The 72,089-nt window shown below is 43.5% G+C and overlaps 4 pseudogenes; 3 read left to right on the forward strand and 1 right to left on the reverse strand.

Annotated features, from left to right (window-relative positions):
* The first annotated feature begins 10,214 nt into the window (after nucleotides 1-10,214).
* LOC106990712 (olfactory receptor 1165-like) lies at nucleotides 10,215-11,289 on the forward strand (annotated as a pseudogene).
* A 9,881-nt stretch (nucleotides 11,290-21,170) lies between these two features.
* Nucleotides 21,171-22,120, forward strand: LOC106990711 (olfactory receptor 5D13-like; annotated as a pseudogene).
* A 4,311-nt stretch (nucleotides 22,121-26,431) lies between these two features.
* Nucleotides 26,432-29,243, forward strand: LOC106991107 (olfactory receptor 5D13-like; annotated as a pseudogene).
* Nucleotides 29,244-32,828: 3,585 nt separating this feature from the next.
* LOC121819369 (olfactory receptor 5W2-like) lies at nucleotides 32,829-33,970 on the reverse strand (annotated as a pseudogene).
* Nucleotides 33,971-72,089: the final 38,119 nt, after the last annotated feature.

Below are 72,089 nucleotides of genomic sequence, written 5' to 3' on the forward strand. Positions count from 1 at the left end.
GTGGTTTTGATTTGCATTTCTCTAATAATGAGTGATGTTGAGCTAGATGTCCATCAGCAGATGAATGGATAAGAAAGCTGTGGTACATATACACAATGGAGTATTACTCAGCCGTTAAAAAGAATTCATTTGAATCAGTTCTGATGAGATGGATGAAACTGGAGCCAATTATACAGAGTGAAGTAAGCCAGAAAGAAAAACACCAATACAGTATACTAACACATATATATGGAATTTAGGAAGATGGCAATGACGACCCTGTATGCAAGACAGGAAAAAAGACACAGATGTGTATAATGGACTTTTGGACTCAGAGGGAGAGGGAGAGGGTGGGATGATTTGGGAGAATGGGAATTCTAACATGTATACTATCATGTAAGAATTGAATCGCCAGTCCATGTCTGACGTAGGGTGCAGCATGCTTGGGGCTGGTGCATGGGATGACCCAGAGAGATGTTGTAGGGAGGGAGGTGGGAGGGGGGGTCATGTTTGGGAATGCATGTAAGAATTAAAGATTTTAAAATTAAAAAAAAAGAGTAATTGAAAAGGTTTAAAAAATAAAATAAAATGTATTTATCTATCTCTTTTACTAGAAATTTTACTTAGGTAATTTTCAATTCATTTTAAGTTACAGTATCTTTAAACCAGTTCTCCCATGTATAGTATAATATAACAACCAACAAATTGATTATGATTTAGTGTACAGATTTCATTAAAGCATTAGCTATTTATGATGAAAAAGAAACATTTATGAACTCCAGTAGGTTGCAACAACAGCTATTTTTGAAAAGTGATTTTACTGAGGCAGCTCTGATGATATGAGACAGGTCACTCGATGTTCAGAGCTGAGCTAATCGGACCAACTAATCTTCAGCCTACAGACCTGTATGTAAATCATCCTCCTTGGACCATTCTTATGTTGGAAACAATCAAGTCCCTGTTTGGGTCTCATCTATGTTTGGATCAAAGTTTAAAAAAAAAAAAAAAAGGCTAAACTCAAAGGCAAGGTTTGAAAATATTTGCTTCTTGTAGAGCTGTTACGTTTTATGTCAGGGGTATAGGGTGACATGAAGAAGTTGGCTCAACATTTGTGCATGTGTGATGCATGACTTCTCAGTCAGGTCTGACACTGTGATGCCATAGACTGTAACCCCTCACTCTCCTCTGTTCATGGAATTTTCCAGGCAAGAATACTGGAGTGGATCACCATTTCCTCCTCCAGGGGAACTTCTGAAAGCAGGAATCAAATCCAGGTCTATCAGGATTGAACCAGAGTCTCTGGCGTCTCCTCCATTAGCAAGCAGATTCTTTACCACTAGCACCACCTGGAAAGCCCTGGCTCAATATTCACCAAAGATTAATTAAAACATTTACCTCATCAAAGATATTCTTTCTTGATAATTCCAGGTAATTCTATAGCAAATAGCAGAGAATTCATGACTATGACTTGTTTTACCTAAGGTTTTAATAATTCATGGGTCACTGGATTGCTTTAAGCAAATGACTGCTGCTAAGTCACGTCAGTCGTGTCTGACTCTGTGCAACCCCATAGACGGCAGCCCACCAATCTCTGCCGTCCCTGGGATTCTCCAGGCAAGAACACTGGAGTTGGTTGCCATTTCCTTCTCCAATGACTGATTGAGATTAAATATAAGAATTTGCCTTTCCTATTTGTGTCTTACTAATGGGCTTCCCTGGTGGCTCAGACAGTAAAGTGTCTGACTGCAATGCAGGAGACCCAGGTTCAATCCCTGGGTTGGGAATATCCCCTGGAGGAAGAAATGGAAACCCACTCCAGTACTCTTGCCAGGAGAATTCTATGGACAGAGGGGCCTGGTGCGCTACAGTCCATGGGGTTGCAAAGAGTCAGACACGACTGAGTGACTTCACTTCACTTCACTTCACTTCAATCATGATTAAGGTTTATAAGCAGAAAGTAGGGAGGGACCATGTGTTGTAGTTATAATTCAACATATTAAATATTATGTTTCCTTCCATGATTTATTAGAGTTTTCCATGAAAATTATTTACCATAATTATTTATACTAAATCATATGTCTTTTATTGTTTATGAATATACAACAAAATTCCCGACCCTCTTTATTCATGGCAATAGAGATAGAAATTTAACTTTTGTTTGTCATCCAAGGATCATAACCAAATGTTCCTATCCAGTATAGGGAGCCCAGTCTGGTGGTCTGTGATGACCCAGAGGAATGGAATGAGGAGAGGAGAGGGAGCCTAGAAAGGGAAGGGATGCATGTATAATCATGGCTGATTAGCATTGTTGTACGGCAGAAACCCGGAGAAAGCAATGGCATCCCACTCCAGTACTCTTGCCTGGAAAATCCCATGAATGGAGGAGCCTGGTAGGCTGCCGTCCATGGGGTCGCTAAGAGTTGAACATGACTGAGCGACTTCACTTTCACTTTTCACTTGTATGCATTGGAGAAGGAAATGGCAACCCACTCCAGTGTTCTTGCCTGGAGAATCCCGGGGGCGGGGGAGCCTGGTGGGCTGCCGTCTATGGGGTTGCACAGAGTCGGACACCACTGAAGAGACTTAGCAGCAGCAGCAGCAGCATGGCAGAAACCAGCAGAGCATTGCAAAAATTAAAAAGAAAAATCCGAAACAAAAATAGTGTGCTGTGTGTCTCTGTGTAGTTTAATAAAGATCTGTTACTAATACAGAAATGATTTAGAAAATTTGAGAATGCATCATGTAATGTCTGACAAATTCAGTATTGTTTTAAGACAACAATTAAAATACACTGTTTTTTTACATTTTTATTTTTACTTTATTTTACTTTACAATACTGTATTGGTTTTGCCATACATTGACATGAATCCACCACGGGTGTACATGTGTTCCCAAACATGAACCCTCTTCCCACCTCCCTCCCCATAACATCTCCCTGGGTCATCCCCGTGCACCAGCCCCAAGCATGCTGTATCCTGCATCTGACATAGACTGGTGATTCATTTCCTACATGATAGTATACATGTTTCAATGCCATTCTCCCAAATAATTCCACCCTCTCCCTCTCCCTCAGAGTCCAAAAGTCCACTCTACACATCTGTGTCTCCTTTGCTGTGTTGCATACAGGGTCATCATTGCCATCTTTCTAAATTCCATATATATGTGTTAGGATACTGTATTGATGTTTTTCTTTCTGGCTTACTTCACTCTGTATAATTGGCTCCATTTTCATCCATCTCGTTAGAAATGATTGCAGTGTATTCTTTTTAATGGCTGAGTAATACTCCAGTGTGTATACGTACCACAGCTTTATTATCCATTCATCTGCTGATGAACATCTAGGTTGCTTCCATGTTCTGGCTATTATAAACAGTGCTGTGGTGAACACTGGGGTACATGTGTCTCTTTCAATTCTGGTTTCCTCTGTGTGTATGCCCAGCAGTGGGATTGCTGGGTCATAAGGCAGTTCTATTTGCAATTTTTAAAGGAATCTCCACACTGTTTTCCATAGTGGCTGTACTAGTTTGCATTCCCACCAACAGTGTAGGAGGGTTCCCTTTTCTCCACACCCTCTCCAGCATTTGCTGCTTGCAGACTTTTGGATAGCAGACATTCTGACTGGTGTGAAGTGGTACCTCGTTGTGGTTTTGATTTGCATTTCTCTAATAATGAGTGATGTTGAACATCTTTTCATGTGTTTGTTAGCCATCCGTATGTCTTTTTGGAGAAATATCTATTTAGTTCTTTGGCCCATTTTTTGATTGGGTCGTTTATTTTTCTGGAATTGAGCTGCATAAGTTGCTTGTATATTTTTGAGATTAGTTGTTTGTCAGTTGCTTCATTTGCTATTATTTTCTCCCATTCAGAAGGCTGTCTTTTCACCTTGCTTATATTTTCCTTTGTTGTGCAGAAGCTTTTAATTTTAATTAGATCCCATTTGTTTATTTTTGCTTTTATTTCCAGAATTCTTGGAGGTGGATCATAGAGGATCTTGCTGTGATTTATGTCGGAGAGTGTTTTGCCTAAGTTCTCCTCTAGGAGTTTTATAGTTTCTGGTCTTACATTTAGATCTTTAATCCATTTTGAGTTTATTTTTGTGTGTGATGTTAGAAAGTGATCTAGTTTCATTCTTTTACAAGCGGATGACCAGTTTTCCCAGCACCACTTGTTAAAGAGATTGTCTTTAAGAAATTAAGGGAACAATTCCATTCACCATTGCAACAAAAAGAATAAAATACTTAGGAATATATCTACTTAAAGAAACTAAAGACCTATATATAGAAAACTATAAACACTGATGAAAGAAATCAAAGAGGACACTAATAAATGGAGAAATATACCATGTTCATGGATTGAAAGAATCAATATAGTGAAGATGAGTAAACTACCCAAAGCAATCTACAGATTCAATGCAATCCCTATCAAGCTACCAGCGATATTTTTCACAGAGCTAAAACAAATAATTTCAAGACTTGTATAGAAATACAAAAAACCTCGAATAGTCAAAGCAATCTTGAGAAAGCAGAATGGAACTGGAGGAATCAACTTGCCTGACTTCAGGCTCTACTACAAAGCCACAGTCATCAAGACAGTATGGTACTGGCACTAAGACAGAAATGTAGATCAATGGAACAAATTAGAAAGCCCAGAGATAAATCCACACACCTATGCACACCTTATCTTTGACAAAGGAGGCAAGAATATGCAATGGAGTAAAGAAAATATGCTGTTTTAAATATCAAATTTGAAGTTATGTAACTTGTAATTTGGTTCTCAGATTTTTATATTAAGTAGAAAGAAAACAAAAGAGAAAAGGATTAAATAGTTGCAAAATCTTTTTAGTATAGATTATTTTTGCTTGGTAAATGCTCTTGAATAGGCAGTTTATTTATATAAATGCAATGCAAACTTTCTTCAAAAAATTCTTAGGTTTCACTTTCAATCTAAAAATAAACATTTTAACTATGAAGCTCAATGCATTGATATATTAGATAACATAGGTTAGTTCACTAATGGTTATATTAAGTAACATTTATGAACTACTGTTTCTATAGATGGATTTACATGCTACTTATCTTTAAAACTTTTGGATGTAGCAAGCATAAATATAACTTTTCTTCTTTCAAAGACCATTACTAAATGGTTACTGAGGATACATACAATACTGCCATGAATTTTACAGTTTAATGTTCACTTCTTTCTGGAGCAATAATTATAAAACCTGGATCTGGTGCATGATGTATACATGCCAATGTTAATAAGTTGACTAAGTAAAGAAGGCAACAGCCAATATACTGATTGATATTAGGCACGTATGTTACTACATTATTCTATTACAAGACATTTTCCTTACATAACTGAAGTTACATAGCTAAAGTTACATAACTAAAGTTTCTGTACGTAACTAAAGTGTGTTAGGGGCTCAGTTATGTCCAACTGTTTGTGAGTCCATAGACTGCCGCCTGTGCTTCCTCTGGTGACCTGCTATACAGAGGACACAGGAGACCTGGGTTCAGTCCCTGGGTGGAGAAGATGCCCTGGAGAATCCAATGGACAAAAGAGCCTGGTGGGCTACAGTCCACAGGTACACAGAGTCATACACGACGGAAGTGATTGAGCATGCACACATGGACTGTAGCCCGCCAAGCTCCTCTGACCATGGGATTCTCCAGGCAAGTACACTGGAGTGGGTGGCCCTTCTCTTCCCCAGGTGATCTTTCCCCATTTGTCAAACCCATGTCTCCTGCATTGAAGGTAAATTCTTTACCTTCTGAGCCACCAGGGAAGCCCTTACATAAGGGAAATTCAGAATCAAAAAATGCAAAAAGTTTAAAAATATAAAATCTACTAGATTTAATAAGAAATCATTAAAACAGCTTTTGATCCATGTTTATAAAAAGATAGTTTCTTGATCTGTGATACCTATCTGCATTCTTCCATATTCTACTAATATAGCATCCTCCAGTCCTAAAGATGGTACTCTTCCAGTGTGATCATTACTGTGAAATATCTTGATTTATTTTTTTTTATTTTGTTAAAATCAATACTTCAATACTTGAAAAGAAATATTTTCCTACTATAACCTTCTAGTCAGGTTTATGTTTTCCCAAAGAAATTCAAGCAAGAAGTGGTAATTTGGGGGAAGACTTTCAAAGATGAGTATTTGGACAATATCTTAGCCTTAAACACACACCAAGCATCATGTGAATAGAAAATTGGATTCCAATAATCAATGGTCTGTAGTAATATTATGATTTATAAATTATCCTTTGTGGATGACTATAATAGAGTGTTCACTGAATCAAATATCTTGAAAAATTGGGTGTCTGATGAAGAATAATGCCATGAAAGTTGTGGTGATCACAGGAAATGGGAGAAAATGAGGTATGGGTTCTTTTGATTGTCCTGGGGAGCTTGCAGTAGGAAACGACAAAATTTTGGGCATCAAAACTTTGGCAAAAATTACTTTGAAAGAAGTTGAAATATCTTATGGTAGCCCTAAAAGATGGAGAAGGAAACGGCAACCCTCTCCAGTACTCTTGTCTAGAAAATCCCATGGATGGAGGAGCCTGGTGTCCATGGGGTCTCAAAAAGTTGGACACGACTGAGCGACTTCACTTTCAATCTTTTTCTTCAAGCCACTAGGAAAGTTCCCTAAATTTCTCAGTGGGAATACTGTGTGTCAGGGACTATATAGTCCTCAACATTATAAAATAATTTTTTTTATCAAATGATCTGTGGCATTCTGCAATATTGTTGGCATTCCAGTCTATTTTGATATTTTCTCCCAATTGCTTGTTGATGTCTGTTAGGATACAGTCTGATTTTGTATCAGACAAAAGAAATACTTCTCCCTTTGAAAAACTTTTTTCAGCAATCTGCCTCGGTACATTAACAATTTATTTTAATATCTCTCTGGCATAGACTCTTGAACCTTAACATTTCTCTGGCAAATATTTTTCTGTAGTTTAACTTGTTTCTTCACATTTTTCGTCTGTTTTTCTTTCTCACTGTACTTGTAGTTGTTTAAAAATAACAAATTCTGTAAATAAAACCATTTAGTCATTTATTCTTTAAATGAGCATTTGGCATTTACCACTTTCACAAATCTTTAAATATGAATTTTAAATAATTCTGTTTTTTAGCAAAAAAAGATACCATATCACAAATATTTAAGACATCCATTTTTTAAACTATATTTACATAATGCAATCCCCAACCTCTCTGTGGGAGCATACACAATCTGGGCTTCTCTATCTAGAAGCACTGTCAAATTTTATGAAATTAAGATCTTCAAGCTTTAACTTAACTAAATATTGGAGGATAAAAACACTGTTTTGAACCCTGGTCTGGGAAGATCCCACATGTCAAGTGGCAACTAAGCCTATGCACCATGACTACTGAGCCTGTGTTCTGGAGCCACGAGCCAAAAATAAATAAATAAATATTGAAAAAAAGAAACAAGTTAGTATCATATACACAGTCCTTGCTTTAACTAAAACTAGCATGCAATACTGAACAAAATTTGGAAGAAAGGAATTTAAAATTACAAAGTAATACTCTATAGAATTAATAAACTTGTTGCACTAATTATCTTTGGTCTACATGGACTTCAACTATCTTTATCATTTATATTTGACTCACTAATAAGCATACTAAGAAATCTGTAAAATAGCAAAAAAATAAAAAATCAAAACCTTCTATTTCAAATGATTCTCTTTTAAAATGTTCCTTTGATTGGATTTACAAGCATATTTGTTGATTCCATCCCTGACAAAGCTTCAGTTGAAATATCAGGCCAACCGCATTGATGTGGTGACAATAGATGCTCTAACAAGTAAGTAGATATTTTCTTTATTTCTTAGCCATATATTAAAAATAGCTTACATTTGTAAACTGGAACCTCAATTAGCTGGTGAGTTATAGGTTGCCCATTTGGCTAAATCTTCCAAAATTAGCTGCACCAGATTTGCCAATCCCTTCGAATAATTTGTAATCTTTGTCTTCCAATGCCCCTACATATGTGTATATCAAAATTTCCTACACAGGAAACTGCGTGTGTGTGAATGAGTATGTCCGTATGTTCAGTTGTGTATTACTTTTTGAGACCCCATAGACTGTAGCCCTCCAGGCTCCTCTGTCCATTGAATTGTCCAGGTAAGGATACTGGAGTGGTTGCAATTTCCTCCTCCAAAGAAACTATGTAGTATCATCTTATTGGGTCAATATTTTATATGGCCTTATTTTTTCTTTCTTGATACATATGTCACATAGTTGTGACATAAAGGAGTAAGTGCAGGGATCACATGGATGAATTAAAAATATTAGTGCTATGACCTCTGTGACTGTAGTACAGAAATATAGCTGGATCTATCAGCAGTATCATCAATAAGTCAGTCAGTTCAGTCACTCAGTCATGTTTGCCTCTTTGTGACGCCATGGGCTTCAGAATGCTAGGCTTCCCTGTCCATCACCAACTTCTGGAGCTTACTCAAACTCATGTCCATTGAGTCAGTGATGCCATTCAACGATCTCATCCTCTGTCAGCCCCTTGTCCTCCTGCCTTCAATCTTTCCCAGCTTCAGGGTCTTTTCCAATGAGTCAGTTCTTTGCATCAGGTGGCCAAAATATTGGAGCTTCAGCTTCAGCATCAGTCCTTCCAATGAATATTCAGGATTGATTTCCTTTAGAATGGACTGGGTGGATCTCCTTGCTGTCCAAGCTAGGATCATGACACCTAATCAATATCCACTCTACCAACCCACAGCTGATGGCACTCATACTCAGAGCATGACGATTAATAAGCCTAACTGGCTAAATGCAAAAATATGTATAGTATAATGTTGTGTGTTTTGTACAGTGTAATGTTAAGTGTGTTTCCATATCAATATATGTGGAGATATATAAGACAAAAAGCACATTGTATCAGTCATAATTTGGGTTACGTTCATTGGAAAATATACTAACATAATTTTTTATGATTTTAAAAAGTATAGCTTCTGTATGGTCTTCCCAGGTAGCACTAGTGGTAAAGAACCCTCCTGCCAATGCAGGAGACATAAAGAGACAGGAGTTCAATTCCTGAGTCAGAAAGATCCCTGGAGGAGAGCATGGCAATCTGCTCCAGTATTCTTGCCTGGAGAATCCCATGGACAGAGGAACCTGGTGGGCTACAGTCCATGGGGTCACAAAGACTCCAACACGACTGAAGTGACTTAGCATGCACAAACACAGCCTCTGTATGGAGGTGAATTATTTTTAAAAACATCAGAAAAAGGTCAATGACAAAAGAAATCATACTGTAAATTACAGAAGAGGAATTTTCCTTTAGTTATTCTGTCTATAGCTCATGACAATAAACTCTGTAAGAATTCTTCAGGGTTTGAGTCCCTAGGCTTAGGTGGTTAGATATAAAACAAATTAAAACACCATCAGGAAGCATAATTTCTAGGTCTGCCTATTACTCAAGAACATGTTCATTCTCATTCTGTAATTTCTTGACTGTTGCAAAAATTACAGATTATATTTCTTGTTATTGTTATTAACTATATTTTGCAAGAATCATCAACTTTCTGATTCAAGGACTGGAAACATTTAAACAAACATTTCAATTTTGATATAAAATTTATATGCAGCATATTAATGTTAGCAAGGAATCCATCATAGAAATACACCAAGGATATCTGGCATTTGGTGAGTTGATTTAACCTAGGATCATCCTTTCACTCTGATCTGAGGGATATGGACCCAGAAGAATTTTGGCAGAGGAAACCTATATGAACTGAAAACAGCAATATACAGGCTAAATTCTATTTTTATTAGTCACAAGACCATCATACATGTACAGTTATATGTTAAACCCCAGAGAAATTTACTAAAATATTTTTCTTTATATGTTAAAAATGTTTAATCTTTCCCAGGCCAATTCTGCTGTTATCATATGACTGCCATAACCCAATCAATGATTTGTTTAGTTTTTTTTTTCTTTTTTAGTTTCCTCTATGTAGCCTGTGTTCTCATATAATTATATTCTATCTTGGGGATATTTAATACTCTAAGCATTATACTCATTCAGGAATCATTTATATGCAATACTACTATTGATAAATACTATTCTTTCTTATTTTCCAGATAAAGAAACTAAAGTTCTAAAGGATAAAACTAATTTCCCATAATCAAATTTACTCAAGTTGTCAAGCTAAGACTTCAACCTGACACTTCATAACATTCCTGGGTATACGCTGATCACACTGCCTTCACTAGCTTAGGTTGAGCAATCTTGGACTTCTTTCACTCCACCTTCTCATGTTTCACTGCTCAATTTTAATTCTTCTTTATTTTTATCTTTTAAATCAAGATCCATGGTTCTGAGTGAAGGAAATCAGAGCTCTGTGACCATGTTCATCCTCTTGGGCTTCTCAGAATATCCACACTTCCTGGCACCCCTTTTCCTGCTGTTCTTGACCATTTACACAGTCACTCTGGTGGGGAACCTTGGCATACTAGTGGTCATAAGGACAAGTCTCAAACTCCACACACCCATGTACTTTTTTCTTAGCCATTTATCCTTTTTGGATATTTGTTCTTCCAGTGTATTTACACCCAAACTCCTAGATAGCTTGGTAGTGAAAGACAGAGTTATCTCCTTCAAAGGATTCATGGCACAGTTTTTCTTTGGCTGTACATTTGTGATTATGGAGATGTCCATGCTAGCAGCGATGGCCTATGACAGGTTTGTGGCTGTTTGTAACCCCCTGCTTTACACAGTAACTGTGTCTCCTAAGCTCTGCTGCCTCCTGGTCGCTGGGACTTACACGTGGGGTGGAACGTGTACTTGACAATCACATGTTCCCTTTGGGAGCTGTCCTTCTGCAGTTCTATATCATACATCACTTTGGCTGTGAATATTCTGCCATCATCTCTGCTTCCTGTTCTGACACACATTTCAGTCAGCTGATGTGTTTCATCATTTTTACACTCAATGAAGTGTGTAGCTTCCTGATTATCCTCACTTCCTATGTTTTCATAGATGTCACAATCATCAAGATGCCTTCAGCTACTGGACTCTGAAAAGCCTTCTCCACCTGTGCCTCCCACCTGACCACCATCACCATTTTCCATGGGACTGCCCTGTTCCTTTATGGTGTACCCAACTACAAAAGCTCATGGCTCCTCGTCAAAGTAGCCACTGTGTTTTTTACTGTCACGATTCCTATGCTGAACCCTCTTATCTATAGCCTTAGGAATAAAGATGTGAAAGAGACAGCCAGGAGTTTGATAACTATGAAACTGCTTTCTCCCTCAATATAATTCAGAAGTCCAATAGGCAGTTGAATTAAAGTCAAGCTGTGAATAACTCAAATAAACATGTTTATGTTCATATTATGCCTAATAATTTTCTTATATATTTCTGATGCTAGTTTACCTCTAAGTAAATATATGATTATGTTTCAAATAAATTGTGTGTTGCATTTTACATTTTTTTTGATGGTCAGGATGAGCTACAATGATTTCTGAGTTAATATAGAAAAAATACATTATGAAACTCAGAGTGATGAAAAAAATATGTTATTAGAGACTCATTCCTTATGCTACAGTTTATGTTGTGATTTGTAACACTGCTGCAAACACAGATCATAACTCTGTTTAGTGTCAGGGTTAAGGTTAGGGTTAGGGTTAAATTTGCACTCAGGTTCTCATAACTAACTCTTTTGATTCAGTTCTATAGAATGCAACGTTTAACTTTTCTCAAAACTTTATTTTACTCCAGGTAAAATTAGGACTTTTGAGTTTGCATTATAAATATATTACCTGATTTTAAGCAAGAAGATCCTGAAAATAATAGCTAGTCTCTGTATGCATCACTAACTTTTTGAATACCAGTATAATATAGTTTAATAAAAGATGTTTAAGATGATACTGAATACTGAGAAAAAGTTAAATGTATTTCTAAGGAGATATAATGATTACTCAGTGATAAAGCCCAAGTTAAGAATTGCTCTATCTTCTCTTCTTCTAACATATATACTCATTCATGTCTCAGCTTTGCACTCATAATGCAAACAAGAAGAAATGCTATTTATCAATAATGAAGTATGAAAAAATTATAATAGATTAACAGAGATGTTTTTGAATAACGACCTAATCATGAATCTACCTCATTCAGTTTCATAAGTCTTTCTTATATTCCTTTGAGGTACCTACCATTACCACATATTCTTTATGATAACTTTGAAGTAAATCTCACTACCCATTACAGCAACTTCTGACATCTTTTCTTCCCTGTAAGTGGATCCTGTTTATCCTTGACCATTTCATTTTCATATAGACTTCAGTATTTATTTTGTTCATTCTTTTAAACCCTGAGACTCTTAGGGGCTCTAAAATTTATGTCACTTGTTCTTTAGCTCTGCATGATAAAGCATGCTCGACTATAGTCATGGTCCACTGGAGAAGGGAATAGCAAACCACTTCAGTATTCTTGCCTTGAGAACCCCATGAACAGCATGAAAAGGCAAAATGATAGGATACTAAAAGAGGAACTCCCCAGGTCAGTAGGTGCCCAATATGCTACTGGAGATCAGTGGAGAAATACCTCCAGAAAGAATGAAGGGATGGAGCCAAAGCAAAAACAATACCCAGCTGTGGATGTGACTGGTGAAAGAAGCAATGTCCGATGCTGTAAAGAGCAATATTGCATAGGAACCTGGAATGTCAGGTCCATGAATCAAGGCAAATTGGAAGTGGTTAAACAGGAGATGGCAAGAGTGAATGTTGACATTCTAAGAATCAGCGAATTAAATGGACTGGAATGAGTGAATTTAACTCAGATGACCATTATATCTACTACTGCGGCCAGGAATCCCTTAGAAGAAATGGAGTAGCCATCATGGTCAACAAAGGAGTCCAAAATGCAGTACTTGGATGCAATCTCAAAAAAGACAGAATGATCTCTGTTCATTTCCAAGGCAAACCATTCAGTATCACAGTAATCCAAGTTTATGCCCCAACCAGTAATGCTAAAGAAGAAGAAGTTGAACGGTTCTATGAAGACCTACAAGACCTTTTAGTGCTAACACCCCAAAAAGATGTTCTTTTCTTTTTAGGGGACTGGAATGCAAAAGTAGGAAGTCAAGAAACACCTGGAGTAACAGGCAAGTTTGGCCTTGGAATACAGAATGAAGCAGGCAAAGGCTAATAGATTTTTGCCAAGACAACGCACTGGTCATAGCAAACAGCCCCTTCCAACAACACAAGAGAAGACTCTACACATGAACATCACCAGATGGTCAACACTGAAATCCGATTGATTATATTCTTTGCAGCCAAAGATGGAGAAGCTCTATACAGGCAGCAAAAACAAGACCGGGAGCTGACTGTGGCTCAGATCATGAACTCCTTATTGCCAAATTCAGACTTAAAATGAAAAAAGGATGGAAAACTACTAGACCATTCAGGTATGACCTAAAGCAAATCCCTTATGAGTATACAGTGGAACCGAGAAATAGATTTAAGGGACTAGATCTGATAAATAGAGTACCTGAAGAACTATGGAATGAGGTTCGTGACACTGTACAGGAGACAGGGATCAGATCATCCCCATGGAAAGAAATGCAAAAAAGCAAAATGGCTGTCTGGGGAGGACTTACAATAGCTGTGAAAATAACAGAAGCTAAAAGCAAATGAGAAAAGGAAGGACATAAGCATCTGAATGCAGAGTTCCAAAAAATAGCAAGGAGAGATAAGAAAGCCTCCCTCAGTGATCAGTGCAAAGAAATAGAGAAAGAAAAAAAAAACAGAATGGGAAAGACTAGAGATCTCTTCAAGAAAATCAGACATACCAAGGGAACATTTCATGCAAAGATGGGCTCGATAAAGGACAGAAATGGTATGGACCTAACAGAAGCAGAAGATATTTAGAAGAGATGGCAAGAATACACAGAAGAACTATACAAAAAAAATTTGCATGACCAAGAGAATCACGATGGTGCGATCACTCACCTGGAGCCAGACATCCTGGAATGTGAAGTCAAGTGGGCCTTAGGAAGCATCAGTATGAACAAAGCTAGTGGAGGTGATAGAATTTCAGTTGAGCTATTTCAACTCCTGAAAAATGATGTTGTAAAAGTGCTGCACTCAGTATGCCAGCAAATTTGGAAAACTCAGCAGTGGCCACAGGACTGGAAAAGAGTCTTCATTCCAATCCCAAAGACAGGCAATGCCAAAGAATACTCAATTGTACTCATCTCACACGCTAGTAAAGTAATGCTCAAAATTCTCCAAGCCAGGCTTCAGCAATACGTGAACCATGAACTTCCGGATGTTCAAGCTGGTTTTATCAAAGGCAGAGGAACCAGAGATCAAATTGCCAACATCTGCTCGATCATAGAAAAAGTAAACGAGTTTCAGAGAAACATCTATTTCTGCCTTATTGACTATGCTGAAACCTTTGACTGTGTGGATTACAATAAACTGTGGAAAATTCTGAAAGAGATGGGAATACAAGACCACCTGACCTGCCTCTTGAGAAACCTCTATGCAGGTCAGGAAGCAACAGTTAGAACTGGACATGGAACAACAGACTGGTTCCAAATAGGAAAAGGAGTACATCAAGGCTGTATATTGTCACCCTGCTTATTTAACTTCTATGTAGAATATATCATGAGAAATGCTGAACTGGAAGAAGCACAAGCTGGAATCAAGATTGCCAGGAGAAATATCAATAACTTCAGATATGCAGATGACACCACCCTTATGGCAGAAAGTGAAGAGGAACTAAAAAGCCTCTTGACGGAAGTGAAAGTGGAGAGAGAAAAAGCTGGCTTAAAGCTCAACATTCAGAAAACGAAGATCATGGCATCTGGTCCCATCACTTCATGGGAAATAGATGGGGCAACAGTGGAAACAATGTCAGACTTTATATTTTGGGTCTCCAAAATCACTGCAGATGGTGACTGCAGCCATGAAATTAAAAGACGCTTACTCCTTGGAAGAAAAGTTATGACCAACTTAGATAGCATATTCAAAAGCAGAGACATTACTTTGCCAACAAAAGTCCGTCTAGTCAAGGCTGTGGTTTTTCCAGTGGTCATGTATGGATGTGAGAGTTGGACTGTGAAGAAAGCTGAGTGCTTAAGAATTGATGCTTTTGACCTGTGGTGTTGGAGAAGACCTTGAGAGTCCCTTGGACTGCAAGGAAATCCAACCAGTTCATTCTAAAGATTAGTCCTGGGTGTTCCTTGGAAGGAATGATGCTAAAGCTGAAACTTCATTTCTTTGGCCACTTCATCCAAAGAGTTGACTCATTGGAAAAGACCCTGATGCTGTGAAGGATTGGTGGCAGTAGGAGAAGGGGACGACAGAGGATGAGATGGCTGGATGGCATCACCAATTCGATGGACGTAGGTCTGAGTGAACTGCGGGAGTTGATGATGGACAGGGAGGCCTGGCATGCTGCAATTCATGGGGTCGCAAAGAGTTGAAGACTATTGAGTGACTAAACTGAACTGAACTGACATATAAGAGTGTGGGCTTCTCTGGTGGCTCAAATGGTAAAAAGTCTACCTGCAATGCAGAAGACCTGGGTTCAGTCCCTAGATTGGGAAGATTCCCTGGAAAAGGGAATGGTCAGCCATTCCAGCAGTCTTGCCTGGGGATTTCCATGGACAAAGGAGCCTGGCAGACTACAGTCCATGGGGGCCCAAAGAGTCAGGCATGACAGAGTGATGAACACTTTCACTTTCTTGTTAGAGTATAGAATGTCAGAAATAGGTTATCATTGTGAAAAATATGGACTGCTGACCATGAATACTAGAAATGGATTGCCTTTGGTGTAATTAAGGTATTCAGGGATTACAGCTTAGCTATCAACAGTTTATTGATAATCCTTATCAGGAGACCTGTGTTTGATCCCTGGGTCAGGAAGATCCCTATAGAAGGAAATGGCAACTCACTTCAGTTTTCTTGAGTGGAGAATTCCATGGACAGAGGAGCCTGGCAGGCTACAGCCCATGGGGTTGCAAAGAGCTGGACATGACCGAGAGACTAACACATACACATACATGCGTGCATGAGTAAGTCTTGCAAATTATACTTTAAAAAGTCATTTTTATTTGCTACCATTAGAATACAATGATGCAATTAATATTTTTATATATACTCGTTTATGCAACACTACTGCATTCTGTTATTATTTTTTCATATTTTGGTTGCAGATTCCTTATAATTTTCTATATACAGAATCTAGCTGGCAAATAAAGACCGTTTTACTTTCTAATTTCCAGTAATTATAATTTTCTTTCCTCATTCAGCAAAAATTTAAAACAAGATGTTGAATAAAAGTGGTTGAAGACATTATTTTTTTGGTTGTTGTTATACACAGGGTCAGTAGAAAATTAAATTATTTTACTTTATGTAGAATTTTTTTTCTATTTTCTGTTTTTACATTAAACATAATGCTAGCTAGAGGTATTTTTGTAGATGATCCTCATCAGATTGAAGGAATTTTCTTATATATCTTGTTTGCTGCTATACAGGTAATTATTTTGGTCCCCCCCCCTCCCAAGTCATTATTTATTTTTCTATCATATACTGTGATATTTTATTTTCTAATATTTTATTCAGTATTTCTGTAAAGAAGTACATTATTTATCTTGATATTTTTTCTCTCTCTCTTTTTTTTTTTTAACAACATTGTCTGGTTTTGTTGTTGATGGTTGTTGGTTAGTACTAAGTCATATCTCTTTTACAACTCCATGGACGGTAGCCTGCCAAGTTCCTCTATCTATGAGATTCTCCAGGCAAGTATACTGGAGTGGATTGCCATTTCCTTCTCCAGGGGATCTTCCTGATCCAGGGATAAAACATGTGTCCTTTGCCTGGCAGATGGATTCTTTGCCTCTGAACCACCAGGGTAACCCATGAAACACCAGAGATGTCCAAAAACTCAGAAAATGATCAGAAATATTGGTGGTGGCCTCTCCTCACTGTAGGGGACACTCACATCCTTTCTTTTCTGGTGTGCCTCTCTGCCTTGCTTCGATCATAACTAAACAGTTTCTCCGCCTGCTCTCCCACTTGTGCTATATCTCTAAAATAAACTTCATACCTTCATTTAAAATTTTTGCCTCATTGAGAAATGTATTTTTTACTGGGGACAAAAAAATATATGTATACTGATGATTGCCAGTAACCTGCATGTCAGCTATCAGTTTTTAAACTAGAGAGTTATGATTCACACATTCTAAGCTAATTAATCATTTTCAGGTTTTGCACTTTGTTGATTGAATTGTCTTTGCCTCTTCAACCAAATCCTTATCTCCCTAGGGTCAGGAAGCAGGCAGAAGAATTTTATCATTGTGCTTGAACAGTGCTGGGTTCTAGATATTTGTAGCTGAAAATCCAATCCAGAAATCTTTGGTTTCTATCATAGAGGTTTCTTAGAACCTCTGTCAGAATCACCTAGAAAATCAGTTGAACTCATGGATATTTGGCAGAGAAACCAGGAATGCTCATTTTAAACAAGCCTCTTAGAATATTCTTATGTACATAGATGTTTAGGAATTAGAGAGCTGTCACGTACAAATAAACACAATCCTAAGTACATGTTTCACACAAGGTATAGGCAAGATAGTAACAGCATCAAGTTTAAATAACTTGATTTCCAGTCTTCTTTCCTCTTGTAGCCCCTCCTCCCCTTCCTGTCTGAATCATTCTCCTGGAGCAAAATTCTAATCAAGTCCTTCCTTCAACCAAAACCTTTCCAATTGTGAGACTATAAAACCCATGATCATAAGCTTATCCTTTAAGAATCTTTATGGCCCAATTGTAATCAAATGACATAACTTTTAAAATAAGAGCACAAATTCTGGGGCCAGACCGACTGAATTCAAATCCCAGTGCCTCTAGTTTGAGTATGATCTATATTAATGGGATGAAGAAAAAGTGTTGCATATATCTCTTATTGCTCTGTTTATTCAAATATCCATACATTTTTTGTGCTGTTTATTACTTAAATGCTTGACAGAATTTACCATTTAATAATATGTGCCTGGGGTTCTTCTTGTGGGAAGATTTTTAACCGAAAATTCAATTTCATAAGAAGATAGAGGCTATTCTTATTTTGTATTTCATCTTTGGTAATTTTATTTGTATGGTTCAAATGATTTTTCTACATCAACTAAGTAGTCAATTTTTTGGAAGAAAATTATACATAATTCTCCCTAATTATTTTTTCTACATTGACAGAATCTGTAATGAAGTCCCATTTTTTTTTTCTTGAGTAGCAATTGTGTTATGATCTGTTATTTTCAATCAATTTATCTAAAAGATGATTTATTTTATGTATCATTTTAAACATCAGAATGTTAGTTTTACTCAATCCTTTATTTCTATTTCACTGTCCATTTTCTATTTTTGATCACCATTCTCATCTTTTCCTCCTTCTATTTATTGTGAGATTAAAAACTATGTTTTTTTATCTTCTTAAGATGGAGTCACAGATCATCAAGTTTCTTATCTTAAGTGAAACATTCAAGCAAGTAGGTGCTATTTTAATTAGAATGAGGTATTAATAGAGATATTACAAAAATGTTGACCTCATGAGTGACGAGTAGAACTCTAAACTAGTCCTTAAGGTTCCCCACCATTTGGTGTACACATATCTTCAACTAGCCATTCACTTATACATTAATCCGGGAGCTGCTAGCAAATAATTTTTAATTACAACTAGTTTTAAATCGGTTGATTATAAGAAAAGAAGACTATCCTGATCGGTGTGTCTCATATAATCCAATGATTTGTTAAAAATTCTTGAATCCCTCTTTAAAGAGATGTACGGGAGAAATATCAATAACCTCAGATATGCAGATGACACCACCCTTATGGCAGAAAGTGAAGAGGAGCTAAAAAGCCTCTTGATAAAAGTGAAAGAGGAGAGTGAAAAAGTTGGCTTAAAGCTCAACATTCAGAAAACTAAGATCATGGCATCAGGTCCCATCACTTCATGTGAAGTAGATGGGGAAACAGTAGAAACAGTGTCAGACTTTATTTTTTTTTTTGGGGGGGGGGGGCTCCAAAATCACTGCAGATGGTGACTGCAGCCATGAAATTAAAAGACGCTTTATCCTTGCAAGAAAAGTTATGATCAACCTAGATAGTATGTTCAAAAGCAGAGACATTACTTTGCCGACTAAGGTCTGTCTAGTCAAGGCTATGGTTTTCCTGTGGTCACGTATGGATGTGAGAGCTGGACTATGAAAAAGGCTGAGCGCTGAAGAATTGATGCTTTTAAACTGTGGTGTTGGAGAAGACTCTTGAGAATCCTTTGGACTGCAAGGAGATCCAACCAGTCCATTCTGAAGGAGATCAACCCTGGGATTTCTTTGGAAGGAATGTTGCTAAAGCTGAAGCTCCAGTTCTTTGGCCACCTTATGTGAAGTGTTCATTCATTGGAAAAGACTCTGATGCTGGGAGGGATTGGGGGCAGGAGGAGAAGAGAACGACCAAGGATGAGATGGCTGGAAGGCATCACGGACTCGATGGACGTGAGTCTGAATGAACTCCAGGAGATGGTGATGGACAGGGAGGCCTGGCATGCTGTGATTCATGGGGTCGCAAAGAGTCGGACACGACTGAGTGACTGAACTGAACTGATATATAATTTATAAATATTAATTATATCACTTTGTTTCTTCTAACATTATATATATTTTATATTATATATTGGTGGCTGAGACAGTAAAGAATCTGTCTGCTGTAGACCTGGATTTGATCTCTGAGTTTGGAAGATCCCCTGGAGAAGGGAATGGCAATCCACTCCAGTATTCTTACCTGGAGAATCACAGAGAAAGCTGGTGGCCTGCAGTCCATGGTTTTTCAGAGTCATACTTGAGAAAGCAGCTAACACTCACTTATAATTTTAGATATATATCCAAAAGATTTAGCTGCTAAGTCATACTGGAGTGGGTTGCTATCTCCTTCTCCAGGGGATCTTCCCAACCTAGGGATTGAACTCAGGTCTGCTGCATTGCAGGTGGTCTCCTGCATTGCAGGTGCATTATTTACTGTCTCAGGCATCAGGGAGGACCACAGCAATACTGGGGTGGGTTGCCATTTCCTTCTCAAGGGAATCTTCCCCACCCAGGAATTGAACCTGTGTCTCCTGTGTCTCTTACACTGAAGGTGGATTCTTTACCATTAAGCAACTGTGGAATTCTTTTTTTTTGTGTGTGTGTGTGGGTTTATTTTTTAATTTTTTTTTATTTTTTAAATTTTAAAATCTTTAATTCTTACATGCGTTCCCAAACATGACCCCCCCTCCCACCTCCCTCCCCACAACATCTCTCTGGGTCATCCCCATGCACCAGCCCCAAGCATGCTGCACCCTACGTCAGACATGTTGGTGATCTAAAATTACATTTACAAATAATTAATATAAGTTAATTAGATTCAATTAATGAATGAAATGTCAATATAAATGTCAATATAAAAACCCAAAAATTATCCCAGGAGGCAGTGTAAACTTAATGGAGTCTTTGATGGAAGGTACATGATTATTTCATGAATAGGATTCCATAATTAATTTAAGCACAAGATAGAAGGCATGAACTAGTTACAATTTAAAATTTATGCCAGTTTACAAACTTTGTGGGTGCTTAATTCTTTAATATGACTAGAATATAAAAATATTATACTGAGATTTATATGGCACTTTTACACATCATGTGATCTCCTTGATCCTTTGTGTAACTGTTAGAAACATAACATAGTACTCTGCTTCTTTTTGGCATCTCAAAATTTTGAGATTTACAATTTCTTTTGTGTTCCAAATGTATATTTCAGTTGTATATTAAAAATACTAAGGGTTGAATTTTAAATGATAGCATGAATAGTATGTATTTTAGTGGTTCTCATAATTTATCATGCATCAGAAATCACCTGGAGTGTTGGATAAATCACAAATTGTGGGCTACATTCCAGAGTTTTTGATTCAGGCAGTTGGAGATGGGAGTTTAGAATTTGCATCCCTAGCATATTTTTAGGTGTCCCTGCTGCTGCTGGTTTGAGGACCATACCTGGAGAAAATATACCAACTCCACAGAGACATATGAAATTTCTGCCTTCTCTGTTTCTCTGTTTTATTCATTTCTATTTTTCAGGAATAATGCTTGGCCCTTTGTTCAACAGGAATCATGCTGCTATCAGAAGGAAATCAGAGTATCATACCCACACTTATTCTCCTGGTTTTCTCAGAATACCAGAACTCTGGGTCCCACTTTTCCTTGTTTTCTTGTCTATCTACACAGTCACTGTGGTGGGGAATTTAGGCATGATCATAATCACCAAGGTCAATTCAAAACTCCACACGATCATGTACTTTTTCCTTAGTCACTTGTCCTTTGTTGATTTCTGTTTTTCTACTGTAGTTACACCCAAACTGTTTGAGAATTTGATTGTGGAGGACAGAACCAACTCTTTCTCTGATTGCATTGTGCAATTTTGTTTTGCTTGCCTATTTGGTGTAGCAGACACTTTCATGTTAGCAGCAATGTGCTATGACCACATTGTGGCAGTCTGAAACCCCTTGCTCTATACCTCTGCGATGTGTCCGAAGTGGTGTGCTCTCTTGATGGCTGGGTCTTACTCATGTGGTGTAGTGTGCTCCATGACACTCACATATTTCCTTTTTGCATTATCCTATTGCAAGTCTAGCACCATAAATAATTCTATCGGTGACCACTCTGTAATTGTTTCTGTCTTTTGCTCAGATCCCTGTATCAGTCAGATGTTATGTTTTATTATCACCATATTTAATGAGGTGAGCAGCCTGGTGATTATTCTGATGTTCTATATATTCATTTTTATCACTGTTATGAGGATGCTTTCTGCAAGTGAGCACTGGAAAACCTTTTCCACCTCTGCTTCCCACCTGACAGCCATCAGCATCTTCCATGGAACCATCCTTTTCCTTTACTGCATTCCTAATCCAAAAACTTCTTGGCTCACAATCAAACTGACTTCTGTGTTTTACACAATAGCGATTCCTATTCTGAACCCCTTAACCAACAGCTTGAGGAACAAAGCAGTAACAAATACATTCACAAGGTTAGTTTTCTCAAAACCACTTTGTCACTCCACATAATATTTTTTAATTCATTATTTTATTTCTGAAAAAAATTGATATCCTATACTACAGATTGTTCAGTTCTTGTGATATAACTGATGATTCAAATCTTTTGATAAATATAAAGCTTTAAGTTAATATATCTATGGCAGGATAGAATTTTATTGATGATTATTGATTTTTGCTTACATCAATGTTTAGTAAAATAGCTGTGCTGCTGCTGCTGCTAAGTCACTTCAGTCGTGTCCGACTCTGTGCGACCCCATAGACAGCAGCCCACCAGGCTCCCCCGTCCCTGGGATTCTCCAGCAAGAACACTGGAGTGGGTTGCCATTTCCTTCTCCAATGCATGAAAGTGAAAAGTGAAAATGAAGTCACTCAATTGTGTCCGACTCTTAGCGACCCCATGGGCTACAGCCTACCAGGCTCCTGCATCCATGGGGTTTTCCAGGCAAGAGTACTGGAGTGGGGTGCCATTGCCTTCTCTGAAAACTGCTGTAAACCATATGTAAATTAAAAAAAATTTAATTTAAACCTCTATCCATTAATAGAGGAATTTTATTTTTTATTTAATTTTTAATTTTTATTTTTACTTTATTTTACTTTACAATACTGTATTGGTTTTGCCATGCAATCAAAATTTTTTAAAATGACTGCTTTTTGTAGTATTTATAAATTATTTTTGAGTGAATTCAAATGTACTAAAAGTTTATGGGTATATGATGAAATAAGCTATTTTTTTCTGCTTTGGCCAGTTGGCATGTACATCATAAAAAAATGATTAAGGAGAAAGTTCAAGCTTCATACGAAGAAGGCATAAAACTGTTCATGACATACTCTTAAAAACACAAGTCTGGGAAAATTAGACAGGAGGGCAACATGGACTCCAAGAACTAATCAATCAAACACACAGTAACAATAAAATATGAGTAACCAATCAACAACACAATTATTCCAATCATACAATGACCAAGTATTGTCTTAGACTAAAGTGTTTAGGCATGCATGACAGCAATCTGTTCTTCACTATATCATAGAGTTTGCTCATACTCATGTCCATTAAGTCAGTGAAGCTATCCAACTATCTCATCCTCTGTTGCCCACTTCTCTGCCTGCCCTCAACCTTTCCCAGCATCAGAGTCTTTTCCAGTGAGTCAACTCTTCTCAACTGGTGGCCAAAGTGTCGGAGCTTTAGCTTCAGCCTCAGTCCTTCCAATGAGAATTCAGGGTTGATCTCCTGTAGGACTGACCTGGTTTGATGTCTTTGTTGTTCAAGGGACTCTCAAGAGTTTTCTCCAGCACCACAATTTGACAGCAACAATTTGGCACTCAGCCTTCTTTATGGTCCAACACTCACATCTATACATGACTATTGGAAAAAACATAACTTTGACCATATGGACCTTTGTCAACAAAGTGATGCCTCTGCTTTTTAATACACTGTCTAGGATTGTCATAGCTTTCTTTCCAAGGAATCATAGAAGAATGAATCATAGATGTAAACACAAAAATGAAAACTGAAAAATATTTAGCATAAAACAGAAAAAATCTTTCAAAAGTTATGATGATAATTCTTTGAACGAACATAAAAAGGATGGATCTTTAAAAAACAATAAAAGGAGCTTCATTGCCATCAAAAATGTTTGGTAAAAGATTCTTAAGCATAAATGACAACATTAATAAAGTGAAAATACAATCCATAGATTTGAGTAAGTATTTGCAAAACTTATATTTGATAAATGATTTCAATGTAAAACATACAGAGGAAGTCTTTATACTCAATACAAGAAAAAAAGCCTACTTAAAGTTTTGATGAACTATCTGAGCACACATTTGACAAAAGAGAACACACAAATAAACACATGAAAAAATAGTAAGTATAGCTAGTCATCAATGACATTCTTTTTAAAATTAAAACTTAAACCATGAGGAGAAACTACTATACTCCATTTAGAATAGCTAAAATGAATAATAGTTTCAAATACTGGTGAAAATGTGTAGCAAGTTAAATGCTTATGCATTTCAGATATGCATTTCAGTGTTAAATAACTTTGAAAATAGTTTACCAGTATCTTATGAAGTTACACAAGCACGTCCCAGACTATTATGCTACAGAAACTGTGATAGCAGTTTAAGCCTCAAAGTTGGTGGCAATTTGTTGTGCAGCATGGAAAGCTAACATCCAACAAGGTTGCTAGCTCTGGGTGACTAGGGTGTAGATACTGGCTCCAAAGTTAGTCCAGAGTACAGAGGTGTCAGCAATGGGAGGAAGATGTATTGTGGAACTCAAGCCTATCTCAGTGAGAGAATAACCATGCAGACCTGTGGGATTTTGGATCAAGACCATACTATGTACAAAAATTCTATGCCTGGTGGGAAACAGCCTCTAGTGTGTTATGGCTTCCTGTTAGAGTCTGGCAAGTGTTAGTCAGGTTGTCAGGAGCCTAGGGGAAGCATTTGTTGCTACTGTTTAGTCGCTAAATTGTGTTCAAATCTTTTGTATATCTACAGACTGCATCCCACCAGGCTCCTCTGTCCAACAGATTTTCCAGGCAAGACTACTGGAGTGGGTGGCCATTTCCTTCACCAAGTGTTATTCCCAACTCCAGGCAAGGATAGAACCTACATCTCCTGCACTGCAGATGAATTTTTTTTTTTTTAACCACTGAACCACCAGGCAAGTCAGTGGTCTAATTTTGTGATATTTCACTGTAGTAGAACCAGTAGATTGATTGACACTCCAAGGTTTTAGAGACTTAAACATGTTTCCAAAATGCATTTGCCATTTTTAAGACGCTGTGTTATTTAATTGTATTAATGTAAGCTAGGAAGTGTGCATTGCTTATTTTTAGAAGAAAACATAATTTAGTTTCAGTAAAGAACATCACTGTTTCTGGAGAAAATAATATTTACTTAGGTTAAGCAACAAAATCAGAGACCAAGGTATACTGCTTATACATCTCAAAACACATGTACTTCATACACAGAATGGGAAAGAAAAATCACACAGTAAATATATATAATAGCAGTTAATATCTCTGAACAGTTTCATTTTAGCTTATTTATCTTTCGTTTTGGGTTTTACTGTAGTCATCAAGTTTTCTTATTCAGTTCATGTATTTTTTGTAATTAATTTTAAAAGAAATTCATGAAATAGACTATTTGAGGTGTCATCTCCAGTGATTCAGGGAAAAAAAAAAAAAAACCAACAACAACTACCGTCTTGCAAATTGCCACATAAAAAAAGCATTCTAGATAATTTCTTGATATGTGATATAAAAACAAGTAGCTCGAGCAATTCTCTGGGGTCTAAATCCCCAAGGTCATGGAAGCATACGTAAGCTCTACATTTTGTCCAGAGAAATCAGATTCAGCTTCCAAATCTCTCTGCTTCTTCCTTTCTCTGAGTTTTTCTGGATATTCAGAAAGAAGTATATTCCAGTCACATTAAATTTTTGTGAGCTCCTGCTATATTGATTAGCTCCTTAATATTTTACATGATATTTGAATTCTAAGTGGGAACTGCCCTGGAGACAGTTAACAGTAGGAATGGGATCTTCGAGTGAGTTGGTTTCAGGTGGGATGATATATCTTGTTTCTTTTCTCTCCTTTGGGGAACTCTGACATCCTGAAACCTCTAAAGCAGTGGACACTCTTTGTCAGTCTTTGTGTGATAATGTCTCCTGAGTCCATTTCCCTGAGGGTGAGCTTTGATATCCTCCCCCTTTACTCGGGTATCCTCCTGATTTTTGCTCTGAGGATATCCACACTGTGCTTATCAGAGTAGTCACAATGAAATTTTTAAAAAGAATGTTATAATGCCTGGTAATTCAAGACCTCAAAATTGAGTCGAAAGAAGATAAGAATCATAAGTATAAAATAATAATAAACACCATAATATACAATTCCATTTTTTTGAAAGTAATGTCTGCAAGTATGTCAAGGGTGTGGAAAATATGGCTGAAGTGAAAAGGAAAAGTGTCCTCGTGATAGTAATTTTCATGAAATGCTTTATATATTGTTCAAGTGCTTCATCAGTATGTAAAAAAAAGAGGAAATTACAGGCATTATATTCTGAGATTACTGATATGAGCAGAGAAGGTTGAAAACTGGAGAATAAAGCTAGGATAAGGGTTTAGGTAAAACTGGAGCAGAGAAATTTAGATTTGATAAATTAATTAGTAGGGAGAAATTAAAGTTTTTAAGAGTCAGAAACTGTCATAATAACCACAGTAATCAAGAAAAGAAGAAATTGATTTTCTCACAGTGCAGGTTAGCAGCATCACAGGGAAGTTGGCTGAGCCTAGGTGACCACAAGCTTAAAAAGGGATGATTAACAAAAGTCAGATAATAATGAGAAAACACAGGGGAAACAGAGACAATTTATTGAAGGATGGAGATCGATGAATTAACATGAACAGGGCCAAGAAGCAATTCAGAAAAAGAGCTGAGCTACTCTTTGACATCACAAATTGTTCCTGCAGTTTTGTTGCTGCCAACTTCGAAGCTTGATCTTTTTTTAGATTGTTTAAAATAATATGTGTTTAAAAATAACACCAATTATTCAGAGTATTAAGAATTAAAATGGATGAGGGCGGGAAAACCTATATATTCTGAACCGAATGACTGTCAGACTTTGGGCTAATTATATTAATGTCATTTCCTAACTTAATACTTATACACCTACAAAATATATATTATCATGTCATTATTACTGATAAAGGAGTTGAGGCTCATAAAATCTGAATGATTCACCAAAGATCATATAGTAAATGCCAAAGCTTGGAACTGAATTTAGATCTGTGTTTCCAACTCCTTGCTTTTTTCATTGTGTCAGTCTGTCTGTCACTAACTCTTTTTCACTTCCCACCCATCCCCTTTTCTGCATACAGGAAACACATTTTTTGAGTGTCAAAAGTACCATAAAGCTATTCAAGAAATAATGAATTATTTCTCCCTTCACATGGTCATATAGAACTAAAATTGCATCTGTGTTTATCAGAGTCGAACTAATAGTCCCTTTATTAATGAATATTTCAGATGTGTGTTTGTTATTGGTTAACTTATTTTAAAATCTTTGCTAAATAAATATATTCTGTTGTTATAAACTGCTTACCAGTATAAGATGCTTTTGCTTTCTCAAAATAATGTATACAAATAATGATTATATAACTCAAAGCAAGATTATTAGTTTTAATCAAACTCAATATTCCTGTCACCAGAACTTTCGAGACTGATAATTTAACCACTTCTGTTTATTAGTGTATTCTCTGATTTTCTTGAGAAACAGTATAGAATGTGAAAGAGTTGAGCAAAATATATTTAAGTTACTCTGTAATTCAGATTTTCTATAAGCATTTAATGCTATAATGTTCTTAATAAATTTATTAGGTTAAAAGTATTGATAGCAAGTTAAGAGATATTGATCAAAGAACGTAAAAGACTATATTGAGAGCATCAGGGGCACTATGTGAGAAAAACGATAAACAGTCAAACAGGAAAAAAAAACAAAACAGTGAGGGTGCTACGAACTAAAATGCAGCGCCATTGCTTCACCACGTCGCTGCACTGACACAAAGCCAACAATTTCAGCATCAAACTGAAATCTTTGGAAAACTTGAAGATAGGGCTTTATTTCCTTCAGTGTTCATTTATGTTTTCCAAACTGTGAAAATTCTTGTGGTGACTCATGACCTCTTCCTTCCCGATGATCTTCAGTTTGAACATAATGATAGAAGCACTATGGCCTCTAAAAATATTACTCCTGCTTTTCTTAAAAAAAAATTTGAGTGTTATGTTTTCATTTATTGTTATGTTACTCCCGCTAAACAGCACAGACCTTCAGAATGGTGGAACTATGAAAACCATGTTTTCTTACAACACTATAGAAAATATTTCTCTCTCACTCTACATTAAATTCAATTTCTGTCACTCATGATCAACTTCAAACCTAACTCATCACTAGCAGGCTGCGTTAATTCAAACAAGTGTCTTAAATCATATGTGCTTCCATTTCCTTTTGCAAAACATGAGACTGGTTGTTTTGAAATTCAAAGTTTTATTTAGTGGTCAAAACTAATGTACCAATATTTTAACACAATGCCTGCCACACAATAAATGTAATATCCATGGATTGTCATCATTATCATTGTTATCATTTTATTATCACTGTCTCAGATTTTCTCCAACAACAATATGTGATTTGCTGAAGGAAATCAGAGTGCCAGGGCCACCTTCACCCTCTTGGGCTTCTCAGAATGTTTTGACCTCCAGGTTTCCTTGTTCCTGGTTTTCCTCACCGTCTATGCAGTCATCGTGGTGGGGAACCTAGGCATGATCACCATCATCAGGACCAGTCCCAAACTCCATACCCTCATGTACTTTTTTCTCAGTCACGTGTCATTTGTTGATTTCTGCTATTCCACCACAGTTACACTCAAACTCTTGGAGAATTTGATTGTGGAAGAAAGAACCATCTCTTTTACGGGGTGCATCATGCAATTCTTCTCGGCTTGTATGTTTGCAGCGGTAGAGGCATTTATGTTGGCAGTGATGGCCTATGACTGATTTGTGGCCATTTGTAAGCCTCTACTGTACACAGTGGTCATGTCCCAAGAGCTCTGTGCATTGTTAGTGGCCTGTCCCTACACGTAGGGTGTAGTCTCCTCCCTGGTACTCACCTGTTCTCTCCAGACATTATCCTTCTCTGGGTCTAACATCATAAATATTTTTTCTGTGTGAGCACTCTGCCGTTGTCTTCATCTCTTGCTCTAACCCCTTCATCAGCCAAGTGCTCTCTTTTGCTATCGCCATATTCAATGAGGTGAGCAGCCTAGTAATTATCCTCACTACTTATATTTCCATTTTTGCCACTGTCATAAAAATGCCCTCAGCCGGGATTCACTGAAAAGCCTTCTCTACTTGTGCCTCCCATCTGACCACCAACACCATGTTCTATGGGACTGTCCTGTTCCTTTACTGTGTACCCAGCTCCAAAAACTGATGGCTCATGGTCAAAGTAGGTTCTGTGTTTTATACAGTCATTAGTCCCATGCTGAACCCTCTGATCTATAGCCTCAGGAACAAAGATGTGAAAGAGAGTGTCAGGAAATTAATGAATCACTTAATACAATTTGGTTGAAGACCTATATTTCCAACAGAAATGTGATCTATTATATAGTGCTGATTAAATCTTCTTGTAGAAATGATGACTCAAATTATATAGTCAATTCACTAGATCATAAATTTAGAGTCATATATTGGCTGTTTGATCTCTTAGTTTTTGTTCAGTTCAATGACAAATAAAATAGCTGTATATCATGTGTGTGTGTGTTATAAAATGATGTGTGTTGTGGGTGTATGAAAAGAAAAACTGTGAGTTGCTCAGTCATGCCTGACTCTTTGCCACCCCATGGACTGTAGCCTGCTAGGTTCTTCTGTCCATGGAAGTCTCCAGGAAAGAATAATGGAGTGGGTAGCCATTGCCTTCTCCAGGAGATCTTCCTGACCCAGGGATTAAACCTGGGTTTCCTGCATTTCAGGGAGATTTTTCAACTTCTGAGCCAACATGGAAGCATTGTGCAAAGAAATCCAACCAGTCCATTCTAGAGAAGATCAGTCCTGGGTGTTCTTTGGAAGGAATGATGCTAAAGCTGAAACTCCAGTACTTTGGCCACCTCATGTGAAGAGTTGACTCATTGGAAAAGACTCTGATGCTGGGAGGTATAAGGTGCAGGAGGAGAAGGGGACGACAGAGGATGAGATGGCTGGATGGCATCAATGACTCAATGGACGTGAGTCTGAGTGAACTCCGGGAGTTTCTGATGGACAGGGAGGCCTGAAGTGTTGCAGTTCATGGGGTTGTAAAGAGTCAGACACGACTGAGCAACTGAACTGAACTGAACTGAACTGAACTGAGGCCTCCCTGTCCATCACCATCTCCCAGAGTTCACTCAAACTGACGTCCATCGAGTCAGTGATGCCATCCAGCCATCTCATCCTCTGTTGTCCCCTGCTACTCCTACCCTCAATCCTGCCAAGCATCAGAGTATTTTCCAATGAGTCACCTCTTCCCATGAGGTGCCCAAAGTACTGGAGTTTCAGCTGTAGCATCATTCCTTCCAAAGAACACCCAGGACTGATCTCCTTTAAAATGGACTGGTTGGATCTCCTTGCAGTCCAAGGGACTCTCGAGTCTTCTCCAACACCACAGTTCAAAAGCATCAATTCTTCAGTGCTCAGCTTTCTTCACAGTCCAACTCTCACATCCATACATGACCACTGGGAAAACAATAGCCTTGACTAAATGGACCTTTGTTGGCAAAGTAATGTCTCTGCTTTTGAATATGCTGTCTAGGTTGGTCATAACTTTTCTTCCAAGGAGTAAGTGACTTTTAATTTCATGACTGCAGTCACCATCTGCAGTGATTTTGGAGCTCCCCCAAAATAGTCTGACACTGTTTCCACTGTTTCCCCATCCATTTCTCGTGAAGTGATGAGACCAGATATTTGATATGGTTTAAATTTTCTGTGACATTCTTGAATGAAGGTCTTACTGTCTGTCAGAGTCAGATAATCTGGAGATATGTCGACCTTTAAAGTGTTAGTCACTCAGTCGTGTCAGACTCTGTGACCTCATGGGCTGTAACCCACCAGGAACCTATGTCCATGGAATTTTCCAGGCAAGAATACTGAATTGGGTAGCCATTCCCTTCTCCAAGGGATCTTTCTGACCCAGGCATCAAACCCAGGTCTCCCATATTCCAGAGAGATTCTTTACCATATCCCTAGTATAGCTGAGGTATATCTACATGTACAAGTTCCTTCCAGGGAGATACTGGTAAATTGGGATGGGAGGCCCACAGATAATTGAATAAGTCTATTTTAACTTTATAATTCCATTTATAGGGCTTAAAATATTCTTACCTTTAGTTCACATCCACTAGGCCTCATAATAACAGCCAGTATGTAGATCAAATGAATCTTTAGATGCTCTGATACAGGGCGGTCAAAAAGAGAGAGATTACCTAACCAGATTACACATTTATATTCTCTAAATTAACAACAACCCACCAACACTTCATTTTTCTTGGACAATATATCTCAAAAAATGATTTGTACCATGTTTGTGCTCATAAATAATGGTTTGAAAATATTGTGTGTAAATTGAGAAAACATAGCACAGGTGAAAACCCCTGAAGTCTTTTATTAAAAAATAATAAAAAAAAATTCTTCATAGGTTCTTTCCAGCATGATTCTGTGTAAGAGGTCAGTTTCTCACAAATGCCCCCTGTGGAAGCCAGAGAATCTTCTTGGGCTTTAATTTCATTCTGAAATATTTCTGCACAAAGACACTCTACAATGATAGTTAGAAAAATCTAAGAAACAGTGGTTTTTTAATTTTTGAAACTGTAATCAATAAGTACATGAATTTTACATGTTTCTTCAAATATATCTGTATTATTTAGACATGCTGATTCAGTGCTTTAGCATCAGATTCTATAGCAGAAACCCACAAAATAGATACCCCTTAAGAATGTATACAGATGAATGCTCTTTACTTCTAGTGTGATATGTATCTTCTTTATAGATCAGCACCCTAGTATTCACAGCCATTTTATATTCTTTCTTAAAATCTATTATATACATGTATTCAAGCCACATGCCATATCTTCAGTTAATTTTTATTTTGTTAATTATTGATGTCTAATAAACACTCAAAAATGTTATCTACTCTTTTTGTTCCTTCCTTTTTCTTTGCTTCATTCTCTCTCTCTCTCTCTTTCTCCATTAGTGTCCCAAACATTAGGTAAGTGTTTTAGATAACACAGATGGAATGCAGAATCCTTTAGCAAAGATTGTTCACAATCTCATACTGTAGGCCATGATTTCACAAACAGGACGATATCAAATAGAATGATTAAAGGAAATGGTTGTCTAGGAACTATAAAAAGGAACATTTAATCAGAACGAAGAAGGGAAGGAGTTGACAGCTAATTATTAAAGAAAACTATGCAATTTACCAAGGCACTTTAAATTGCTTTCAGTTTTGGATTTCTTAATTCTAAAAAGGTGTGCGTATGTGTGCGTGTGGATGTTCAGTCACATTCAACTCTTTGTGACCCCAGGGACAACAGCCTGCCAGTCTCCTCTGTACATGGAAGTTTCCAAGCAGGAATATTGGAGCAAGTTGCCATTTCCTACTCCAGGGGCTCTACCTGACACAAGGATTGAATTCAAGTCTCTTGCATCTCTTGCATTGGAAGGCAGATTGTTTACCACTGAGCCACTAGAAATTTCCTGAAAAGGTATACAGCTGCTCAACTCAAGACCTCTGTAAGTGTCAAATCATCTTCCTAAAATCATTTCCTTCCCAAATTTATTTTTGAATCTGACAATTAATATCTCCATTCAAGAAAACATTTCTTCTGCACACTGTGTTTTAACATTTGTTCCTAGATTTTTAACCCTGTTTTTTTTTCAATTAATGAAAGTCTTAAACTTTATTATGAATTGTATGTATGGTTAGTTAATAATTGTTTCTTTATTCATCTAGATTATAAGGTTCTTTTTTTATACAAACTAATCAGTTTTTCAAGAAATGTAAATCACTTAGAGGCAGGCAAAGAATAATTACATAGTTGATAAATATCAATATACTTGAAATAATAATGTTTGAATAAATGGATATACACAAAAAACATGATATAATTTGAAGAGCCAGGAAGTTCTGCACAGGGAAAGTTTCATAGATAAGGTCAAGACATATAATAAGCATGATGAGTTTTTAAAACTGCAACAATTTCTTATAGCTGAACTTTAGTATAGCTACTCATTTATTAAATAATTTGATAAAATTATATTTCTCATGTGTTATACCATATAATTTTGCAAAAGTAATTACTATATGTGTGTGCATATATGTGATATAAATCTTTGAAGTCGTCTTTTATTTTTAGTTTTCCTAGGACATTTTTCACATCCTTGTCCCATATACTATAAATCAGAGGATTTAACATTGGAATCATAAAAGTGTAAAACAATGAAGTCATTTTGTCTTGATCTAAAGAGTAGATTGAACTTGGCCTAAAGTACATGAAAAGCAGAGTCCCCTGGAAAACTGCCACAGCAGTTAGGTGGGAGATGCAGGTGGAGAAAGCTTTGAACCTCCTCTCAGCATAATGGATCTTTGAGATTACAAGAATGATATAACAATAAGAGACAAGAACTCCTGAAATCTATCTCAATTCAATAACTCCCAAAACAATAAATACTGTCAATTCATTGACCTGTGTATCAGAGCGGGAAAGAAGGTAGAGTGGAGGTAAGTCACAAGAGAAGTGGTTAATCTCATTTGACCCACAAAAGCATAAGTGGAATGTTAATGTCGTGTGTATCAGAGCATCTACCATCCCCATCATGTAAACCTCAGCCCTGAGCAGGGAGCACACCCTGCTGGACATGCTGACCTCATAAACCAAGGGGGTGCTAACGGCCTTGTACCAGTCATAGGCCATCACTGCCAGCAGGAGACACTCAGAATCTGCAAAAGGTACAGGCAATCAAGAACTGTAGGGCACAGCGATAGAAGGGGGTTGGTTTGTTCTTGGCCAAAACGTCAACCAGCATCTTGGACCCAATTCCTGTGGAATAGCAGACGTTACACAAGGAAAGGTAGCTGAGGAAAAAGAACACTGGTGTTTGAAGCTGGGGATCCACTCTAATCAAAATTATCATTCCACGATTTCCCAGAAGATTCATGTAATAAACAAGTAGCAACATGGCAAATAAGGTCACTTTCACTTCCAGATTACTGGTAATCCCCAAGAAAATGAATTCAGTCACAGAGGAGCAATTTTCTTTCTCCATTCTTTAATTTTTCTTATCTAAAATTTTGACAAAATGATCAGGAAAATTATAGATAAACATATGGACATCTGCAAAATATCTGTAAAGCAGAGCACAGTCTCTTTGTGTATATGTCATTTTATACTCAGAAAATGACTTAATCATGTACCTACTTTTTGAAGGAACATTGTTACCTACCTGGAAAAGTAAAAACAAACAAAAAACTGTAATACACATTGAAAAAGTTTTATCTAAGTCTGCATGTCATTATGATGTATATAAAACTTTATGGGTTTTTCATTTTCCTAGGTTTTTGCTTTCTTACCTCTGGAGATATAATTGATTAAGATATAATGTTGGTTTAAAATTATTTTCTATACATTCTAGAGTACATCAGCAACTATTCATAAGAGAAATTATTATGTTACCGTCCTGGTCTAAGTGACCTTCAGCATTTGGTAGACATAAAATAAGCATTGTTGGCCTTTACTACAGAAATGTGTTTACAGTTCTCATTACCGATCTCTGCAGCACCCTGGTGCCAGAGGATGGATCCCTTGACCAGCCAAAGAAAAATGATACAAAGAAGTGAAAACAACATAATTTAGCACACACATTTGTGTCTCTTAGATTTTGATTGACTTTTATATTGAAAAAAGAAAATGAGATAAGGTATAATAAACACTTCTGATATGTAGAGTCTCCTCCTCGTGTGTATGTATCTGCATGTGCTGTGTCTGCATGTATGCACATCTGTTGATATAAGAATTAGCATATTGGTGACAGATTTTCCTTAAGTATATATTGGCAAATAATTTACTTGGAGTTAATTTTGCACATATTGCTATTTATAGTGTTCTACCTATATTATTTTTGAAATAAAATAGAAAACCTAAAATGCATGTATATACCTCCTCAATGACAAAGAGTAAAGGCTTTCCTGTGAATCTAAATTAAAAGAAAATAATTAAACAATCGTTTTATAGATGTTAGAGACAGATTCTTCCAGTTCTGAGAAGAAAATAGTTTCTGACTTTTAAATTCATGAGTTTATTATATTGAATTGGTAAGCATAAGTAATTAATTGATAAATCTCTCATTTTTTTTTAATCCTAAGTTTTTCTCCTATATTCTTAAACCTGGAGACTCAAGAACACATCTGGAATGGGCAGGTCTTTCTGTCCTTGCTACTGATTTCTAAAAAAAAAAAGTTAACCTTTTATTTTTGGAGAAGGTAATGGCACCCCACTCCAGTACTCTTGCCTGAAAAGTCCCATGGATGGAGGAGCCTGGTGGGCTGCAGTCCTTTGGGTCGCGAAGAGTCGGACAAGACTGAGAGACTTCTCTTTCACTTTTCATTTTCATACATTGGAGAAGGAAATGGCAACCCACTCCAGTGTTCTTGCCTAGAGAATCTCAGGGACCGTGGAGCCTAGTGGAATGCCATCTATGGGATCGCACAGAGTCGGACATGACTGAAGTGACTTATCAGCAGTAACAGCAGCAATCTTTTATTTTGCCAGGTAGCATTTGGACTTAAGTCTCTGAAGCGTCCACCGTCTGGCTCAGTGTTTGCTAACATTTGGTTAATTATATTTTCTGCTCTGTATTTTCCCCTGTGAAAACAGTAACAACCTTTGAAAAATTAAGCTTTATTTCTTCACTATTGTCAACATATTGATCTGACAGTAAGAAAAATACAGATTATGTTTATTTCAACCTGTGCAGTTACCCTGAATCTAAATCCTCCTTACCTAGTCAAAGCAAAGATAAGAGGAATTGCAAGATTTCCCCACTTGGTGATTCACAACTTCCTGATTCACCTGCAGTGACACAAGAGGAACCCCAAGTTTCCCATCACAACACTAGTAGAGACACTAGCCCATTGATGCAACTCCAGAGGATTCCCAATATGAGCTTACCCCACCACAATTCAAGAGGAGCATTCTTCCGCCACAAGACAGGAAGCCTCAGATCACAACTAAGCAGAAGGTGCACCCTGCCACAAATAGATAGGAGCTTTCTGCACATCACAACTAGAAAAAGCTACCCTTCTCATTACAACCATGGAGGAGTCACCCAACTCCCAATTTGAGAAGAGTGCTCTAGCACATCTAGAGAAGAGCCCAACTACCACGATTAAAGAGAAGTTCCCCTGTCACAACTAGAAAGGAGACGAGCCAACCCATAGCAAATTAAGAGCGCACTCCCACTGCAATTAGAATGGAGCCCATGCTGCATCTAGAGTGTAGCCTACACATTGCACTTAGACAGGGACTAGCCTGCACATCGCTACTACAGAGGATCTGTCCCACTGCAGCTCCAGAGGAGTCTCCACCACAACTCTAAAGGAACCCTGAATCACATGCTGCAACTCAAGAGGCACCCCAAATTCCCTGCTGAAATTTCACAGGATCCCTAGACTGGAACAAGAAAAGGGGTCACTGGACCAAATGATGGAGTGGCTCCCCAGCCAAAACTGAAGCAAATTCCCCAGGCACGACTAGAGTGGTGTCCCCTGGGATATCACACTGAGAAAGAAGACCTTGTTCATCCAATGGAGATAAGCTCCCTAAAAGAACTCTAGTTGAGGCCCTCAAAACTAGAGAACAGTAATCTCACTAACATTAATGAGGAACCCATAGCATCAAAAGCAGAGAGGACCTCCCCCATGGAGACACACACATCCTAACTGGAGAGGACCCAGCCTCACCCCTAGAGAGGAGCCCTACACAACTTGAGAGGAACCCACTGGACATCACACAGAGAGAGGAACCTCTCTTCTGCTAATACAGATGAACTTCACACCACAAGGAGAGAAGAGCTTGCACACCACCATTGGAAAGAATTGAAACCCCCACAACTACAGAGTTGACCCAGACCACAAAGAGAGAGTAATCCCTTGCCAAAACTAAGGAGCAGCCATCCATCACTGCAACAAGACAGGAGCCCCCCCCTCCCCCCCCGCACATCCCTGCTAGAGACGAGTCTCCCCAAGAGAACTTGAGAGGAGGCCTCAACACAAGTCACCAGGAACCCTGAGTACCAACCAAGCTCAGAAAGAACCCCGAGTTTCCCACCATGACTCCAGTGGAATCTTGCATCCCACACTGGAACTCCAGAGGAACACTGATTTCCTGCTGCAATTGGAGAGGAGTTCTGAGTCCCCTGCAGCAACTCTAGAGGAAACCCTGAGTTTCCAGCAACAACTAGAGAGGAACTCCGTGTTTCTTCTGCAATTCGAGAGGAGGTCCAACTCCCCTGCTGCAACTTGAGAGGAAACACAATTTCCTTACCTCAACTTGAGGGGAGTCCTGATTCCCCTGTTGCCACTTGAGAGGAATCCTGAGATCGCCATCACAACTCAAGACGAACCCTGAGATTCCTGCCACAAGTTGAAACAATAATGAGTTCCCCTCAACTAGAGATAAGGCCTGATTCCTCTGCAGCAACTTGAATGGAACATGTGACCCCAGATGCGGGGTCTGGGGTGTGGTGTCACCCAGAGACTGTGCATGTGTGACCTAAGGTACAGAGTCTGGAGAGAAGTGTCACCCTAGAAACTGTGGAAATATGACTCCAGGTGCAGGGTTAGGATGGGATCATGCTGGAAATGTGAACCCAGGTGCATGGTCTGAGAGGGAGTCAACATGGAGATTATTGACGTGTGACTCCAGGTATAAGGTCTGGGAGATGGGGTTACCCTGGGCTGTGGATATGTGATCCTAGTTGCTCAGTCTGGTGGGTGGGGTCACCCTGGAGACTGTGGACATGTGACCCCAGGCACAGCGTCTGCAGAGGGGTGTCACCAATAGAAACTGTGCAAATATGACCCAAGGTCCAGAATTGAGGGGGGTCACCCTGGATACTGTGGACATTGACCCCAGATGTAGGGTCTAGGAGGTGGGGTACCCTAGAGACTTCGGATATGCGACTCCAGATACAGGGTTTGTGAAGTGGGGTATCCTAGGAGACTGTGTACACGTGTCCCCTGGTACAGGTTCTGGGAGGTGGGTCCATTTCTGGGACAGTGAACATGTGGCTTAAAGTGCAATGTCTGGGAAAAAGGCTGACCCTGGAGACTGTGGACTTGTGACAACATGTATATGGCCTGGGAGGGGGTAACCATGGAGACTATGTACATGTGACCACAGGTGTAGGGTCTGGATGGAGGGTCACCTTGATACTGTGGATGTGAACCCAGATGCTGGGTCTCAGAGCTGGGGTAACCCTGGAGACTGGATGTTGGAACTCAGGTACAGGGTCTCGGTGGTGGGATCACCCTGGGGACTGTGGACATGTGACCCAAAATGCAGTGTCTGGGGAAGAGTCTGACTCTGGAGAATGTGGACATGTGACCCGTATATATGGTCTGGGAGGAGGTCATCGTGGATACTGCAGACATTTAACACCAGGTGCAGATGGTGATTGCAGCCATGACACTAAAAGACACTTACTCCTTGGAAGGAAAGTTATGACCAACATAGATAGCATATTAAAAACAGAGATATTACTTTGCCAACAAAGATCCGTCTAGTCAAGGCTATGATTTTTCCAGTGGTCATGTATGGATGTGAGAGTTGGACTGTGAAGAAAGCTCAGCACTGAAGAATTGATGCTTACCAGTTCATCCTAAGGGAGAACAGTCCTGGGTGTTCATTGGAAGGATTGATGCTGAGGCTGAAACTCCAATATTTTGGCCAACTCATGTGAAGAATTGATTCATTGGAAAATACCCTGATGCTGGGAGGGATTGGGGGCAGGAGGAGAAGGGGACGACAGAGGATAAAATGGCTGGATTGCATCACCAACTCAATGGACATGAGTTTAGGTGAACTCCAGGAGTTGGTGATGGACAGGGAGGCCTGGCATGCTGTGATTCATGGGGTCGCAAAGAGTCAGACACGACTGAGTGACTGAACTGAACTGAACTGATAGGGCCTGTGAGGGGGTCACAATGGAGACTGTGACCATGTGACTCAAGTACAAGGTCTGGGGAGAATTGTCATCCTGGGGACTGTGGACGTGTGATCTCAGATGCAGCATTTGAAGGGGGTCACCCTAAAGCCTTTGACATGTGACACTAGATGCAGGGTCTGGGAAGGGATTACCCTGGAGACTGAGGACATGTGAACCCAGTACTGGGTCTTGGAAGGAAGGTAACCTGGAAGACTATGTATGTGACCACAAGTGTAGGGTCTGGGAGGTGGGATCACCCTGGGGACTGTGGACGTGTGACTCAAAGTGAAGCATTTGGGGAGGGGGCTCTCCTTGGAGACTGCACATGTGCTCCAAGGCAAACGATCTGAGAGGGGATCATCAAGGAGACTGTGGACTTGCAACTACAGTAATTGGGTCTGGGAGTTGTGGTTACCCTGGGGATGGCGGACATGTGATCCCAGGTGCAGGGTCTGGTGGGTGGGGTCACCCTGGACACTGTGGATATGTGACCCCAGGAACAGGATCTTGGAGGTAAGGTCACTTGGGGCCTGTAAACTTGTGACCCCAAGTGCAGAGTCGGGGAGGTGGGATCACCCTAGAGACTGTAGACATGTTATCTCAGGTTCAGGATCTGGGAGGGGTTTACCCTGGGCCATGGATGTGAGAATCCAGGTACAGAGTCTGGGAGGCTGTAACAGCCTCCAGCCACTGTCCTGGAAACAGTGGACATGTGGCCCCATGTGTAGTGACTGAGCAGGAGGTTACCCTGGAGGCTGTGGACTTGTGATCTCAGGTGCTTGGACCAGTGTTGTAGGATCACCCTGAAACCTATGGATGTGTGACCACAGGTTCAGTGTCTTTGGTGGTGTCACCCTGGAGACTATGGACCTGTGACCAGATGTTCAGAGTCTGGGAATGGTGGTAACCCCGGAGACTGTGGAGGTGTGACCATAGGTAAAAGTTCTGATGAGGTGGGGTTACCCTAGAGACTGGACATGTGACTCAAGGTACAAGTTCTGGTGAAGTGCGGTCAGCTTGGAGACACGGACATGTGACCCCATCTGCAGAGTTTGGGAGTGAGTTTACCATTGAAACTGAAAATGTGACCCCAGATACAGAGTCTTGGAGGGGAGTCACCAAGGAGACTCTGGACTTGTGACCTAGGTGCAGGTATTTCGAAGGGGTCACCCTGCAGCCTGTGGACATGTGACATCAGGTTTAGGGTTTGATGTGTGGGATCACCGTGGACACTGTGGAGTTTTGAAACCTGGTACAGGTTTTGTGAGGTGGGTTCACACTTGAGATGGGACATGTGACCCTATGTATATCGATTTGGAAGGGTGTCACCTTGGATATGGTGGACATGTGACCTCAGGTACACAGTCTGTGGGGGGGGTTACCCTGGAAACTGTGGTCATATGACCCCAAGTACAGGGTTTGGGCTGGGGTGTCAGCCTGGAGACTCTGGACATGTTACCCCAGAAGCAGAATCTGGAAGTGAGTCAACTTGGAGATTCTGGACATGTGATTCCAGGAACAGTGTGTGTCACCCTATAGACAGTAGAAATGTTACCCCAGGTGCATGTTTGGGAGGGGGTCACCCTGAAGACTGTGAAGGTGTGACCACAGGTGCATGGTCTGCAAGTGTGGTCTCTCTGGAGACAGTGGACATGTGACCCCAGGTAAAGGGTCTTGGAGGTGGGGTTACCCTGGAGAATGTGGACATGTTACCTCAGGTGCAGGGTCTGGGAGGAATTTACCCTGGTGACCATGGATGTTAGAATACAGGTGCACCGTCTGGGAGTTTTGGTCACCGTAGAGACAGTGGATGTGACCCCAGTACAGTGTCAGGGAGGTTGGCTCAGCCTGGAGAATGTGGATGTGTCAACTCCATACAGTATGTGGGGAGGATTGTCACCCTGGAGACTGGACATGTAACCTCACATACAGGGTCTGGTAGCATGGTCACAGTAGAGACTGGAAATTTGACCCCATGTGTAGTATCTGTGAGGGAAGGTTACCCTGGTGACTGTGGATGTGTGATCCCAAGTGCTTGAACTGTAGTTGTGGGGTCACATTGAAGTCTGTGAACATGTGACCACAGGTTCAGTGTCCTGGACGGTGTCACCCCAGAGACTCTGGTCATGTGACCCCCAGGTACAGGGCCTGGGAGGATGGTCACAGAAGACTGTGGAAATGTAACCCCAGGTGTAGTGTCTATGAGGCAAGGTCACCCTGAAGTCTGTGGATATGTGACCACGGGTTCAGTGTCCTGAGTGGTGTCACCCTGGAGACTATGGACGTGTGACTAGATGTTCACCATCTGGGAGTGGTGGTCACTCAGAAGACTGTGGAGGTGTGACCACAGGTAAAAGTTCTGATGAGGTAGGGTCACCCTAGAGACTGTGGACATATAACCCAGGGTGCAAGTACTGGTGAGGTGCAGTCACCCTGGAGGCTTTGGTGGCGTGACCCCAGGTGCAGGGTCTGGGAGGTTTATCACCCCGGAGACTCTGGAGGTTTGACCTCAGGTGCAGGGTCTGAGAGGGGCGGTTACTATGGAAACTAGAAATGTGACCCCAGGTCATGGTGGGGTGTCATCAAGTACACTCTGGATGTATGACCCAGGTGCAGGTATTTCAAATGGGTCACCCTAGGGCCTGTGGACCTGTTACCCTAGGTGAAGGGTCTGGGAGGTAGGGTCACCCTGGAGACTGTGAATGTGTGACCCCAGGTTTAGGACCTGGTGAGAAGGTTCTCCCTGGAGACTAACATGTGACCCCAGGTGCAGGGTTTGCTGATGTGGGGCACCTTGCTGACTGTGGACTTGTGACCCCAGTTGCAGGACCAGAGAGGAGGTTTACCCTGGAAACTGCGGATATGTGACCCCAGGTATAGTGTCTGGGAGGTGGAGTCAGGCTGGAGACTGGATATGAGACACCATGTATATGGTCTAGGAAAGGGGTCACCCTGGAGATGGTGGAAATATGACTTCCCTCTGTGAGGGAGTTCACTGGTGACTGTGGCCATGTGGGTACAGGGTCTAGGGTAGGGTGTCAGCCTGAAGATGCTGGACATGTTACCACAGGTGCAGGCTCTTGAAGGAGGTCACCCTGGAGCTTCTGGACATCTTATTCCAGGTACAGCCTCTGGGTACATGTGTCACCCTATAAACAGTGGAAATGTGACCCCAGGTGCAGGTTCAGGAAGGGGTCACCCTGGAGACTGTGAACATGTGACCCCAAGTGCATGGTCTGAGAGGTGTTGTCTCCCTGGAGACAGTGGACTTGTGACTCCATGCAAAGGGTCTGGGACGTGGGGTCACTTGGGGACTGTGGACATGTGACCCCAAGTACAGGGTCTGGGAGGGGTCACCCTGGGGACTGAAGACATGTGACTTCAGGCACATGGTCTGGAATTGTGTCGGGAAACTATGGACATGTGAACCCAAATGCAGGATTTGGTGGGGGGTCACATAGGAGATTTTGGGTATGGGAACCCAGGTGCTGTGTGGGGGGGTCCTTGCCCTGGACTGTGGATGTGTGGCCCCAGGTTCAGGGTCTGGGAGGGGTGTCACCCTCAAAACTGCATGTTTTACCCCAGGTGCACTGTGTTTGGAGGTGGGTCACCTTGGAGACTGCCGATGTGTGATTGCAGGTGCAGGCTTTGTAAGGGTGTCACACCGGAGACTGCAGATATTTGACCCCAGGTACAGAGTCTGGGTGGGGGGTCACGCTGTGGAAGTATGATCCCAGGTGCACGGTCTGGGAGGGAGGTAATGCTGGAGACTGTGGACATGTGACACCAGGTGCAGGATTGGGCAGGGATGTCACCATGGAAATTATGGAAGTGTGACCCCAGGTACAGAGGCTGGGAAAGGGTGTCAGCCTGGATACTGTGGATGTGTGAACCAGGTACAGGGTCTGGGAAAGGGCATCAATCTGGAGGCTGTGGATGTGTGAACCAGGTACAGGGTCTGGGAAAGGGTGTCAACCTGGAAACTGGACATGTGAACCTAATTTCAGGGTCTGGGAGGACAGTCACAGTAGAGACTTTGGATATGTGACCTCAAGTACAGTGCCTGGGAGAGGACACCCTGGGATTTGAAGGTATGTGATCTCAGGAAAAGGTTCTGGGAGGATGTCAACCTGGAAACTGGACATGTGACCCCAGGTGTAGGTCTGTTAGGAGTGGTTACCATGGATTGTAGACATATGGTCCCCGGTGCTCAGACTGGTGTGGTGGGGTCACCCTGAACTCTGTGGATGTGTGACCACAGGTACAGGTCCTGGGGGTGTGTTCCCTGGAGACTATGGATATGTGACCACAGCTAAAAGTTCTGATGAGGTGGGTTCACCATGGAGCCTGCAGACATGTAATACAAGGTAAAGGGTTTGGAAGTTGGGGTCACCCTGAAGACTGTGGACGTGTGACTTCATGTACAGGGACAGGATAGGGGTCATGTAGGAGACTTTGGGATATGTGAACCCAGCTGCAGTGATTGGGAGAAGACAGTGGACATGTGATCACAGGTACAGTGATGCCACCATAGAGACAGTGGAAGTATGACTAGGTGCAGGTTCGGGAGGGGCTCTCCAGATTCCTGGAGATTGTGGAAGTGTGACCCAGGTATAAGGACTGTAGATGTGAGACCCCATATGCAGAGTTTGGGGAGGGAGCTCATTCGAAAGACTGTGGACATATGTCCCCAGGGACCTGGTCTGAGAGGTGGGATCACCCTGGAGACTGTGAACATGTTACCTCAGGTGCAGGGTCTGGGAGTGGTTTACCATGGAGACCATGGACCTGAGAACCCAGGTGCCAGGTCTGTGAAGTTTGGTCACTGTGGTCGTGATACCACAGTACAGGGTCAGTGAGGTTGGGTCATCTGGAGAATGTGGGCGTGTGACCCTATGTACAAATCTGGGGAGGACTCTCCATGGTGGACTGTGGACATGTGACCCCAGATGCAGGTTGTGGCAGGGGGTGTTACAATGGAGACCGTGGACAGATGACCACAGGTGCAGGGTCTGGAAGGGATGTCACCCTGGAGACTGTGGACTTGGAATTCAAGTGCATAGTCTGGAGGGTGTTAACAAAGGAGACTTTGGATATGTGAACCCTGTGCACTGTTTGGGAGTCCTCTCCGTGAAGACTGTGGATGTGCGACCCCAGGTTCAGGGTTTGGGACGGTGTCGCCATGGAGACTGTGGACATGTAACCCCAGGTATAGGGTCTGGGAGGGGTTCACCCTGGAGATTGTGGATGTGTGACCCCAGGTGCAGGGTTTGGGAAGTAGGGTCACTCTTGGGATTGCTGACAGGTTACCTCAGGTGCCTGGTGTGGGAAAGAGTCACCTTGTAGACCATGCACTTGCAATCCTAGGTTCAGGGTCAGGAAGGTGTTATCACCCTGAAAACTGTGGTCATGTGACCCCAGGTACAGGGTCTGGAGGTGGGTTTATCCAGGCGACTGTTGACGTGTGACCCCAGGTAAAGTGTCTGGGGTGGTTTGGCACCCTGTAGACTCTGGACATGTTACCAACGTGCAGGGTCTGGGAGCAGGTCACCGTGGAGATTGTGGACGTGTAACCCCAGGTACAGGGTCTGGGAAGGTTAAACCCTAGGGATTGTGGACATGTGACTCCGGGTCTAGGAAGTGGGGTCACTCTGAGGAGTGTGGAAGTGTAACCCTATGTGCAGGGACTTGAGAGGTTACTCACCCTGGAGTCAGTGACATCTGACCCTAGGTACATCATCTGGGAGGTAAGGTCACCTGGAAATGGTGTATATGTTACCCTAGGAGCAAAGTCTGTGAGGTAGGTCACACTGTGGACATGTGACACCAGGTGCTGTATCTGGGTAGGGAATCACCCTGGATATTGTGGAAGTATGATAACAGGTACAGGGTCTGGGAGGGTTGTCACCCTGGAGATTGGATGTGTGACCCATGTACAGTGTCTGGGAAAGGGTATCACCCTGGAGACTGTGGGCATGTGGCCCTGGGTACAGCATATGAGAGGAAGGTCACAGAAGAGACTGTGGACCTGTGAACCCAAAAACATGCTTGGGAGGGGTCACCTTGGGGACTGAAGACTTGTGACCTCAGGTACAAGGTCTGAGAATTTGTCACCCTGGAAACTGGACATGTCACATCAGGTGTAGGGTTTGTGAGGGCAGGTTACCCTAAAGACTATGGACAGGTGATCCCAGCTGCTCAAACAGGTGTGGTCAGTCACCCTGAAGTCTGTGGACATGTGACCACAGGTACAGGGTCTAGGCGTGTGTCACCCTGGCGACTGTGGAAATGTGACCAGAGCTAAAAGTTCTGATGAGGTGGGGTCACCCTAGAGACTGTGTATGTGTGACCCCACATGTAGATTCTGGGAGGGGAGGTTACCCTGGAAACTTGAAATGTGATCCCAGGTACACAGTCAGGGAGGGGTGTCATCAAGGAGACTGTGGACATGTGACCCCAGGTGCAAATACTTCTGAAGGTTCAACCTGGAGTCTGTGGAAGTGTGACCCCAGGTGAAGGATCTGGGAAAAGCTTACTCTGGAGACCGTGGATGTGAGAAGCCAGGTGCAGGGTCTGGGAGGATGGTTATCCTGAAGACTATGATTGTGATACTCCAGTACAGGGTCAGGGAGGTTGGGTCACCCTAGAGAATGTGGACGTGTGACCCCATGTACACAATCTGGGGGGTACTGTCACCCTGGAGACTGTGGTTAGGTGACCACAGGTGAAGGGTCTGGTAGGTGGGTGTTACAATGGAGACTGTGGATGTATAACCCCAGGAACAAGGTCTGGGAGGGTTGTTATCCTGGAGAGTGTGCACGTTTGACCCCAGGTGCTGGGTGTATGGAGACAGGTCACCTTGGAGACTGTTGACATGTGACTCCAGGTGCAGGCTCTGGGGAGGGAGCTCACCTGGGAGACTGTTAGACATATGGCCCCAGGCATATGGTCTGGGATGTGGGGTCATCTTAGAGATAATGGACATGTGACCCCAGGTGTAGGGTCTGAGAGGGTAAGTTCCCTGTATACTGTGGTTGCAAGGCCCTAGTACAGGGACAGGGAGGCTGGGTCACCCTGGAGAATGTGGATGTGAACATCTTGTACAAAATATGGGTGGGTATTGTCACCCTGGAGACTATGGACACATAACCCCAGGTACAGGACCTGTGGTGGAGGTCATGCTGGAGATTCTGGACATGTGACACCAGGTTCAGGATCTGGGAAGGGCTGTAACATAGGACATTATGGAAGTGTGACCCCCATGTACAGGGTCTGGGAAGGTGTCACTTGGGAGGCTGAAGATATTTCTTCCCAAGTACAGGGTCTGGGAGGGGTTCACCCTAAAGACTGTGGACATGTGTCCCAGGTACAGGGTCTGGGAGGTGGGTTCACACTGGACACTGTGGACATGTGACCCCAAGTGCAGGTTCTGTGAGGTGGTGTCCCCCAGAAACCATACATGTGACCCTAGGTATAGGGCCTGGGAGGTGTGGTCCCCCTGAGGACTGTGGATGTGTGATTCAAAGTGCACGGTTTGGGGAGGCGGTTCTCCCTGCACACTATGGATGCGTGATCCTATGTGCATGGTATGGGAGGCGGTCACCATAGAGACTGTGGACCTGTGAATCCAGATATAGTGTGTAGGACTTGGGGTTATATTGCCAATTGTGGACATGTGATCCCAGGTGCAGGGTTTGGGATGTAGGGTCACTCTGGAGATTGTGCAGCTGTGACCCTAGGTACAGGATCTGGGGAGAAGTGCCACCCTAGAGATTTTGGAAATGTGACCCCAGGTGCAGGGTTGGGTGGGAGTCAACCTGGAAACAGTGGTCGTATGATCCCAGAGCATGGTCTATGAGGGAGTCACCATGGAGACTATGGAAGTGTGACCCCATGTACAGTGTTTGTGAAGGGGTGTCAGCCTAGGCATTATGGAAATGTGACCCCAGGTCCAGGGTCAAAAGGAAGTCACCCTGGATACTGTGGACATGTCACCCCAGACGCAGGGTATAGAGGTGCCATCACCCTGGAGACTTTGGGTATGGGGCCCCAGGTGCTGGGTCTGTGAGCTGGGGTCTCCCTGGAGATTGAGTACGCGTGTCCTCTGTTACAGGTTCTGGGAGGTGGGTTCATTGGGAACTGTGGATGTGTGACACAAAGTGCAGTGTCTGGGGAAGAGGCTGACCCAGGAGACTGTGGACTTGCAACAATATGTATATGATCTGGGAGGGGGCAACCCAGGAGACTATGTACATGTGACTCCAGGTACAGGGTCTGGGAGGTGGGTCACCCTGGTGACTGTGGACATGTGACTCCAGTTACTGGGTCTTGGAGGTGGGGTCATCCTGGAGACTGTGGACATGTGACTAAAAGTCTGGGGTTTGGGAATAGGGCTCTACCTTGATAAGTGAAAGTGAAAGTGAAGTTGTGCCCAACTCTTTGCGACTCCATGGACTGTAGACCATCAGGCTTCCCAGTCCATGGACTTCTCCAGGCAAGAGTACTGGAGTCGGTTGGCATTTCCTTCTCCAGGAGATCTTCCCGACACAGCGATCGAACCCAGTCTCCTACATTGCAGGCAGACGCTTTACCATCTGAGCCACATTGACTGAGCGACTGAACTGAATTGAAATGGTCTGGGAAGGGGTCACCATGGAGACTGTGGACATGTGACGCCAGGTATATGGTCTGGGAGGTGGAGTTACCCTAGACTGTGGGACGTGTGATCGTAGTTGCTCGGTCTGGGGGTCAGGATCACCTTAGAAACTGGATGTGTGACCCCCAGGTATAGTATCTGTGGAGGGGTGTCACCCTGGACACTGTGGAAATGTGTCCCCAGGTCCAGGGTTGAAGGGGTCACCCTGGATACTGTGGACATATAACCCCAAGTGCAGGGTCTAGGAAGTGGGATCACCCTGGTGTCTTTGGACATGCAACCCTAGATGAAGGGTCTGTGAGGTGGGCTATCCCTGGAGACTTTGTATGCTTGTCCCCCAGTACAGATTCTGGGATGTGCACATGAGAGACACAAAGTGCAGTGTCTGGGGAAGAGACTGACCGTGGAAAGTATAGACATGTATCCCAGTGTATATGGTCTGGGATGGGGTCATCATGGAGACTGGGCATGTAACCTCAGGTGCAGGGTATGAACAGTGGGCTCACTCTTGGGATTATTGACTCTTGGGTTACCCTGGGTGCATGGTCTGGGATAGAGTCACCTTGGAGACTGTGGACATGTGACCCTGGTTGCGGGGTGTGGGAGGTGCTGTCACCTCACACACTGTGGTTATGGAACCCAAGGCACAGGGCCTGGAGGTGGGCTCATCCAGGAGACTGGGACATGTGACCCCAGCTAAAGTGTCTGGGGTGGTTTGTCACCCTGTAAACTCTGGAACAGTTACCAATATGCAGGATATGGGAGGGGGTCACCTGTAGGAGACAGGCCTACTTAAAGTCCTGGCAAGAGAGTTAATCAAACTTGCTGAGAAGACATGAGTCAGCATGTCACTCCTAAAGGAATCCAAGAAGGAACAAAAAATATCTTAAATGCAGGATGTATGCCTGGGGTTGGAAAGCCATCAACAGACTGTTCCTATTTCTTTCTCCAGTTAAGTTCAGTTCAGTCGCTCAGTCATGTCCGACTCTTTGCGACCCCATGAGTCACAGAATGCCGGGCCTCCCTGTCCATCACCAGCTCCCAGAGTTCACTCAGACTCACATCCATCGAGTCAGTGATGCCATCCAGCCATCTCATCCTCTGTCGTTCCCTTCTCCTCCTGCCTCCAATCCCTCCCAGCGTCAGAGTCTTTTCCAATGAGTGAGTACTTCCTATGAGGTGGCCAAAGTACTGGAGTTTCAGCTTTAGCATCATTCCTTCCAAAGTAATCCCAGGGCTGATCTCCTTCAGAATCGACTGGTTGGAGCTCCTTGCAGTCCAAGGGGCTCTCAAGAGTCTTCTCCAACACCACAGTTCAAAAGCATCAATTCTTCAGCGCTCAGCTTTCTTCACAGTCCAAATCTCACATCCATACATGACCACAGGAAAAACCATAGCCTTGACTAGATGGACTTTTGTTGGCAAAGTAATGTCTCTGCTTTTCAATATGCTATCTAGGTTGGTCATAACTTTTCTTCCAAGGAGTAAGTGTCTTTTAATTTCATGGCTGCAGTCACCATCTGCAGTGATTTTGGAGCCCCCAAAAATAAAGTCTGACACTGTTGCAATTGTTTCCCCATCTACTTGCCATGAAGTGATGGGACCAGATGCCATGATCTTCGTTTTCTGAATGTTGAGCTTTAAGACAACTTTTTCACTCTCCCCTTTCACTTTCATTAAGAGGCTTTTTAGTTCCTCTTCACTTTCTGCCATAAGGGTGGTGTCAACTGCATATTTGAGATTACTGATATTTCTCCCGGCAATCTTGATTCCAGCTTGTACTTCTTCCAGCCCAGCATTTCTCATGATGTACTCTGCATAGAAGTTAAATAAGCAGGGTGACAATATACAGCCTTGACGTACTCCTTTTCCTATTTGGAACCAGTCTGTTGTTCCATGTCCAGTTCTAACTGTTGCTTCCTGACCTGCATAAAGATTTCTCAAGAGGCAGGTCAGGTAGTCTGGTATTCACATCTCTTTCAGAATTTTCCACAGTTTATTGTGAACCACACAGTCAAAGGCTTCAGCATAGTCAATAAAGCAGAAATAGATGTTTTTCTGGAACTCTCTTGCTTTTTCTGTGATCCAGCAGATGTTTGCAATTTGATCTCTGGTTCCTCTGCCTTTTCTAAAACCAGCTTGAACATCTGGAAGTTCACGGTTCATGTATTGCTGAAGCCTGGCTTGGAGAATTTTGAGGATTACTTTACTAGCTGTGAGATGAGTGCAATTGTGTGGTAGTTTGAGCATTCTTTGGCATTGTGTTTCTTTGTGATTGGAATGAAAACTGACCTTTTTCAGTCCTGCGGCCACTGCTGAGTTTTCCAAATTTGCTGGCATGTTGAGTGCAGCACTTTCACAGAATCATCTTTCAGGATTTGAAATAGCTCAACTGAAATTCCATCATCTCCACCAGCTTTATTCTTTGTGATGCTTTCTAAGGCCCACTTGACTTCACATTCCAGGATGTCTGGCTCTAGGTGACTGATCACACCATCATGATTCTCTTGGTCGTGAAGATCTATTTTGTATAGTTCTTCTGTGTATTCTTGCCACCTCTTATTAATATCTTCTGCTTTTGTTAGGTCCATACCATTTCTGTATTTTATCAAGCCCATCTTTGCGTGAACTATTCCCTTGGTGTCTCTAATTTTCTTGATGAGATCTCTAGTCTTTCCCATTCTGTTGTTTTCCTCTATTTCTTTGCATTGATCACTGAGGAGAGCTTTCTTATCTCTTCTTGTTATTCTTTGGAACTCTGCATTTAGATGCTTGTATCTTTCCTTTTCTCCTTTGCTTTTCGCTTCTCTTCACAGCTATTTGTAAAGCTTCCTCTGACAGCCATTTTGCTTTTTTTGCATTTCTTTTCCATGGGGGTCGTCTTGATCCCTGTCTCCTGTACAATGTCATGAACCTCATTCCATAATTCATCAGGCACTCTATCAGATCTAGTCCCTTAAATCTATTTCTCCCTTCTACTGTTTAATCATAAGGGATTTGACTTAGGTCATACCTGAATGGTCTAGTGGTATTCCCTACTTTCTTCAATTTGAATCTGAATTTGGCAATAAGGAGTTCATGATCTGTGCCACAGTCAGCTCCTGGTCTTGTTTTTGCTGACTATATAGAGCTTCTCCATCTTTGGCTGCAAATAATATAATCAATCTGATTTTGGTGGTGACCATCTGGTGATGTCCTTGTTTAGAGTCCTCTCTTGTGTTGTTGGAAGAGGCTGTTTGCTATGACCAGTGCATTTTCTTGGCAAAACTCTATTAGTCTTTGCCTTGCTTCATTCTGCATTCCAAGGCCAATTTTGCCTGTTACTCCAGGTGTTTCTTGACTTCCTACTTTTGCATTCCAGTCCCCTATAATGAAAAGGACATATTTTTTGGGTGTTAGTTCTAAAAGGTCTTGTAGGTCTTCATAAAACCGTTCAACTTCAGCTTCTTCAGCGTTACTTGTTGGGGCATAGACTTGGATTACTGTGATATTGAATGGTTTGCCTTGGAAACGAATAGAGATCATTCTGTCATTTTTGAGGTTGCATCCAAGTACTGCATTTCAGACTCTTTTGTTGACCATGATGGCTACTCCATTTCTTCTAAATGATTCCTGCCTGCAGTAGTAGGTATAATGGTCATCTGAGATAAATTCAGCCATTCCAGTCCATTTTAGTTCGCTGATTCCTAGAATGTCAACATTCACTTTTGCCATCTCCTGTTTGACCGCTTCCAATTTGCCTTGATTCATGGACCTGACATTCCAAGTTCCTATGCAATATTGTTCTTTACAGCATCGGACCTTGGTTCTATCACCAGTCATATCCACAACTGGGTATTGTTTTGCTTTGGCTCCATCCCTTCATTCTTCCTGGAGCTATTTCTCCACTGATCTCCAGTAGTATATTGGGCACCTACTGACCTAGGGAGGTCCTCTTTCAGTATCCCATAATTTTGCCTTTTTCTACTGTTCATGGGGTTTTCAAGGCAAGAATACTGAAGTGGTTTGTCATTCCCTTCTCCAGTGGACCACAGTGTGTCAGACCTCTCTACCATTCCCGCCCGTTTTGGGTAGCCCCACAGGGCCTGGCTAAGTTTCATTGAGTTAGACAAGGCTGTAGTCCTAGTGTGATTAGATTAACTAATTTTTTGTGATTATGGTTTCAGTGTGTCTTCCCTTTTGCAACACCTAGGTCTTTGTCCTTGAGGCAGAAAAGCAGGGATACAAACATGCTAAATATTAACTGCACAAGATTGTCACTGAAGGCCATCTGACCTGCTATGCTCCTTTAAGCACGTACAAAGTAGTCTCAAAAAGTATAATAAAGCAGACATGTGATAAATTTGGGCACCTTCACCTCATGGTGGTGTTGATCCCCTGATCTCCACTGTAACTTTTTTGAATGTTTCTCATTCTTTTGCCATGCCGTGCTTTCAGGAACCTGTGCTGTTGAGCTGGACTCGACAGTCACCATGGAGACTACGGATGTGTAAGCCCAAGTACAGGGACTGGGAGGGGTAAACCTGAGGAGTGTGACCTGTGACCTGTGACCTGTGACCCCAGGTGTAAAGTGCCGGAGGTAGGATCACCCTGAAACTGTGGACTGGTGATCCCAGGTGCATGGTCTGGGAGGGGGGTCACCATAAGTTCTGGGAGGTGGGATTACTCTGGACTGTGAGCATGTGATCCTTGTTACTCAGTCTGGGGGGTGGGGTCACACTGGAGACTCTGGAAATGTAAGCCCAGGTACAGTTTTTGCAGGAGTGTCATACTAGATACTGTGGAAATGTGTCCCCTGGTCCAGGGTTGGGAGGGTGTCACCCTGAATATTGTGGCCATGTGACTCCAGGTGAAGGGTCTAGCAGATTGCATCACCTTAGAGACTGTGGCCATGTGACCCCGGGTGCAGGGTCTGGAGAGGGGTGTCAGCCTGGACTCCAGACATGTTACCCAAGGTGCAGGTTCTGAAAGTGGTCCACCTCGGAGATTCTGGACGTGTGATTCCATGTACATGGTGTTGAGAGGTGTGTCACCCTATAGACTATGGTAATGTGATTGAGGTACAGAATGGGGAGGAGGTTACCATGGAGATTGTGAAGGTGTGACCACAGGTGTATGGTATGTGAAGTGCAGTGTCCCTGGAAAGAGTGGACATTTGACCTCAGGTACAAGGTTTGGAGAACTGGTGTCACCCTGGAGACTGGACATGTGACCCCAGGTACATGACTGGGAGGTAAAGTCACCCTGGAGATTGTGGGCATGTTCTCTCAGGTGCAGGGCATGAGAAGGTTTCACCCTGGAGACGATGGATGTGAGAACCCAGGTTCAGGGCATGCAAGTTGGGGTCACTCGGGGACTGTGGACGTGTGACCCCATGCTCAGAGTCTAGGGAGGCTCTACCCAGGAGACTGTGAATATACGACCCTAGGTATATGACTAGAAGGTAGGGTCAGCCTGGAGGCTGTGGACATCCCCAAGATACCTGTCGCAACTCAAGAGTAACCTCGAGTTTCTCACCACAACTTGAGAAGAGCTCCATATTCTCCACCTCACCTAGAGACGAGGCCCAGATCCCATGCTTCGTCTCAAGAGGAATTCCAACTTTCCCCTCGCACCTCAAGAGGAGGCCTGTCTCATTTATTGAAACTTCAGAGGAGCCCCAAGGCTCGTGCTGCAATTCGAAAGGACAGCGAGTTCCCCCTCAACTCGAGATAAGGCCTGATTCCCCTGCACCAGCTAGAGTGGAAACCTGAGTATCCCCTCAGAACATGAAGGGAAGTCTGACTCCCTTGCTGCAACCTCTAGAAAAAGGCCCAGTTTTCCGCCTCAACTCGACAGATGGCCAGACACTGCTTTTACAACTCGAGATGAAAGCGAAGTTATATACCCTGAGATCCATGTCGCAACTGAAGAGGAATCCTGAATTTCCCGTCTCAACTCAAAATGAGGCCCTTTTACCCTGCAGCACCACAAGGTAAATCCTGAGTTCCCCCTTGAAATTCGAAAGGAAGCTTGAACCCCTTTTACAACTTGAGAGGAAAGTCGAGTTCCATGCCACAATATGAGATGAAGCCTGACTCCCCTGTTGAAACTCAATAGGAACCCAGATATCCCTGTTCCAACTGAGGAGGAACTATGAGGTTTCTGCCTGAACTCCAGATGAGGCCCTATTCCCCTGAAGCAACTCAAGAGGAATCCTGAGGTGCCCTTCACAACTTGAAAGGAGTCCTGACTGCCCTGAGGCACTATGAGAAGTTCCCTGAGGTCCCTGTTGCAAGTCGAGAGGAACCCCAAGCTTCAAACCACAAGTCCACAAAAACCATGAGATTCCCCTCTCAATGCAATATGAGGCCTTTCCCCTGCATTCCCTAGATAGCAATCCCAAGTTCCCTCTCAAAACTCAAAAGGAGGCTTGACACCCTTTATGCAAACAAGAGGTTCCCCAAGATACCTGTCACAACTAGAGAGGAACCTCGAGTATCTCACCACAATTCGAGAAAAGCCTTGTATTCTCCACCTAATCTCGAGATGAAGCCCAGATCCCCTGCTTCATCTCTAGAGGAATTCTGACTTTCCCTTCATACCTCAAGAGGAGGCCTGTATAACCTATTGAAACTTTAGAGGAACCCCGAGGTTCGTGCCTCAAGTCAAAAGGACACCGAGTTCCCCTCAACGTGAGATAAGGCCTGATTCCCCTGCACCGACTCTAGTGGAACCGCGAGTATCCCCTCACAACACAAAGGAAGGCCTGACTCCCCTGTTGCACCTCTAGAAAAGGCCCAAGTTCCCCACCTCAAATCGACAGGAGGACTGACACCCCTTTTACAACTCGAGAGAAAAACAGAGTTCCATGCTTCAAAATCTGACGAGGCCTGATTCCTCTGATGAAACTCAATAGGATCCCTGAGATCCCTGTTGCAACTGGAGAACAGACCTGAATTTCTCGCCTCAAGATGAGGCCCTATACCCCTGCGGCAACTCAAGAGGAATCCCAAGGTGCCGCTTGCAACTTGAAAGGAGGCCTAACTTTCCTGATGGAACATGAGAGGTTTCCTGAGGTTCCCATTGCTACCTGAGACAAACCCAAGGCTTCCAGCTGCAACTCGAGAAACATCACTAGATTCCCCACTCAGTGTGAGATGAGGCCCGATTCTAATGCAGTGACTCGAGATAAACCATGTGCTCCTCCTCTAAACTTGAAAGGAGACTTGACTTCCCTCAAAGTCAAGTCTCCTTTCGAGTTGGGAGGGGGAGCGTGGGAGGGTTCCCCTGAGTAGGAACCCCGAGATCCATGTTGCAACTGAAGAGGAACCCTGAGTTTCCCGTCTCAACTCGAAATGAGGCCCTTATTCCCCTGCAAGGACTTGAGAGGATGAGGTGGCCCATGCAACTTGAAAGGAGGCCTGACTGCCCTGAGGCAACATGAGAAGTTCCCCGAGGTTCCCGTCACATCTCGAGAGGAACTCAAAACATCCCGCCGCAACTTGAAAGACACCATGAGATTTCTGCCTCAAAGCAAAATGAGCCCCGATTCCCCTGCAGTGATTTGAGAGCAATCCCACGCTCCCCCTTGCAACTTGAAAGGAGACTTGACTTTCCTGAGGCAACACGAGATGTTCCCAGAAGTCCCCGTCACAACTCGAGAGTAACCCCAAGCTTCCTGCCGCGACTTGAGAAAAATCATGAGATTCCCTCCTCAATGCGAGATGAGGCCCTTTTCCCCTGCAGCACATCCAGAGCAATCCCAAGTTCCCTACTGAAACTTGAAAGGAGGTTTGACTCCCTTTATGCAACTCAAGAGGTTCCCCGAGATACCCATCCTCACTCAAGTGGAACCCTGGGTCTCCCGACACAACTCGAGAAGAGCCCCGTGTTCTCCAATTCATCTTCAGATGAGGGACAACTACTCAACTTGGACTCGACAGGAATCCCAATTTTCCCCTCACTTCAAGAGGAGTCCTGTCTCAACTATTGAAAATCGAGAGGAACCCTGCAGTATCTGCCACAAGTCGACAGGACACCAAGTTCATCTCAACTCAAGATAAGGACTGACTCCCATGCACTGACTTGAATGGAACCCCAAGTGTCCCCTCACAACATGAAGGGAGGTCTGACTCCCCGGTTGCACCCTAGAAAAAGTCAACATTCCCCACCTCAACTCAATAGGAGGCCTGACACCTCTTTTACAACTCGAAAGGAAAGCAGAATTCCATGCCTGAAAAAGAGATGAGCCCTGACTCCCCTGTAGAAACTCGATAGGAACCCCAAGATTCCTCTTGAAACTGGAAAGGAACCTTGAGTTTCCCACCTCAAATCAAGAAGTGGCCCTATTTCTCTGCAGCGGCTCTAGATGAATTCCGAGGTGCCCCTTGGAACTTGAAAGGGGGCCTGACTTCCCTGAGGCAACATGAGAGGTTTCCTGAGGTCCCTGTCACAACTCGAGAGGATCACAAACCTTCCTGCCACAACTCAAACATCACAAGATTCCCTGATCAATGAGATGAGGTGGAATTTCCCTGCAGTGACTTGAGAGCTCTCCCCCGCTCACCGTCACAACTCGAAATGAGACTAGACTTTCCCGAGGCAAGACAAGAGGCTCTCTAAGGTCCCCATTGCACCTTAAGTCCTGTGGCAACTCGAGAAAAACCACGAGATTCCCCCATCAGTGTGTGATGAGGCCCAATTTCCCTGCAGGGACTCGAGACCAATACTGAGCTCCCCATGTAACTCGAAAGGAAACTTGACTTATCTGAGGCAAGGAGAGAGGCTACCTGAGGTCCCCATCGAAACTCGAGTGTTCTGCTGTAACTCAAGAAACACCAGACATTCCCCGTTAAATACAAGATGAGGCCTGATTCCCCTGCAGGGACTCTGGAGCAATCCTATGCTCCCCCCGCCCTCAACTCGAAAGGAGAAGGACTTCGCTGAGGCAACACGAGAGGTTCCCTGAAGTCGCCCTTGCAACTTGAGAGGAACCCCAAACTTACTGCTGCAATTCGAGAAAAGCCACAAGATTCCTCCATTAACGCAATATGAGGCCTTTTCCCCCTGCAACGCCTCAAGAACAAACCACGTCCCTTCTTGAAACTAAATAGGAAGCTTGACTCCCTTTATGCAACTCAAGAGTAGAGATACCCATCACCACTCAAGTAGAACCACGAGTTTCCTACCACAACTTGAGAAGAACCCCGTGTGCCTCACTTCATCTTGAGATGAGGGCTAATTCCCCTGCTTCATCTCGAGGGCAATCCCAACTTTCCCCTCGCAACTCAAGAGGAGACCTTTCTCACCTATCGAAACTCAAGAGGAACCCCAAGATTCCTGCCATAAGTCAAAAGTACACCAAGTTCCCCCTCAACTCAAGATAAGGCCTGATTCCCCTGCACTGACTTGAATGGAACACTGAGTATCCCCTCACAACAGGAAGGGAGGTCTGACTCCCTTGTTGCACCTCCAGAAAAAGCCTCAGCTTCCCACCTCAATTGGACAGGAGATCTGACACCCCTTTTACAACTCGAGAGGAAAGCAGAGTTCCATGCCTGAACACGAGCCGAGGCTTGACACCCAGTTGAAACTCGATAGGAATCCCAAGATGCCTGTCCCAAGTGGAAAGGAATCCTGCTTCAACTTGAGATGAGGTCCTATTCCCCAGCAACGACTTGAAAGCAATCCTATGCTCCCTCATGCATCTTGAAAGGAGACTTAACTTCCCTGAGGCAAGATGAGAGGCTCCCTGAGGTCCCTGTCACAACTCAAGAGGAACACCAAGCTTCCCACCGTAACTGGGAAAAACCACAAGATTACCCCTTAACTCTAGATGAGGCCCTATTCCCCTGCAGCAACTAGAATGGAACCCCAGATATGCCATCACTACATGAACAGACGTCTGACTCCACTGTTGAACCTACAAAAAGGCCCAAGTTCTCCACCTCAACGTGAGAGGAGACCTGACACCCATTTTACAACTTGGGAGGAAAGCAGAGATCCATGCCTCATCGAGACGAGGCCTCACTCCCTTGTTGAAACTCGATAGGAACCAAGAGATCCTGGCGCAATTGAAGAGGAGACCTGAGTTTCCCGCCTCAACTCAAGATGAAGCCCAATTCCCCTGAAGCAACTTGAGAGAAATTCCGAAGTGCCCCTCACAGCTTGAAAGGAGGCCTGACTTCTCTGAAGTAACAGGTGAGCTTCCCTGGGGTCCCCATCTCAACTCGAGAGGAACCCCAAGCTTCCCATCACAACTCGAGAAAAACCACAAGATTCCCCCCTCACCACGAAATGAGGGCCTATTCAGCTGCAGTGACTCGAGAAGAATCCCGAGGTGTCCCACACAACTCAAAAGGAAGCCTGACGTCTCTGAGGCAACATGAGAGGTTCCCTGACATCCCCATTGCAACTCGAGAGGATCCCAAACCTTCCCACCACAATTCAAGAAACACAAAGAGATTCTCCCCTCAACGTAAGATCAGGCCCTTTTCCCCAGCAACGCCTCGAGAGCAATACCGACTTCTCTCTCAAAACTCGATAGGAGGGCTTTACACCATTTATGGAACTCAAGAGATTCCCTGAGATTATGTCACCACTCGAAAGGAACACTGAGTCTCCTGTCACAACTCAAGAAGGGCCCCGTATTCCCCACCTCATCTCGAGATGAGGGCCTATTCCTCTGCTTTGACTCATTGGAAACACAACTTTCCACTAGCACATCAAGAGGAGGCCTTTCTCACCTACTGAAACCCGAGAGGAACCCCGTGGTTCCTGCCACAAATCAAAAGGACACCGAGTTCCCCCTCAGATTGAGACAAGGCCTGATTCCTCTGCACCAACTCAAATGGAACCACTACTATCTCCTCACACCACGAAGGGAGGCCTGACTCTCCTGTTGCACATCTAGAAAAAGCCCAAATTCCCCACCTGAACCTGACAGAAGTCCTGACATCCCTTTTACAACTCGAAAGGAAAGAGGAGTTACATGCCTCAAAACAAGATGAAGGTGACTCACTTGTCGAAATGAGATAGGAACTCTGAGATCCCTGTCGCAAATAGAGAGGAACCCTGAGTTTCATACCTCCACTCGAGATGAGGCCCTATTCCCCTGAAGAGACTCGAGAGGAATCATGAGGTGTCCCCTGCAACTGGAAAGGAAGTCTGACTTCCCTGGAGCAACATGAGAGGCACCCAGAGGACCATGTTGCAACATGAGAGGAACTCAAAGCTTCCTGCCACAACTCGAGAAACATCAGGAAATTCCCCCCTGAATGAGAGATAAGGCCCAATTCTCTTGTAGTGACTCGAGAGCAATCCCACCCACCCCTCACACCTCAAAAGGAGACTTGATTTCCCTGAGGCAAGATGAGAGGTTCCCTGAGGCCCCCATCACAACTCGAGAGGAACCTCATGCTTTAGGCCGCAACTCAAGAAAAACCACGAGATTCCCCCTTCAAAGCTAGATGAGGCTTTTTTCCCCTGCAGAGACTTGAAAGCAATCCAGAGTTCCTAATTGAAATGCGAACGAAGGCTTGACTCTCTTTATGAAATTCAAGAGGTTCCTAGAATTACCTGTCGCAACTCGAGAGGAATCCCTAGTTTCCTGCTGCAGCTTGAGAAGAGCCCCGTGTTGCCCACCTCATCTTGAGAGGAGGGACGATTCCCCTGCTTTAACTCAAGAGGAATCCTGACTTTCCCCTCGCACCTCAAGAGCAGGCCTGTCTCACCTGTTCAAACTAGAGAGGAACCCTGCTTTTCCTGCCACAAGGCGAAAGGATAACCAGTTTTCCTTCAGCTCGAGATAAGGCCTGATTCCCCTTCACCAACTTGGATGGAACATAGAGTATCCCGTCACAATAGGAAAGGAGGTCTGACTCCCCTGATGCACCTCCAAAAAAGCCCAAGTTCCCTGCCTCAACTGGATAGGAGGCCTGACTTCCCTTTTACAACTTGACAGGACAGCGGAGTTCCATGTCTCAACATGAGACAAGGCATGACTCCCCTGTTGAAACTAGATAGGAACCCCAAGATCCCTGTCACAACTGGAGAGGAACCCTGAATTTCCAAACTCAACTCGAAACAAGGTCCTATTCCCTTGCAGCAACTTGAGAGGAATTCCGAGGTGTCCCTTGCAACTTGAAAGGAGGCCTGACTTTCTTGACACAATATGAGAGGTTCCCTGAGGTCACCGTTGGAACTCGATAGGAACACAAGGTTCCACCACCAACTTGAGAAACACCAGGAGATTTCCCCTTCATGCGAGATATGGCCCGATTACCCTGCAGTGACTCGAGTGCAATCCTGCTCTCCTTCTTGCAACTCGAAAGAGACTTGACTTTCCTGAGGCAGCAGGAAATGTTCCCTGAGGTCCCCATCACGACTCGAGAGGAACACCAATGTTCCTGCCACGACTTGAGAAAAACCATGAGATTCCCCTCCTCAATGCTAGATGAGGCCATTTTCCCCTGCAGCACCTGGAGGTCAATCCTGAGTTCCCCCTCGAAACTCAAAAGGAGGCTTGACCCCCCTTTTACAACTCGAGAGGAAAGTCGAGTTGCATGACACAACATGAGACGAACCCTGACTCCCGTGTTGAAACTCAATAGGAACCCCGAGATCCTTGTTACAACTGGAGGGGAACCCTGAAATTCCCACCTCAATTCGAGAAGGGTCCCTAATCTCCTGCAACGACTCGAGAGGAATCCCGACATGCTCCTTGCAACTTGAAAGGAGGTTTGATTTTCCTGAGGCAACATGAGAGGTTCCCTGAGTTCCCTGTCTCAACTTCAGATGATTCCAAAGCGTCCTGCCGCAACTCGAGAAACAACACAAGATTCCCCCCTCACTTCAAGATGAGGCCCCATTCCCCTGCGGTGACTCGAGAGCAATCCCGTGCTCCCCCTTGCAACTCGAAAAGAGACATGACTTCCCTGAGGCAACATGAGATGTTTCCTGAAGTCCCTGTCACTCCTCGAGAGGAATCCCATGCTTCCCGCTGCAACTCGAGAAAAATCATGAGATTACGCTGTTAACGCAAGATGAGCCCCCTTTCTCCTGCAGCGCTTCAAGAACAATCCCAAGTTCCCTCTCAAAACTCAATAGGAAGCTTGACTCCCTTTATGCAACTCAAGGTATGGGTCACTACTAGAAAGGAACCCTGAGTTTCCCACCACAACTGGGGAAGAGCCCTATGTTCCCCACCTCATCTTGAGATGAGGACCGATTCCCTGCTTCGTCTCAAGAGGAATCCCGACTTTCCCCTAGTACTTCAAGAGCAGGCCTGTCTCATATATTGCAAATCAAGAGGAACCCCGAGGTTCCTGCCACAAGTTATAAGCGCACCGACTTTCCCCTCAGCTTGAGATAAGTCCTTGTTCCCCTGCACCTACTCGAATGGAACCCTGGTATCCCCTCACAAGAAGAAAGGATGTCTGACTCCTTGTTGCACCTACAAAAAAGCCCAACTTCCCAGCCTAAACACGACAGGAGGCCTGAGATCCCATTTACATCTCGAGAGGAAAGTGGAGATCCATGCCTCAACACGAGACGATTCCTGTCTCCCCTGCTGAAAGTCGATTGGAATCCCAAGATCCCTGTCTCAACTGGAGAGGAGCCCTGAGTTTCCAGCCTTAACTCGAGATGAGGCCCAATTCCCCTGCAGAGACTCAAGAGATTTCCTGAGGTGACACTCGAAACTTAAAACGAGGGCTGACTTCCCTGAGGCAACATGAGAGGTTCCCTGAGATCCCCATCGTAACTCAAGAGGAACACTAAGCTTCCTTCTGCAAATAGAGAAAAACCATGAGATTCCCCCATCAACCCGAGATGAGGCCCTTTAACCCTGAAATGCCTCAAGAGCAATCCCGAGTTCTCACTCAAACTGTTAAGGAGGCTTGACTCTCTTTATGCAACTAAAGAGGTTCCCGGAGATACCCATCAGCACATGAGAGCAACCCCGAGTTTCCCACCACAACTCGAGAAGAACCCCATGTCCCTCACTTCATCTCGAGATGAGGGTTGATTCCCCTGCTTCGACTTAACAGGAATCCCAACTGTCCCCTAGCACCTTGAGAGGTGGCCTGTCTCACCTATTGAAACTCTAGAGGAATCCTGCGGTTTCCGCTGCAATTCAAAAGGACACCAAATTCTCCCTCAATTTGAGATAAGGCATGATTCCTCTGCACTGACTCAAATGGAACCCCGCATATCTCCTCACAACAAGAAGGGAGGTCTGACTCCCCTGTTACACCTCTAAAAAGGCCCAAGTTCCCCGCCTCAACTCGACAGGAGGCCTGACACCCCTTTTACAACTCAAGAGGAAAGCAGAATTTCATGCCTAAACATGAGAGGAGGACTGACTCCCCTTTTGAAACTGGATAGGAATCCTGAGATTCCTGTCTCAACTTAAGAGGAGCCCTGAGTTTCCCGCCTTAACTCTAGATGAAGCCCGAGTTCCCTGCAGCAACTCGAGAGAAATCCTGAGGTAACTCTTGGAACTTGAAAGGAGGCCTGACTTACCTGAAGCAACATGAGAGGTTTCCAGAGGTCCCCGTTGCAACTCGAGATGAACCCAAAGTTTCCCGCTGCAACTTGAAAAACACCTCGAGATTCTTCCTTCAATGCGAGATGAGGGCCAATTTCCCTGCAGTGCCTTGAGAGCAATTCCCTATCCCTCTCTCAACTTGAAAGACTTGACTTCCCTGAGGCAACAGGAGAGGTTCCCTGAGGTCCCAATCACAAGTCGAGAGGAACCCCAAGCTTCCCGTCCCAACTCGAGAAAAACCATTCTCCTCAATGAGAGATGAGGCCCTTTTCCCCTGAAGCACCTCAAGAACAATCCCGAGTTCCCGCTTGAAACTTGAAATGAGGCTTCATTACCTTTACACAACTCAAGAGGTTCCCCGAGATACCCGTTGTTACTAGAGAGGAACTCCGAGTTTCCTGCCACAATGCGAGAAGAGCCTCCTGTTCCCCACCTCATTGTGAGATGAGGGCCGATTTCCTTACTTAGACTTGAGAGGAATCCCGAGTTTCCCCTAGCACCTCAAGAGCAGGCCTTTCTCACCTATTGAAACTCTAGAGGAACCCTGTGGTTCCTGCCACGGTTCAAAAGGACACCGAGTTCCCCCTCAACATGGGACAGTGCCTGATTCCCCTACACCGACTCAAATGGAACCCCGAGGATCCCCTCACTACATGAAGGGAGGTCTGACTCCCCTGTTGCGCCTCTAGAAAAAGCCCAAGTTCCCCACCTGAACCTGACAGGAGGCCTGAAACCCCTTTAACGACATGAGAGGAAAGCGGAATTCCATACCTCAACATGAGCCGAGGTCTGACTCCCCTGTTGAAACTCGATAGGAACCCTGAGATCCTTCTTGCAACTGGAGAGGAAACCTCAGTTTCCCACCTAAACTAGCGAAGATACCCTATTCCTCTTCAGTGACTCAAGAGGAATCCCAAGGTACCCCTCGCAGCTTGAAAGGAGGCCTGTCTTCACTGAGGAATCATGAAAGGTTCCCTGAGAATTTCATCGCAACTCGAGAGGAACCCCAAGGTTCTCACTGCAACTCAAGGAAAACTGCAAGATTCCCACCTCAATGAGGTAGGGGACCTTTTCCTCTGCAGCACCTCGAGAGCAATTCCGAGTTCCCTCTCACAACTTGAAAGGAGGCTTGACTCCCTTTATGCAACTCAAGAGGTTCCCCCAAGTTACCCATTACAAGACGAGAGGAAGCCCGAGATCCCCACCACAACTTTAGAAGAGCCCCACGTTACCAAACTCATCTCAAGATTAGGACCAATTTCTCTGTCTCACAGCAAGTTCTGGGCTCCTCAGACTCCAGACCTCTGATCGTGCTCCAAGGGCCTCAATTCCCGAGTCAGGACCTTCTGTCTCCCTGCACTTTCCAAGCCTTGCAAACACATCCCTAGGTCATCATGGTCCAACCCATGGGGAAGGAGGCTGTAGGACTGTGTCTGAGCGGGCCAGGTGCCATACTGGGATCATCTGGTGGAGGGAGCCTGGAACCTCCTGTGGGCCCCTGGTGAGGAGTGGCTGGACACCCACTGGCTGCAGAAATGCTGAAACGGGGAGCAAAGCTAGCTCTGGCAGAATGAAACAAACAGCAATGGGATGCCTTTGCAAGTAGTTGCTGGGCTGCCCTGCCTTAGGGCTCCCTGGTTGAAAAATGTGAATTTTGTTTCCTAGGCCTGGGATCCATGTGGGCACCCAGGGTGTTCTCCCTGCAGCATCTGAGCACAGTGCAGACAGACCTAGGCACAGTAGCTCTCTCTTGAAGAACAAACAAAAGGGGACAGCAATGTGGAGGTTGCTTTGACTTTCCCTGAAAGTGTGGGAGCCTTCACTGGGTTCAGGGCCTCAGGGCCCATTGCCACCAAAAATGACTTCTCAGCCAGTGTTTCCCGCCGGGTGTGACTCTCAGCCCACAGGCAGCTGGGGGTGCTATCTTCCTTAGAGGAAGGAAAGAAAGCCCCAGAGAGTGGATTTTCAGGCCTCTCTCTCACAGAAAGTGCTTGGCTCCTCAGACGCCAGAATTCCAGGCCTGGTCTGAGGGCCTCAATTCCCAAGTCAGGGCCTTGTGTCTCCCTGCACTTTCTGAGCTTTGCAAACACCTTCCTAGGTCAGTGCTGTCTTACCCATGGGGAAGGAGGCTGCAGGAGTGTGTCTGAGGGGCCGAGGAGCCATGCTGGGTTCACCTGGTTGATGGCGACTGACACACCCCATGGGGACCTGGAGAGGTGTGGCAGGCCGCCCCCTGGCTGCTGAAATGCCGAAGCAGGGAGCAAAGCTAGCTGTGTCAGAAGGAAGAAAACAACAACTGGAGGCATTTGCAATCATTGTTGGGCCACCCAGCTTTAGGGGTCCCCAGGAGAAAAATGTGAATTTTGGACCCTAGGCTCGGGATCCAGGTGGGCGCCCAGGGTTTCCTCCCTGCAGGATCTGAGCATGGTGCAGACAGACCTAGGATCGCTAGCTCTCTCCTGCAGAGCAAACGTAACAGAACAGACCTGTAGAGGTTGCCTTGATTTTCTCTGAGAGTGTGGGAGCCCTCCCTGTGTGCAGGGCCTCAGGGGCCATTGCCACTGTAAAATGGCCTCCCAGCTATTGCTTCCCAGGCAGGTGTGACTCTCGGCCCACAGGTGGCTGGGGATGCTATCTTCTTGGAGGCAGTAAAGGAAGCCCCAGAGAGTGGGTTTTCAGGCCTCTATCTCGCAGCAAGTGCTTGGCTCCTCAGACACCAGACCTCTGGAAACCTCAATTCCCCAGTCAGGGCTGTATGTCTCCTTGCACTTTCCGAGGCTTGTAAAAACATTCCTAGGTCAGTATGGTTCTGCCTATGGGGAAAGAGGCTGTGACAGTGTGTCTGAGGGGGCCATGAGTCATTTTGAGGTCACCTAATCGAGGGCACCTGGCACCCCCATGGACCTAAAGCAAGGAGCTGTGGGCCGCCCAGTGGCTGCTGAAATGCCGAAGCAGCAAGCAAAGCTAGCTCTGTCAGAAGGAAGAAAACGGCAATGGGAGACAGTTGAGAGCAGATGTTGGGCCGCCCTACATTAGGGCTCCCTGGGAGAAAAATGAATTTTGGCCTCTAGGCCCGGGATGCAATTGGGTGTCCACGGTGTTCTCCCCACAGGATCCAAGCATGGTGCAGACAGATCTAGGCTCACGAGCTCTCTCCTGCAGAGCAAACGTGACAGAACGGCTGTGTGGAGGTTGCCTTCATGTTCCCTGGGAGTGTGGGAGACCTCCCTGGGCGCAGGGCCTCAGGGGCTACTGCCACTGAAAAATGACCTCCCAGTCAGCACTTTTCAGCTGAGTTTGACTCAGAACACAGGTCTCTGAGGATGCTATTTTCCTTGGAGGCAGAAATGGCAGCCCCAGAGAGTGCGTATTTAGGCCTCTATCTTACAGCAAGTGCGTGGCTCCTCAGACGCCAGACCTCTGGGCCTGCTCCAAAGGCCTCAATTCCCGAGTCAGGACCTTGTGTCTCCTTGCACTTTCTGAGCCTTGCCAACACATTCCTAGGTCAGAGGGGTCCTTCCCATGGGGAAGGAGGCTGCAGGGGCGTGTCTGAAAGGTTTCGGAGCCATACTGGGGTCATCTGGTCGAGAGTGCCTAACACCCTCATAGGCCTCAGTCGAGGAGTGGTGGGTCGCCCCCTGGCTGCCGAAATGCTGAAGCAGGGAACAAAACTAGCTCTGTCAGAAGAAAGAAAGCAGCAATGGGAGACTTTTGAGAGCAGTTGCTATGCAGTCCCGCATTAGGGCTCTGTGGGAGAAAAATGTGAATTTTAACCCCTAGGCCCGGGCTCCAGCTGGGTGTCCAGGGTGTTCTACCCACAGCATGGTGCAGAGAGGCCTAGGCTCATGAGTCTCTCCTGCAGAGCAAACGTGACAGAACAGCCTTGTGGAGATGGCCTTGTGGAGGTTGCCTTTTCTTCCTGTGGCAGAAGGAAGAAAACAGCAATAGGACGCTTTTTCAAGCAGTTCCTGGCTGCCCCATGTTAGGCCTTGCCAGTAGAAAAATGTGAATTTAGGCCCCAAGACCAGGGATCCAGGTGGGCGCTCAGGGTGTTCTGCCTGCAGGAGCCGAGCACGGTGCAGAGAGAGCTAGGCTCACTAGTTCTTTCCTGCAGAGGAAACATGACGGATCAGCCTTGTGGAGGTTGCCTTGATGTTCTCTGGGAGTGTGGGAGCCCTCCCTGGGTGCAGGGCCTCAGGGGCCACTGCCACTGAAAAATGACCTCCCAGCCAGCGCTTCCCAGCTGTGTGTGACAATCAGCCCACCAGAAGCTGGGGATGCTATCTTCCTTGGAGGCAGGAAAGGCAGCCACACAGAGTGTGTTTACAGGTCTCTATCTCACAGCAGGTATTGGCTCCTCAATCGTCAGACCTCCAGGACTGCTCAGAGTGTCTCAGTTGCTGAGTCAAGGCCATGTGTCTCTCTGCAATTTCCGAGCCTTGCAAACACATTCCTAGGTCAGCACGGTCCTGCCCACAGGCAAGGAGGCTTTGGGAATGTATCTGAAGGGGCAGGGTGCCATGCTGAGGTCACCTGGTCAAGGGCACCTGGCACCGCCCATTGGCCCCAGGCTGAGTGGCGGGCTGGCCCCTAGCTTCTGAAATTTCAAAGTGGAGAGCAAAGGTAGGTCTGTCAGAAGGAAGAAAAAAGCAACAGGATGCATTCAAAAGCTGTTACTGGGCCACCCCGCATTAGGGCTCCCCGGGAGAAAAATGCAATTTTTGGCCCCTAGTCCCAGGATACAATTGGACAACCAGGAGGTTCTCCCTGCAGGATCCGAGCATGGTGCAAACAGACCTAGGCTCATGAGCTCTCTCCTACACAGGAAACGTGATGGAACAGCCATGTGGAGGTTGCCCTGACTTTCCCTGGGAGTGTGGTAGCCCTCCCTGGGCTCAGGGACTCAGAGGCCATTGCCACTGAAAAATGACCCCCCAGACCATGCCTCCCAGCTGTTTGTGACTCTTGGCCTGCAGCCGGCTGGGAAAGCTTTCTTCTTTTGAGGAAACAAAGGCATCCTCAAAGACTGTGCTTTCAGGCCTCTATCTTACAGCAACTGTTTTGCTTCTCAGACGTCAGACCTCTAGGCCTGCTCCAAGACCCTACATTCCAGAGTCAGGGCCATGTGTATCCCTGCACTATCTGAGACTTGCAAAAATACTCCTAGTTTATAGAGTTACTGTCCTTTGGGAAGTAGGCTGTGGGAGTGTTTCTGAGGGTGCTGGGTGCCATACTATGGTCTCCAGGTTGAGGTCACTTTGCACCTCAAATGAGCCCCAGGCAAGGAATTCCAGGTTGCCTCCTTGCTCCCGAATTTCCAAAGTGGGGAGCTAAGCTAGGTCTTTCAGAAGGAAGAAAAGAGACTTTGGATGGATTTTCAAGCAGTTTCTAGGCTGTATCCAGTTAGGGCTCCTGGAGAGATAAATGAGAATTTTGCCCCCAAAGCTCTTATCCAGGTTGACACACAATGTGTGTACTCACAGGATGCAAGAATTTTCCAAACAGACCTAGGCTCACTAGATCTCTCCAGCAGGGGAACTGCGATGCAGGAGACATTTGTTTGTTACTTTCACTTTCCCTGTGAGTGTGGGATCCTTTCCTAGGTTCAGGGCCTCAGGCCACCCAAAAATGACCTTGAAGCAAGTGCTTTCAAGAAGTTGTGTATCTCAGCACTCAGAAGTCTGGGAAAGCTATCTTACTTTGAATGAAAAGCATCCATGGAGAGTGTGTTTTCAGACCTCTATATTGCAGCAACTGTTTTGCTTCTCAGACGTCAGACCTCCAGGCCTGCTCTAAGGGCCTAAATTCTAGAGTCAGAGCCGTGTGTCTCCCTGTACTTTCTGAGCCTTGCAAACACATTCCTCGGTCATAGCATTACTGAAAATTTCTTGCTGAAAGGTGCTGGGATTCTTGGCCTCTGGAGGAGAAGAATTCAATCTGGGGCCAGAGTCGAGTCTTCATCATTCTGAGCTTTTGTGTAATAGAGTTTTATTAAAGTATAAAAGGGATAGAAAAAAGTTTCTGACATAGACACCAGAAGAGGGCAGAAAGAGTACCCCCTTGCTAGTGTTAGCAATGGAGTTGTATACCTTTTAATTAGTTATTACAATGATTCAATCAAATTTCTCAAGTTTGTGAAAATTTTACAAGACCCACTCCCACAATTTATCGTTTAGGATAACAAGATTAAATTTAAAAATAGAATGATCCTACCAGACCCACTCCCATATTATACATTCTAAGATATCAAGATTCAGTTAAGTTGAGTTTGGTTGCTCATTTGTGTTGGTCTCTTTGTGACCCCACAGCCTGCCAGGCCTCCCTGTCCATCACCAACTCCTGGAGTTTACCCAAACTCGTCCATTGAGTCAGTGATGCCATCTAATCATCTCATCCTCTGTCATCCCCTTCTCCTCCCACCCTCAATCTTTCACAGAGTCAGGGTCTTTTCCAATGAGTCAGCTCTTCTCATCAGGTGGATTAGTCAGGTTTTCAGGAAGGAGAAACTGTCCTCAAGCAGGATACATTGTTGTTGTATAATCCCTAGTACAGAGTTTAAACCAAATTGTGTTATTGACTAAGACTAAGGAATGCAAACAAATAATTTGTCCTTTCCTCCTCCTTGAGATTTCTGGAACCCTATCTCCACTTCAAGAGCCCCAGACCCTTTTTTCCTCCCCGGGGACCCTGGACTTCTTATCAGTCTGCCTAGGAATCAACTCTTTCATCCCCCCCCCCTTTTCTTTTAGGAGAATTATGTTGCCTAGGGAAAGGGGCATCATTCTCATTCCATAACTGCTTCAGAGCTGATAAGGGGCATTGTCCCTATATTGAGGCAACATATTCTCTTAACCCTCATATTAAGGGTTTGTGATCCAGGGGCCCCAAGTAATACTTGGAGGAGGCTGTGGCACTCATAGGAGCTTGGTCAACCATTTGTTACTTAAAAGCTTCCATGCAACTAGAAGAAAATCCAGCTATACAGTTACAGATTCAGGGAGCAAAGAACAACAACAAAAAAAGAACAATCAGAATTATTGTAATTAAGATAGTTTTCCACCTTGGGGAGCTAGTTAACATCCCCTAAAGTGAGGTAATTGCAGCTTCAGGAGTATCCATAGCCTCAATCTTCTTGTTCATGTATTTAGTAAAATTAGAAACATTAGTGCTCATATCAGATATATATGTATAGCATTGGGTATGAATAATGGCACAAGTTCCTCCTTGTGCAGCTGTCAGAATATCTAAGGCCAATCTGTTTTGTAAGACCCCCTTTCTAATTTGTGCTTGTTTAGCATTAAGAGCTGAATTAAGAGACTTTTGTAATGCCTGTTGTGTAAAATTAGTCAAAGCATCTGCTCATAGCATAACATCTGTATTTCCCAGAGAGGGAACAAACACTGCAGCCAAATAACCATACCGGTGAAATACAGACTTTGCCCACCGAGTTTTAAGGTGTGGTAAATTATCAGGCTTTTTTGGGAGCTCTGAAATATAAAGCCGTGAGTAAAAGCAAGACCTAGGGTTCATCTCCCTATTCAACCAAGGGGAAGCCATGCCCATAGGTAAGAGTCACATATCCAATAGGTCCCATTTGGAGCAAGCCAGTGTGACTGAGATATCCAGTCTTAATTAGTGCCTGGCCAGCCAAAAGGAGGACCTGAACTGGGGTTTGAAAACATGGGAATGATTATGTTGCATATTTTCTGGGGCAAAAATCTCAATTGCTTCCAATCATTATAACTAAGTTGTTGGCTAACTTCTGGGGATGGCTCTATTTCCCAGCATATAGAGGCAGTAGATATTAGATGTCCTTTTTCAGGAGTTAGCCATTTAATCTTATCCCATATTTGATAAAAGTCAGGTAAAAAAACATTAGATTTAGACTCGTTTGCCTTATGTGTAGTGAAATAGTCATTAAACCGAGACAATGTAGAATCAAAATTAAAAGTCACATTATGTCCATAGTTAAAGTACAAAGTGTTGCACCAGTACATCTTAGGGTTGTTAGATATCATCAGTTTAAGAAGAGGCATCACATATGATTGTGGTTGAAGGTATTCACAGACTTGGAGAAAGTTTTTCCTTGAAGTAGAGATGTCTACCACCACAGGGAAACTTCCACCAATGAAGAGGGGAGTGCTCCACAGACCCAGCAGTTAGACCAATTGTGGAATGCAGCATAGGAGTGAGCCCAGGACAGGAAGGCATTGTCTTGAGGATCAACTGGCAGACTCAGGATTTTTGGTTAGCAGAAGTAGACTCACATAGATTATCTGAAAAGTACAAAGTCAGAACATAGAAAGTAAAGACATAAAATGATGTCACTTAGTTCTGGTCAGGGTGCCACCTCTTAACTTGAGTGTGATGTACCCACGAATCAATTCCTGGCACTTTGACAGCTGTGGGAGAAGAAAGAATAGCCTGGTAAGGGCCTTCCCAGAGGGGCTCGAAGGACTGGCCCCCAGATCCCAATATTTTTATCAGACCTCTCTTCCTGGCTCAGATAGAGGCTTAATTGACACAGAGCCTGGGTTAGGAGTCACCTCCTGGAGTTCTGTTGAAAAGCTGAGAGCTGAGTTACATAATCAGTTAATGCTAAGGCTTCAGGGTCTATAACAACTTCTGTGTATAAGAAAGCCCTTCCATAAATACATTTAAAGGAGGATAGTCCCTCCTTTTGGTGGGCAGTCTGAGCCCTCATTAAGGCTATGGGTAGAACTTTAATTCAACTGTTCTGCATCTCTTGAGTTAATTTGCACAAATTTTTTTTGATAATATCATTAGCCTTTTCAACCTTTCCTGAGGATTGGGGTCTCTAGGAACAGCGTAAGTGATATTCTATTCCTAGAGCTTTAAACACGCGCTGAGTTATGGCAGCTTTAAAGGCAGAGTCATTGTCACTCTGAAGGCTCTGTGGCAGCCCAAACTTGGGGATAATTTCATGGATTAAAATTGTTATCTTTGATCTTGACAACTACAGGAATAGCATTTTGTGCTTGACCCACAGACTTTTCATCATCTCACACTCTAGTATTTACATTTTGTTCAATTAAAGGGAGAGAAAGAGAGGGCTCCATATTCATGAAAACAGAGTGATGGACCTTGCTCAGTATATCCTTCCCCTAAAGGAGTGAGAGAGACACTGGCAAGATCAGAAACTCGTGTGAAAATAGCACAGAGTTACAGTTATAGCTTAGAGAACAACTGAAATAATACCTCTTGGCTTGTCCAGACAGTCCCACCATGGAAGCAGATCGGGAAGAAAGTGGGCCAGGGGCTTCAGTAAGCACAGAGAAAGTTGCCCCAGTATCTAAAAGGAAATCCACGGATTGGCCCTCCACAGTTATTAATACCTGGGTTCCTCAGGTGTACTTAGGACGTGTGTGGGGACCCCCCAGGCACCTTCAGTCTTGATTGTCTTGAGAGTCCGACCCCTGAAACCTAGGCCTCTGGGAGCAGTCTCTCCTCCAGTGTGGTCCCTTGCAATCCGACATGGAGCAGGGTGTGGCTTAGATGCCTGAGGGATCCTGCTTGAGGTGCCCCTCCCTTCCGCAGAAAGAGCAAGCTCATCCCTTTTCACCTGGTTCCCTCTGGGAATTTCCTCAGGCTGTTTAAGAATGGTTCTTAAAGCCATTATGAGGGCTTCCACCTGTTCCTTTGTCTTTTTCTGCATTTCTTTCTTTCCCTTATGTTCCCTACCATAGTAGACTGTTTGAGCCAGTTGCGACAGATTATCTAAAGACTGATTTGGTCCATATGCCTGTTTTAATAGCTTACAGTGGACATCTGGAGCCGATTGAGTGAGAAATCTTTTAAGATCACTCTCTCCTCTCCACTTTCGTGATCAATCTCGGCGAATCTGCAAAAGGCTTCTTTCAGTCTATCTAGGAATTTACCAGGAGCTTCCTTTTCCTCCTGTTCTTTGTTTGCCAATTTAGCATAGTTTAAAGTCTTAGCATGCACTTGCCTGAGTCCTTCAAATGTACATCTGA

This window comes from Ovis aries, chromosome 4, assembly GCF_016772045.2.
Source record: "Ovis aries strain OAR_USU_Benz2616 breed Rambouillet chromosome 4, ARS-UI_Ramb_v3.0, whole genome shotgun sequence".
Taxonomy (NCBI): Eukaryota; Metazoa; Chordata; class Mammalia; order Artiodactyla; family Bovidae; genus Ovis; species Ovis aries.